This window comes from Culex pipiens, chromosome 1, assembly GCF_016801865.2.
Source record: "Culex pipiens pallens isolate TS chromosome 1, TS_CPP_V2, whole genome shotgun sequence".
Taxonomy (NCBI): Eukaryota; Metazoa; Arthropoda; class Insecta; order Diptera; family Culicidae; genus Culex; species Culex pipiens.
Window position 1 is genome coordinate 84,102,158 of NC_068937.1, and position 60,948 is coordinate 84,163,105.

Genomic DNA, 60,948 nt, shown 5'->3' on the forward strand with positions numbered 1-60,948 from the left:
GCATGCAGCTAATTTTTGTGTGTTTAGTTCATAAGTAAATTCAATTAACTAACCCTAAATGTGTGTGTGTGTGTTTGTGTCTTCGAATGCATTCTGTGTAAATTGTGTGCTAAAACTAATTCGAACTATTTACATCTGTACAACACCTTCATGGTCAGTTCAGATCTGACCATTCCGGCCACCTTGAAACAGCCGTGGCTGTTTCAAAACTCTCTTCTCCTTTCTTCTTATCTTCGGCAACGTTCGGGAAGACTTCGTGTCGCCATGACACGATCCATTGATGACATTTATTCAGGACGTGGGTGGTTCATTAATGACGAGTCGACCTGCTTGAATCACGTGGCATCATCTGAAACAACAAAGACCCGGTAGACCGAACGTTTGGGTTAGAGTGAATGGAACGGTGCTCACCAGTTCGCATTCCTTATGCGCATCGAGCAGTTTCGGAGTGCTCTACCGGTCTTTGGAGTTTCTGCAGCTCTTGGTGGTGGTTGACTTGACTCGCGTGCATCATCTGGAACAGCAAAAGACCCGGTAGAACGGACGGGTGGAGATGGAGCGAATGGAACGGTACTCACCTGTTCACATTCCAATTTCGCATTGAGCATGTTTCGGACAGCTCGACCGATCTTTGAAGATTCTGCAAATTCGGCTTTCTGCAAGCCTTCTCCTGCGGTTGATACTTCTCCTTTGTAGACGTGCTGCTTGTAGAACTTCTTCTGCCTTGGCACCGGACAGCTTTCAGCTTCGGCCAACTTGCGGAGGTGTGGTTGATTGAAGAACGTGAGCGAATTTGACGGAACGGCACGGCATGTGCGCTTTGGCGATTTGTTGGTCAGCTGCATTTCGGTCTGCCGTTCGATCATCTCGTTTCCTGCACCGTTGACGGCTGGAGATGTTTGACCGAAGCACGATCGTAGATCTGCTTGCATGAACGAGCTGGCGAGCGGGTATCCGAAACAACAGTGGGGCTTGGTATTGTTGTCCTTACGCATGTGGCTGAGGCGAGCTTTCTTGGCGGGTTTCGTAGATGGGACTTTTTTACGGCGGCTTGCGTGGGTAGAAACGCGATGCGCGGCACTCTCGCGGGAGTTGCCGTGGGTGACTTGCGGATTTTTCGACCGAGGAAGAAATGCGACGTATCTTCCGTTGTGAGTTTGAGTGGGAGTGGAGGAACTTTGTTTGGTAGGATGGCTTGCGTTTGGTTTGGCAGCTTCGAGCTCCAAAATGGGTTGAGGAGCTACTAGTAAAGTTCGAGCGGTGGTGGAGAAGCAGCACAACGTGGACGCTCCGTCGGACTTGGTGGGAATCTTGCCAGTTACTGTCCATCCGAAATGAGTTTCGACAAGTAACGGAAGTCCGTCACCGATTGGCTTGCGTTGTCCGGTGTGAAGTTCATGGTAGAATTCTCCACCAATCAGGATGTCGATCGCTCCTGGCCTGTGGAAGTGAGGATCGGCTAGTCGGACATCGGGCATGTTCCAATGAGCGATGTCTACTGCGCTTCTTGGGAGATTGACCATGGGCGGTTTCATGATCAAGAAATCGAGGGTGGTGGAGAATTGGCTTGTTAGCGACTTGACTGTGGTGGTGATTTGTTGGTCGATCTTCTTGGCAGATTCTCCTAGTCCAGCTACGGTGACATCCACGTTCTTTCTGCGAATGTTGAGCAAGTCCGCCAGGTTGTTCGAGACGAAGTTGGACATCGATGCCGAATCTAGAAGCGCTCTGACTAGGAGTTCTCTGCCGTGGTTATCGGTGATGAGAAGGTTTACTGTTTCCAAAAGAACCGTATCTTGCTTCGCTACGATTGGAAGACTGGTTTCAGAAGAATTTGCTAATCCAAAGGTTCCAATGGTTGTAGGCGGGTTGTGTTGAGGAGCTGTGGAATTGGAAGCCACAGCTGCGTCTTGAGTGTGGTCCGGTGCACCTGGGTCGTGCAGCAGCGTGTGGTGCTTCGCTTGGCATATCCTGCAGGAGAACTTCGATCTGCAGGCACGCGCTTGGTGATTTTGGCGGAAGCAATTCCAGCACAGGCTTCGTTGGGTGACCAGCTCGCGACGCTGGATCACTGCAAGCTTAGTAAATGCTGGACATTCGTATAACAGGTGCTGCTTCGAGCATGACGGACACTGCGGTGTGTACGTCCTTGTTTCCGATGTGGCTGCGTTCGCGATGAACTTAACTGATTGGGATTTCTTCTGACTAGCGCCGGCCACCTTGACATTGCCGGTTTGACGGTGCTGCAAGTCACTTGCGAAGGACTTCAGCATGCGAACGTGGTTGTTCAGGAACTCTATCAACTCCTCGTAGGTCACCACCTCCTTCTTGCTCGAGTCCTGTTCCCAAGCACGTAGGGTAGCGTAATCCAGTTTGTCGCTGAGAATAAATACGAGCGGTGTATCCCACTGGTTGATCGGCTCTCCAAGCTTCTCCAGGGCTTTGACATGTCGCTGGAAGTCGTCAACCAACGTGTTCAAATCTTGTGCTGATTCACCTTCCATTGATGGCAACTCGTACAGTCTTCGGAATAGGGTTTTTCTCAGCGAGCGTTTGTTGTCGTACTTCTTTAAGAGTTCCTCCCAGGTCGGCGCGTACTTATCTGCTTGAATCTCAACAGTCTCGAATTGTTTTCTGGCGGGATCCTCTAACGATTGTAGCAGGTATTGTAGCTTGTTGACTACGGGGATGTCCTCGTTGATGTGAATCATGGAAACAAAGTTGTCTCGGAATGAAATCCATCTTGATTCGTCTCCATTGAACTTGGGTAGATCAATCTTGGGCAGCCTGTGATGGAATGTTGACGGTCCTTGTGAATGAGTAAAGCTGGAGTTCAACGAAGTATCCGCATGCGCTGTGTGGTGATCCGCCTTGGAGAGCAGGAAACCTTTGGCTTCACAAAAAGCATCCTCGAATTCGCACCGCACCGCTAGATGTGCTTTGAAGGTTTCCGGTTTGTCCAGCTGCTCGATTTCCGACTGCACGGAAAGGAATTCCTTGTAGGTCCTGTTCAACGTCTCTAGTCGCACCGGTATTTGGATAACATGCTTTTCGTGATCGTATGCAGCCACAAATTTCTCAACCAACTCTCGTGTAGCCACAAGTCGCTCTCGCTTCTGCAGCAGATCAGCCAGCTTTTTATCCGCCTTGGTTGTCATCTCAACACTCCACTCTACTCACTCACCAAACGAAACGAAACGCGAAACGATTGCGGCGGAATACCACTTACCGTCGCGCGTGCGTGGTACTCTACGCGTACGCGAACGAAAACGACCGAAAGGGACACAAATCGAAACGTGTTTCCAGCTGTGGTGTGCCCTTTTCGCGATCCGCGAATCCGCTAAACGCCACCACGCAAACGCAAAGTCTCGAGTTTCCTCCCAGAGACAGATTTTTGTTGAAATTAAATCCAACCGCCAAAACTTGGCGTGCCCACTTTTGTTTGCGTCACTGTAAGTGCATTCGTTGAGTACTTGCCCACTTTTGCTTTGCTTGCCCACTTTTCGCTCTCTGTGCCTCTCTCAGTGAATCAAGAGCACAGCGCGTAGAATTTGAGCTGCGTTTGTCGCTAATTCGTAGAATTATGCTCTTTTGCCTTATGCTTTCACTTTGCCAAACATGCGATTTTGTCATGCAATTCATCCACCATTTGCAACCAGCCAAATTAGTGCAAATGTGGGAACCCGTCAACGGTAGTAGTACTAGATCGAGTGCCTCACCTTTTGTGGTCAAGTTCCATTGACCACTTACCAACACCGCTACAGCGCTATCCGTCCGCACTACAGGTCCCAGGTTCGACGTCGTCCTCCGATCCGGCTCGAAGGACCAAATGTTCGGGCCGGGGCTCGAACTTGTGCCGGACGTTGGAGGTTTTGCTTCCCACCTTCGTTGGTGGCACCTGAAGACCTCGGAGACAGGTAACACCTCACTACCGTACACTATAGGCACTCGCACTTCGCACTTTCCACCGTGAAAGTGTCGTTGTTGCTTCACGATCACCTTAACGATCACACTCAGTCCGCTGGACTTGTTTCAGCGGCACTAGAGAACAGATCACTACGCGGCGAATCTTCACGATTTGAGTTAAAATTGTCGAACGATTTCGGATTAAGAACAAACTCGATTTGGTTACTGCACGACTTGTGTATTGGACTTTGGAATTGAGCTGATACAAAGAACGCGACGTTTGTGCTTGCGAGATGTATTTCGTACTGTCGTGGTTCTCGAATTGATCTTCTGCTAGGCTACGTTTTTTCCAATTCTGCTTCACACGGTAGAGATACAGATTCTCCCAACTGAGAGATATCAGCGAGGATGATGATACCGTGTAGTAGAGCAACTTCGGTATTTTGCATGCAGCTAATTTTTGTGTGTTTAGTTCATAAGTAAATTCAATTAACTAACCCTAAATGTGTGTGTGTGTGTTTGTGTCTTCGAATGCATTCTGTGTAAATTGTGTGATAAAACTAATCTGGACTATTTACATCTGTACAACACCTTCATGGTCAGTTCAGATCTGACCAATCATCGTGACTTGGGAACATTATCGTCCAGTGCACCGTGACGTGACGCAATGTTCGAACTGCTCGCAATTTGGACATGGTGGACGGAACTGTTTCATCAAGAGTCGTTGTGCAACCTGCGGAGGTGGGCACTGTAGAGAATGAGTCGAGGATAGGCAATATTATGCAAAACTTACATCAGCGATTTAATTAAATATTCTTCGGCAAATGAATGCTACAACCCAAGTAACCATCCAGCACTAAAACTAAGTCACTGTTCAGCATTAAATGCGCATTTATAGCTGCGAGTAAAAGCTGATCAGCATTGAGAACGGCACTGATAGCTACTTCAGTGCTGAACAATGGCCGAGTTTGGACTTTACTCGGCTGATTAAGTGCTGGCCTCTACTGTCTCTATCCAACCCTGCGAAAAATGTCAAAAAATTGAGAGAGGAGAAAAAAGAATTTCTCTCTCTCTCTCTCTCTTCTTTTCCTTACACGCTCACGTTCTATTTTAGATTTGTTTACATCTATATTATATTACCGACACACAGCTGACGAGAGAGATGATATTTTTGATCGAAGTTGCACTGTTTGAGAGTCAATGCCAGAAGTTAGAAGTCGTCATCGGTGTTGGTTCCTGAGCCCTAGTCCTCTGGCCTGTACGGGAAACGATTGCTATGCGTGATCATTTGACTCAAACACCAGAGCAGAATCTTGAACTAAATTCGCATGTGGTTCTAATACAAAAAACGGGTTCTCTGGGTAGAAAATTTGATTTTTATTAAGAAACACAATCATCAAAACTAAAACTATGCAGCCTGCCTGGCCGGGGAACCAAAGTTTCGACGACTACACGGTTTTAGCACGGTCGTTCATCTCAGGCACTTCGTGGGTGTTTTCCTTTCCTCTAGCGCAATTTTCTCCGAGAACCAGCCTTGAAAACTCCATGGCGCTAATGTTATCGGAGTAGCCGAACGGTTTTTCCGCTTGATCTTTGTCCATTTCCTAAAAATATATATTCCTTTTAATACAAATTTCGTGTTATTATCTCGATTCATACTTACATTGATTTTTCACAGAATTAAACTTGGTATCAAACCAACAATTTGCTGCTACTTTGTTTATTATCAAATAATTTTCTTTCGATGAGTTAGCGAGTATCTCAATCGGTTTGTTTTGCTGAATTTGCTTGATGTGCTCTCTCTTTCTCTCATCACTCAAAATAGTAATCGTGTTGCCAGTTTACAAAAATATCAAGACAGTGTTGCTTGCTATGGCACTTAATCAGCCATATATCAGCATTTCACAGTGCAGATTCATAAATGCTGATCAGCATTAACATGTGCTGTTTAATGGTTCATTAGCACTGAAATGCCAATATATTGCTGATTTATGATTTTTTTAAGTGCTGGATGGTTACTTGGGAAATAATACCTATTTGGCCATTTAAAATGCTGGAATCGAAATCGATTGTGAGGTGAGATGCAACGACGATACACACAAAACGAGGACAACCTCGTGTGCCACGAAATAGGACAGCGACGCGTGAGTGACCGTACTAGTATGTGTGCGTCGACCAGGTTGAGCTTGTCTGTCTGCGCAACGCGAAGCGCTGGCAACTTGGCTGGCAATAGAGTTATCTACGTGCGCATGTATTGCGTGTACGTACACGAAAAAGATTGAGGTTAAATTTTGTACCGGCCAGCAAAACAAATGGGGTGCTAGTGTGCGTGAGCTCGGGCTTAGATAACTCTATGAAAAGCGAGAGAAAGAGCGACAACGAACAAAGTCATCGATTGCTGCGATGTATGCACGGCGGGCGCAAGCGATGAGCGTCGGAAAAGCAAATAAAAACGAGAGAAGCGTGTGTGTGTGTGTGTGTGTGTGTGTGTGTGTGTGTGTGTGTGTGTGTGTGTGTACGCTCTTGGAATGATCCTTGAATGATCGGGCCAGTTCTTCAGTCTGGTTTGGAAATTTGCAGTGGTTGGTCGTTCGACGACATTTTGCAGTTTCCATCTTCAAGATGGCTGCACGAATATAAAAAATGGATTTGTTTACTACAAGCAAGGGCATTTCAGTGAGCAAAAGAGTTACTCAATTTTGCCCAGAGTAACGAGAGTTTCTCAATGTTCCTCCGAGTTACTCCGTTTGCTTTTCACCATTCCCACCTTCAAATAAAAACCTCGTGATTGAAAAAAGTGTCTGTGTGTGTCGTTGCTAGGGGTTTGTTTATTTTGGGGAAAGTTCGTTTTGGGAATCCGGCCGTTCTGTCGCGTAAAAACACCTGAGATTAATGGCTGGAAAAGGCCAACTAATAAGCGTAGCCGATTCCCAAATTCACGGAATTCGTCCCAGCGTAGCAGATATATTCGCACTTAAGCATTCCATCGCTTTGTACATCCGGTTAACCTCGATGCGCAAAGCAGCCGCCGTGCGCTAACAGTTGGTTGATTCCGCCGTCATAAGTTTCAGAACTACCCCACACCCCTCGATGGCCCGTGTAATTCTCCATGCTCAGATCCGGCCTCGGATCCCCTAGCGTACAGCGCACCGCCACCGGGCAGGGAAATACTTGACAATATCTGGTCCAGACTTGGAAACGGCCCTAATTCTTCCCGCTTGTTTTGTAAGAAATTTAATTTTGTTTGAAGACATCTGTAAACAACTCATCATAGAATTTTTTTACGTATTCAATGCATTGTTCTGAGAAGCCTGGCGCCCCCATTGAAACATTCTAAATTTGGAAATCCAATGGAGGCGCTTGGTTTTTCAAAATGAAAAGCATTAGACACATTCTCCAGCGACAAAAAAAAGCGACACGTTTTGGCTGATAAGTCGATCATTTAATTTTTTTCTACGTGTTTTTATGGGTCCAGTCATAAATCGCTGCTATATTTACAATGAAAAATCTTTATCATAACTTAAACTAGATTTACCAATTTGTAAGAAACCATAAAGGGTCGAAATTTCGCTATTTCTCACTCCGTTGGAACGTCTCGGAGTAACCGATGCGCCAAAGGAAAATATGTTTTCTTTAGTCACTATAAGCAGAAAGTTCAATTTCTAATCCGAATCTAAAATAACATTTAAGTTTTTGAATTGTTTTGATATCATTTGAGTTTCATTACGAAAAAAAGTGTAAAATTTCGTGATGTTGCAACTCCGGAATGAGGCAAATGCATTTAGCTTAAGAAGTCCTTTTCAAATATCCGTGACCTAGAAAATATCTTACCCAGGAATTTTAGATTTATTTTAATAAATCACATTTATTGAAAATCAAGCTCGTTTCCAAGGATACTAGATGACACCAGAAAAAGCAGCTTCATATTTTTTTTAACTTTCATTTTTTAAAGGGTTAAAATGGATCAAAATAAACATTTTTATGCATGTTTCTATTGTGAAATTGTCTCAGGAACACGAATATGATAAAATTATCACCAGAAAATGGGATCTAAGGGGTCCCCCGAGCAAAAATTTACAACCAAAAACTTCACTAAAAGTAAAAGTGTCTATTTAATATGTTAAACTGCCTTACCCAAAGCGTTCTCAGTCTCAGATGGTAGTCCCAGATGTCCTCTACAAGCTGCAGGTCGAACCGAGTTGATATCTGGATGGATCACATTTTTATTTGGGTTTGAAAATAATGCTATTTTTTCACTAAAATGCCAATAACTCCCTTTAGATTTAACCAATCGGGATGCTCTACCCTGCATTTTGTTGCATTTTTTGAATTTTGAAATTTAATTGAATTTTGCCAAAGTTATAGCCTTTTTAAAAATTTTGACGTTTTTGAACCTTTAAACTTTGTGTCCCGATTTGCCCCACTTCCCGTTGACCTAGAGTGCTCATATTTTGTCCAGATGCTAGTTTTATATGTACAAACAACCTCTGAAAATTTCAGGCAGATTGGTGAGGTCCAAACGACGTCCCATACAAAGGGGTATGCCCTGTTCGTGGACTCGCTCTTAAATTCATGCAGTTTGATCATGTATTTAAAAAGTTATGTTAAAAAAACTGTTTCATATTAAATTAAAATTATGGTAAAAAGGGTGGTTTTTTTTCATGAAACCCTCACATGTTCTATGTTTTTAGAAAGCATATGAGAAGACCTTTCTTGTGGATTAAGAATTTTCAAGATCTGACTTACCTATCTAAAATTACAAGCAGTTTAAAAAATGGTCTGAATTTACATATCCTCAAATGGTCCCGTCTGATCGCCACAAAATAAGCCTTGTAGAGGGATGCCATTTTCCTGAAAGGCGGTGTCTGTATAATCTTGACAAAAAGTCTGTAGGAAGTCTGTTTTTTCACTCGTCACTTATTTTTATTAGGACCTCTTAGGTGCTGCGATCACGTTAGGGGAGATCCATAAACCATGTGGACACTTTAGGGGATTGTACACTCAAACCCCGATGGTTTGACACCAACTGTTGTCAAACAAACGGGGTCACTTTTTAGTTTGACACCCCTTTTACACGGAGTTCACACACACCACCAAACGTTTCTTTTGATAGTGTGCGTGAGCGCCGTGTAAAAAGTGACAGTTCGTCACTTTTTAGTTTGACTTTGACCAACCAACGGGGTACAAACTAAAAAAGTGTCAAACGAAAAAGTGACCAACCACCGGGGGTTGAGTGTAATCACTCTATAAATGAGAGGAAGGCACCAACCACCTAAAGCATGAGCATGAGCATGAGAGATCACCCATGGTTGCCCCTCCGTTGCTGAACAGAACCGTAATATCCTTTCAGCACTACTGATTATAGGCTTCGACGATCTAGTGGTGTTTCCCTTATCAACAGTATGTATGAATGCGCTGAAAAGATAAAACACCATGATTGCTAAAACCAGTGTTGCGTTCCTCACGCGCTCACGCGCTCGTGAGCGCTCACTTTTCGCTCATTCGTGAGGAGGAACGCTGCGCGAGCTAGCTCACGTTTGCCCGCGCTCACGTTTGCTCCGTTTTTTCAGCTCGCGTTTGCCCCACGCTCGCGCTCGCGCTCATTTCTCGCTCACGGAGCGCTCACTTTGGACGTATCGCGAATCGTTTAACGTTTTGAGACAGTTTTTTGTTTTTCAATCCTAGTTAGATTTTGTACTTAAGGCGCAGCATGTCAGTGGAAACAAGGGAAGGGTATGAGCGCGTGAACAAAAGGACTGTAAACCTTAGAAAAACTTACAAAACAATGAAATAATTCAAGAAGATTTATGCTAGGGGAAGTTCGATTCAATGTTATATGCTTGGTTGATTAAAATAAAAAATTAAAATGTTTTATGTACCTAAACAGTTTGTTGGCTATTCCAGCGTGCGGATCAGAATGAGCAACCATTAAACAAAAGTCATTCCATTTTATAAATCGTTCAGTGCTTGGAAACGGCTGATCATTTTAATATTTTTTTTTTTGTTTGGAAAATAGTTGTAAAATTGTTGAAACAGTTCTCTTTTTACAAAAAAGACTCCAAATTGTATATAGTGTTTGAAATAACCCATTTGAATTAAGAGGCAGCATTTGTAGATTCTGCTCGGTTTTTTCTAGAGGTCGTATCGAGGTGCTCCGATGATTATCGTGTGAGCAGCAGCGCCGGGAGGATGGATTTTTGTGGCGTTCTTTTTGTGCTGTATTCGTGATTGTGTTCATATCATGCATGCGCACGGCTTGTCTAAAGGTTATTTTTATAAAACTTGATTGAACCTCGGTAATTCTTTCTGGAGCTTGTTGGGGGGACTGTCTCGAGTCAGGGAAACTGTTTTTCAAAAAAATCTATCGGTAAAAATTGGGTTTATCTGATTTTGAAGTTTTTATACTATATATTTGAGCTAAAATCATGAAAAAGTATTAAATAAATTGATCAAAATATGATGTTTTTTCATTTTTTTTCATTAAAACATCAGTTTCGAGTACTCTAAACATGTCTTCAATATCCTACATCATGGAAAAATGTCAATCGTTGTCGTCTGGTTCAATAATAGCTGCAAAACATGTTTTTTTCCTATTTTTTTTTAAATTCTTCTTGAAACATCAACTTATTTCGTGTTTATCAAAACTGTTTACCTGTTTTTTTAGCAAATAACATCCAGAATAAATTTGCACAATAAACATGTTATGACATCAAATCTCTGAAAAGTTACAACAATTTTAGTGTAGAGAAATTGCAAATTTAAAAATTCTGTGATATTTATTCCATTTTCTTCCTACTACTACTTAAAGTAATTTCAGGATGACAAATCAAAGTCCTGAGTTGGTTTCTAATCTTAGTTTATATGTAGAAAAAAATACGTTGAAAAATGATTTAACATTTCACAAAATTTTGCTAAGCGACTCAAGTGTATTGTCGAATAAAAATTTTGTATTTACGGTGTTCCAATACAACAATTTCCTACGTAAACGGCATGGCCAAACTCTTAAGTGCTCGGATCGGCTTAAAATTTTCGGGATTCTCTACCCAATATAGTTTTATTTTATAAATAATTTTTGTGCGGTTATTAGGGTGGTTCCTGCCGCGTCAAGACGGTTCAAAGATGACAATTTTGAGTATTTTTTTTAAATCATTGTCAAATGCCGTTTCGACTGAACTCATGCGTAATTTTTCTTGAAAGCCTGATTAGTCGCTTTTATTTTACAAACCGAAATCCCGAAATGACTTTAATTGGTTGAAACAATGCCAATTTATGGCTTTGGAAATATGTTTTTATTGCAAAATCGTTAAAATTGCCATTTTATGGCACACCCTAACGTGGCAGGAACCACCCAAATAACCTAACAAAAATTATTTATAAAATAAAACTATATTGGGTAGAGAATCCCGAAAATTTTAAGCCGATCCGAGCACTTAAGAGTTTGGCCATGCCGTTTACGTAGGAAATTGTTGTATTGGAACACCGTAAATACAAAATTTTTATTCGACAATACACTTGAGTCGCTTAGCAAAATTTTGTGAAATGTTCAATCATTTTTCAACGTATTTTTTTCTACATATAAACTAAGATTAGAAACCAACTCAGGACTTTGATTTGTCATCCTGAAATTACTTTAAGTAGTAGTAGGAAGAAAATGGAATAAATATCACAGAATTTTTAAATTTGCAATTTCTCTACACTAAAATTGTTGTAACTTTTCAGAGATTTGATGTCATAACATGTTTATAGTGCAAATTTATTCTGGATATTATTTGCTAAAAAAAACAGGTAAACAGTTTTGATAAACACGAAATAAGTTGATGTTTCAAGAAGAATTTAAAAAAAATAGGAAAAAACATATTTTGCAGCTATTATTGAACCAGACGACCAAAATTAACATGTTTCCATGATGTAGGATATTGAAGACATGTTTAGAGTACTCGAAACTGATGTTTTAATGAAAAGAAATAAAAACATCATATTTTCATCAATTTATTTAATACTTTTTCATGATTTTAGCTCAAATATATAGTATAAAAACTTCAAAATGAGATAAAATCAATTTTTACCGATAGATTTTTTTGAAAAACAGTTTCTCTGACTCGGGACAGTCCCCCCAACAAGCTCCAGAAAGAATTACCGAGGTTCAATCAAGTTTTATAAAAATAACCTTTAGACAAGCCGTGATGCGGTGAGGGGGGTCATTGTGCTAATGAATATTATTGCGCGTCATTATCGTGTGAGCAGCAGCGCCGGGAAGATGGATTTTTGTGGCGTTCTTTTTGTGCTGTATTCGTGATCGTGTTCATATCATGCATGCGGTAAGGGGGGTCATTGTGCTAATGAATATTATTGCGCGGCATTATCGTGTGAGCAGCAGCGCCGGGAGGATGGATTTTTGTGGCGTTCTTTTTGTGCTGTATTCGTGATCGTGTTCATGTCGAATTATGTGGAAGGTGCGAAGCCGCGTGTTAGGATTCTTGTGTCTTTGTTGTTTTATCTGTGTTTCCATCTGGAGTATTAGTTTTAAAATTATTTTCATTTTTTACAGCTTCCAGGAATCATTTATTTTAAATCAAATGTCTACATGTAAATTTGTCTACTCACTATATGATTTATTTAAATGTTCATATTATTCCTTATCCTATTCCTTTCCTGTAATATACCATCTCCTCATACCATATATGATCAAATTGCTTAAATTAACGAAACTTTCTAAAACAGCATGGGAACCATCTGGAGCATTTATATTTTAAATAACTGTTTTATTTTACAGCTTCCTGGAATCATCTTGATTGTATTTATTATATATATTATATTTATTTTATTTACTATATTTATTATATTTATTATTTATCATTATTACAAAACTATATGCTTATTAGATAATACACTACAGACTCACATTTACACTTACAAACATTCAAATCATTAAATACATTACGCACTCAACCATTTTCATCGGCCCGATGAAATGCCCCTAACCCCCATTCCAAACCTCCCAAAAATATTCCGTTCACTTTTAAAAGTCGCATGGGTTCCCTGCACTTTTGCCACTAGTGAACAACAAAAACATCCCGTCCCAAATCCCCACGGGACTGTATGGGCGTAGCCTTGGAGCACAGTGTGGAAATTTACGTTCTTAGATATTCTTGGTTGTACCGGGCAGCAATCAAATTGTCTAAGAATATTGAATTGACCATTGTGGCACCCCCTACAGCGTGGTGCAGACCCGTTATGCTATGCTATGCTATGCTATGCTATGCTAGGTCGTATCGAGGTGCTCCGATTTGGACTTTCAGGGTTTGTTTGTCTATACATGAGATGAACTCATGCCAAATATGAGCCCTCTACGACAAAGGGAAGTGGGGTAAAACGGGCATTGAAGTTTGAGGTCCAAAAAACATGAAAAATCTTTAAATTGCTCGCATTTCCGTAAAACTTCATCAATTCTAACTCTCTTAGATGCATTCGAATGGTCTTTTGAAGCCCTTCAAAATGTGCTATAGACATCCAGGATTGGTTTGACTTTTTCTCATAGCTTTTGCAAATTACTGTTAAAAATTGATTTTTTAAAAACCCTAATAACTTTTTGCAACAGCCTCCAACACCCATACTCTCATAGGTCAAAAGTTAGGGAATTTCATGGACTATAAGTCTACGGTATTAACTTTTTGGCCAATCGCAGTTTTTCTCATAGTTTTACGATTTTTCTATATCAAACATTTTACAACGTTGGTTTTTGCCCTATAGGCCTCCATAGCGGCACTTTTCGGTCTCAATTTTATCATATTCGGAATCCTCAGGAAATTTTACATTAGATTGAGATGTTGGAGTTATGATGGCTTTGATCATTCTATTTTCACAGCGGCGAGATGGCCGTGCGAGTTGGGGCGCGGACTTAGTAAGCTAATTATAACTATCGCCGGTTTGATATTTTTTTGTGATTACAGATATTTTTTCATAGCGTCTGCCAGATGTAAATTTACACATTATTAGAGTTAAAATTTAAGCTTTTTTCTGACATAAAAGATGTACTCCTTTTTAGATGAAATTTTACCATGATTTTTTTTACTGTGTGCATCTCTTCACGTCAATGATTTTTTACATTAAGAATGAGTTAGCTCTTTGTTAGCACACTCAAGAGTGAATCATTCTACCCCTTCGCTAATTCTGAATTTAAATAGAACGTATATTTCGGTTCGCCGACTAAATCCATTTTATTGCTTACTTTTGTTTGTTAGACCACTTTCTTGTTTGTTTTTGCTGCCTGTGCTGAGATAGTTCTAGAAACTTTGTTTCAAACAGGCAGATGCTTCAACAGGGAAAAACAACTACCTACTTTGGCTCACCAGCTCACGTGAGCGCAAAACGCTCCGGTGAGCGTGAGTGAGCACGAGCTAGCTGATAAAAACTCACGCTCCAGCTGGAGCGAGCACGCTTTCCGTGAGCGCTCGCTCATTCGCAACCCTGGCTAAAACTAAATCAATTGCGAATAGGTAACAGTCATTGGCCACCAACGGCGCCCACCAAGTCAGTTTGTAGATCTCGATTTTAAGGGACGGGAATGTTAGTTAGCGCAGGTTGCTACTAGGGCAGCTGATTTACTCTGTGCTTACACCCCACGAGCGCCAGGAACCTGAAAACTTTGTTAGTAGGATAGGGTGTTTGGTCAGGATTCAACATAGAAGATGATGATGCGACCCAAAATCGTAGTGTTTGTTAAAAGGTATTATAAGTTATAAGAATCCCATTATGAAAGGGGGGAAGTTTCGAAATAAATAACGCCGACGCGTTGTGTTAGACTGTCCAAAACGTTTTGATTTTATTGTGATCGAAAAGTCCCCCAGAGCCTCACACACGAGGTACTGAGGTTTTGCTTGCAAAGCATTAATCGAGCTACTTGCTTTAATCGCGGCGAGGTAAACGAAGTTTAGCTTTGTTCGCAGTTTGGGTTACTGTTGAGCTGACGATGTTGGTGGCGTCGATCAATTATGCGGAAAGCAATTTCCGTAACTTATATATTAATCTCAAGGCAAGCAATCCGATGCTGCGGATAAGACATTTCCCGTTTATCGTTTGTTTAATTTTAATGAAATGGTCCAATCTTAGACAGCCGGCTGTGGAGAGATAGAACCAAAATAATTTTTAATTATATAATCAAAGATTAAACAGTGTAACTTTTAACTTAAGATGATTTAAGGAGTTTTAAATGATTGATGTTTGGTGAGGTATTGATTATCCAGGCGAACGACGAGTTGTGAGAGGAAGGCACCAACCACCTAAAGTGGATTAAGTTACGTTTTTTATTAGGTCCTATAAACATATGAAACACAATAGCTTATAGGTCGTTTTTTTTCAACTCCGGAATTGTTCTGGTGTTATGTAAAACTTATCCAAATACAATTTTTTTCTGATTCGCCTCCAACAATTCAATCGAAAATTTTAGCAAAATCAGCTTGTTTTGAATGAACAGGTAAATTCGATGTTTACAAACATTTTTTTTAAAATAAATTAAATGTCTTTATTAAACTTTCTTATGCTGGTACAAATATTTTTAAAAGTTTTTGTCACCCCTCCTTCAAAATTGGCCCGAAAAATCGGGGGGCAAAAAAAATATTTTTACAATAAGCTTCAAAATTTCAATGAAAATTCAAGTGCAACTACCTGAAATCAAATTAAAATACATTCTCCTGCGTTTAAAATCATTTTTAGCATGTTTGGGTTTATTAAAAAATCTTAAGATTTTTTGAAAATTTTCGATGCAAAATCTTTTTTTTCGATGCAATTTTTGTTTTTGTCAGATCTTAGATTTTTTGAAAACTAAAGATTGCAAAACAACTGAACTAGGATAAAATGCATTTTAAAACACTTTTTTCATTTAAATGTGAAGACTATGGCTTGTTATTTAAATTTTTATATTTTTTTATTTTTTTGCCCCCCCCCCCCCCCCTTGACCTCGGCCACCCAGTCACGACGTTCTAGCAGGATTCTAGCAGAGTTCTTACAGAGCTGGATATTCTTACAGCATTCTAGCAGAAATGTTCTACCGTTCTAGCAGGATTCTGACAGAATCAGCTCTGCTAGAATATTTCGTGACTGGGCAGAGCCGAGCGACAAAAACTTTTTTAAATATTTGCATCGGCCTTATGGTACGTTCGTTCGATGGCTAGTTCCACACTGATATGCCGCGTGTCTTTTTCGGGAATACGCGCAATACGTTGGTTTAGAGAGCCTGGATCTCGGCCTGGATCTTATTAGAGAACGGACATCTCAAACCAAAAGTACCAATCGAAGCACGAGAACTGTCAAACGGAGGTACCAAACGAGCATAAGACAAAGGATTTTGCTCGATTGGTACCTCCGTTTGACACTTCTCGTGCTTCAATTGGTACTTTTGGTTTGAGATGTCCGTTCTCTAATAAAATCCAGGCTCTCTACGTTGGTTATGTCAGCGTAGAGCGTTGCGTAATTCTTGGACAACATTTTTCGTGACAGCTAGCCTCGACACCATCTTGAGGTTACGCAGTCTCGTGCAAGTGCGTTGAGCAGCCCCTCGTTTATTTTTGTGAGCCGGCTGAACCAAGATCGCCATATTGAATTTGTGTTCGATTGATGAAAAACACAAGACACGTGTGTAGTCGAAAGGACTTAAAGTTTGGCCTTTTTCCGGTAAAAAATCGTGTGTGGGGTGAAAATTTGTGCATCTGGTGAATCCTAATTGCGAGCCCGATAAAATGTAAGTGTCCTTCCTTCCGGGTGTCGAATTACGGGAGGATTTGGTGCTGTCGGGTCATCTAACCTGAAACTCGCTGAATTTAGAGTAGTGTGGTGTAACTTTCCAATGCATGCCAACGTAGACGGATAGTGAGGGGATTGCCAACTCCCGGCGAATGATCTCGAATGAGGGAGGATTCGGTTCCGGCATTTCGCCGAAGGATTCCCTGCCTATTTTTTTTGTAGGGGAGAGTGGTGTGCCACAAACATTGCTTGTATAATAAGCAATGCTAGTAAATGTACAGTTTTTTTTAAATTTCTTCTTGGTGTTATGAATGAATCATGCGGGGAAAATTCAGGTGTATTGGTGCCTCTTGGCTACGAGATTGGGCTCTTGCTCCGCGATCATCGACTCTTCTCTCCGGACGAAAGTCGCCCAAAATTGGCCCCAAAATCCGATGGAAGTGGCGAAGAAAATTAAAAGTGCTTACTGCGCGATGCGCTAATTTTTGCCACACATTTTTATTTTGGACATATATGGCGAATCGGTGGTGGTTTTTCTAAGCGCACAGCCGCACTCATTGGCCACTTTTTCAATGGCCGATAAAAATAAACGCAAAGGAAAAGAATAGACTGAAGAAAGGAAAATAAGAAAACAAAAAGCAACAGCAGCGGCGCAGGATTCTATGACAATTTCCGGAATTCCATTTCCCGGAATGGACGTTTTCCGGAATGGACATTATCCGGAATGGACGTTTTCCGGAATGGACGATATCCGGAATGGACATTATCCGGAATGGACGTTATCCGGAATGAAATTTCCCGGAATGGACGTTTCCCGGAATGGACAATTCTCGGAAAAAATGAGTTTTTCATATTACCTGATTTGACAATGAATGTAATCTTGCCTACTCGATTACTTGTGGTTAAGAATTATTTAGTTTGTACCCCGTTGGTTTGACCTAGTCACATTGAAGGAACTCGATAGTTTGACAACAATATGAATGATATTTACATGAATAATAAGAAAGAAAGTAAAATGTTCGGACACGAACAATATAAGCAAGCGTTGACCATTGAACCAATACTTTTTACACCCAAAACTGGGCAGCAATGTCCGAGAAAACAATGGCCTCGAGTCGAGAGAATAGTGGTTCCATTCACGGACACAGAGAACACAGCTTGAGATGGGCGATAGAATTATTCTCTCGAGGTTCATTTTGCAAAAAAAGTTCACCCGTCAAACAAAAAACCAAAAGTGTCGACTACGGGAATCGAACCAGAGACCTTTGACCCAACGACTTAACTGCCTCGGCCACCACAGCTTGGTGACTAAGGTGTGGTCAGATGTCGATGTATGACACTTGTTGGAGATTTATTATTTCAATAGGGAGATGGCGTCGCTATTTTTAGACCATGTTTTCCACTTTTGCTCATCGAAACCGACTACTTTATCGACCTAATTTTGCTGGGCGAGATAGGACGCCGTCTATTTTTAGACGATGACTCAGCACTTTTACACTCTTGCGCTTAAAAAAACCAGGTGGCAGCACGATGTAACGCCACGTCCCTATTAACGAATGAACACTTTTTTCGATTTTGGCACTGATCCCTCAATAAATTTTGAGGGAACGATTCTCACGACTCTGAATTTTGGGTGTATTTATTTATTTATTCGTCAAACAAACGTAGACTACATTGACCGACCGAGCCACGTAGCCTGGTGGTAACGCTTCCGCCTCGTAAGCTTTACATCGGGGTTCAAATCCCGGCTCGGACCAACACAACTGGTGATCTTTTCCCTTCTGGATTCGATTGATTAGTAAAGGGAAGGTAGTGTATCGTCACAAACTGGACCTTATCACGACACCTTAGGGAGGCGACCTATGAAATGTTAACATTAACCTAAACATGTTAGCATTAGTTGAGTGAAAAACTGCCACTGAATACGCTTTGTAAATGCCGGCCCCGGTACTCTTCATGGGTGTTCCCCTCAGGAACTGGAAAAGATTTATTTAATTACTAATTACAGGTGAACATTATTTAAGTTATAAACTATCTTCTTTGGTTATAAAACTGTTTTTTCATAGCGGATTTAGTCATAGTAAAATCGATTGTGTCACTGTATTTGTTATATGTTTCCATCATTCTGTTGATAGGACCGTGCTTAGCATAGTCTGTTCTGTGGAACCGTAATGCTTTATTAACCACCACGAGATGTAACAATGTAGAACGATAGATATTAGACAAACACTAGATGTTTTTAACATTCTTTCAATGTAATGTTTTATAAGAATTTTCCCTTCTTTTGTTAATCAGTTGACTTTTGTGACTAAATTCTATCATATTTTACCATAATGCAGAATGATTTTTTTCAAAGAAGGGAAAACCTCTATAAAATAAAAAGCTTTCATAAGATCAAAGTATAATTTGTTTTTTGTAGAGGTTTTCCCTTCTTTAAAAATACACGATTTTTCATCAAAGTAATGGAATTTTACATAAGAATTTTCTTTTTCTGTGAATTCTACTAAATTTTACCTAGTTTTTTGTTACAGAACCCTGCATTATAAAGCAGCATGTTTATTTTCAAAGAAGGGAAAACCTCTAAAAAATAAAAAGCTTTTCAAAAAATCATTGTATACACATTTTCTTGGGGTTTTCCCTTCTATAAAAATACACGATCTTTCATCAATGTGATTGGATTCCACGTAAGAGATTTTCCTTCTTGTGTTAATCGGTTGACTGCCAAATAAAGCAGAATGTTTGAAGAAGGGAAAACCTCAAGATAATTAGGTTTTACGCCGACTCGATTTGGAGGTTAGAAAGGAGTGCACTGTTTACATGGACTTAGCACAGTTCGATGCGGTCGTCGATTTTGTTCGGGGAAATTCGTCGACAATCGACGAAGACCATGTAAACAGTGCACACGAGCTGTCAAATGACGTCACGGTGTAAAACCTAATAGAAAGCTTTTCAGACAATCAAGGTATAACGTGTACTTTCTTTTTTCGTGTACTTTCTTGAAGTTTTCCCTTCATTAAAAATAAACATTCTGCTTTATAATAAAATTTGGTAGAATTTAGTCACAAAAGTCAACTGATATACACAAGAAGGGAAATCTCTTACACGAAATCCCATCACAATGATGAAAGACTGTTAATTTTTAAAGAAGGGAAAACCTTAGGGAAATACACATTATACTTTGATTTTCTGAAAGCTTTTTATTTTCTAGAGGTTTTCCCTTCTTTGAAAATAAACATCCTTCTTTATAGTGCAGAGTTCTGTAACGAAAAGCTAGGTAAAATTTAGTAGAATTAACAAAAAAAGAAATGGGAAATATACCCATTTTAATCACTCTAAGCCGTTCGACCAATTCTCATCACTTTTGCCGTTTTCCGCTAATAAATCAAAATGTTCAGATGTATCAACAATGGAGAGTTGCTTGCTCACTTTTATTTGAGCTATTTATTACTACTTAAACACTTTATGTAAGCTGTAATTAATGATCAAAGTACTGATAGGCCAATAATAGAAATAGGATGAAAAATGGTATAGTTCCCTTACTTTGATGAAAGATCTGTATTTTTTGAAAGAAGGGAAAACCTCAAGAAAATACACATTATACTTTGATCTTATGAAAGCTTTTATTTTCTATAGGTGTTCCCTTCTTTGAAAATAATCGTTCTGCTTTATGGTAAAATTTGGTAGAATTTAGTCACAAAAGTCAACTGATTAACAAAAGAAGGGAAAATTATTATATAACAACACGTTGAAAGAATGTTAAAAACATCTATTGTTTGTCTAATATCTATCGATCAACATTGTTACATCTCGTGGTGGTTAATAAAGTATTGGTTCAATAGTCAACTTGCTTGTTTCTATTGTTCGTGTCCGAACATTTTACTTTCTTTCTTATTATTCATGTATTTATCATTCATATTGTTGTCAAAATATCGAGTTCCTTCAATGTGACTAGGTCAAACCAACGGAGTACAAACTAAATAATTCTTAACCACAAGTAATCGAGTTGGCAAGATTCCATTAATTGTCAAATCAGGTAATATAAAAAACTCATTTTTCCGGGAAATGTCCATTCCGGGAAACGTCCATTCCGGGAAATTTCATTCCGGATAACGTCCATTCCGGATAATGTCCATTCCAGATATCGTCCATTCCGGAAAACGTCCATTCCGGATAATGTCCATTCCGGAAAACGTCCATTCCGGGAAATGGAATTCCGGAAATTGTCATAGAATCGCGGCGCAGGGACACGTTGCGATTAAAAATCGTTTTTCATTCTGCTTGCTTGGATTGGAAGAGGTAACGCGCAACGCGATGAGATGTTGGGAGGAAAGCATAGTAGGCGCAGGCAGCATCTCGTGCATCGAAGCTTAACATTTATTAACAGCAAGAGTGTCTTGTTCTATCGGTTCCTCATTAGTTCTGGTATGTTCCATTTAAACCGAAAGTGCATCATGCTCAAATTTTATGGTAAACATTCATACAATTTTATAGTGCGTCAGTAGATTTAAACTAATTTTCTAATTACTGCATTACACTTGAAAATTTCTAACTTTGTTTTTTTTTTTAATAGTTTTCATTTGTTGTCTTTACATTAAAAATGTTTAGCCATGTTTTGAAGATGTGTTTTGATTTATTACTACCATCTTGCGATGCATTCTGAAAGCAGTTCAAACAAACGGAGTTTCATATTAACTATTCATCTCAAAACCACGAGGATGTTTAATTACTCTTCTTCCTGTTCAAACATTTCGAGACAAACATTTTATTAAGGCACAAAACCAAAACGTAATAATTCGGGATTATTCCACTTTTTCATTCATAAGTTTCTATTGAATTTCCTATTGAAAAATCCAAAACACAAAAGGGCACAACAATGTTTACCCCAAACCAAAAAAAAAAAAAAAAAAGTTCAAATGTGGATAATGATCGATAATATCGTATCATCAGTAAAAATATCTTAAAACTTCTTTTTTAAGGTGCCCCGTAAAAAATTTGACAGTTCTCGACCTAACGAAACACCCTTCAAAATCGGGTAATCAAAAACAACCAACCAGTTAGCCGATTTAGTCGGGATTCGTCAGGAGTAAGATTTTTAATCGGCCTACGAATAGACCGATTAAATTGGGTTGAGTCAGATTTTATTTTATTCACAGACTAAATCGGTAAAAAATCGGTTGTTTTTGTAACCGATTTCGTCGGCCGATTTCGACAACCGATTTACCACCAGACGCTTATGTAGAGATTACACATAAGTCTGTTGCCCGGTCGGCCGATTCGTTGGGCAACGAATCGGCCGAAACCACCCGACTAGACCCGACTTAGTTATGCGAAAAATCGGATTTTTTTTTACGGGGTGGTAGATAATGTCCTTCACTTTTGAGGCAATGACTGTCAATGATGGTTCTAAATTCGGAAAACGGATTTTTCCTTCCTCACTGAGGAATGGCTGATATGATGTTACCAAATTAGAAACTTGACGTATGGTTTGAAAAATTTCAAAATTTACGGTAAGTTGACGTTTCTATATCAAAGGTAAACAAACAACTGCATAGCAACGTATATCAGCCCAGCAAATTTGATTCTAAGTTGATTGTAGATGACGGCCGATAGTTGCGTACTTTTCTAAGTAACTTATCTATTTTACTTTACTAAACTGAAGCTAAGTGATTGTAGATAGGGCATTATAAAAAAGCAAAGCAGTCCACTTTAACGACCCCCGGGTCTTTTGTGGTCTCTGTTGCAAGTTTCTGCTAATTTCTAGGCTTCCAAAGGTTCTGTTTGGTGATTCATCCAAAACCACTTTTATGCAAATGGACCGACGTTTTACTTTCCCATCCAATAGAAGGCGTGATCAAGCAAATCTCGTCTCGAAAAATGACACCGGGTCCGTCTGAAATTGAACCCAGGTCTTACTGGGGTACCACGCTAACCATTGCACCACCGGACCCGGCTGGCTATTAACACTCAAACGCCCGGGTAGTTATTTGACCCCTAACTTTTTGCAAATCTTATAACTTTTGGTAGAATTGACCAAATTGGATTGTTCCGGTTGCAAATGATTCAGATTTGTCTATATTTCAGACTGTCAGATGGGGGATACATATGGTCCTTTTTTACCGGATTCCGTAGGGGTATCTCGGACCCCCTAGATGGGTATTTGGTCAACATAAGAACAACTTTTTGAAAAAAACAATGCAAGAAGCGATACAAAACTCATCCTAATACATCATCCTGCAAAAAAAAAAAAAAAACTTGACCCAGACTTTTGGGGCACCGGAACAGGATCCAACCGAAAACGGTGCACTGAGCTGATGTCAATTGGTGGCCAATTGGAATCGGCTCCGGTGGCCCGTAGGACTTAACTATGTCAATTATTGTTGCAGGATGATGTATTGGGGTGATTCCTTTAAGCCACCGACCCCTCGCTTTGTTATGGCGTTACATCCGTTGATTTGTTGGGGACAGAATGGTTTATCTCCAAATTTTGTATAAAAGAGCCTTGGTCGCTGATGAAAAAAGAAAAGGGGATTGCCTCAAAAGGCCGAAACTAAAAAGGCAGAATCTCGGAAGGCCGAAATTCAAAAGGCCGAATTTTGTCTTTTGCTCAGAAGGCAGCACGTCTCAAAAGGCCGAATGTCTGAAAAGGCAGAATGATTATGGAATTCAGAATTTTGTTCATATTGTCACGATTTTCATTGATTATGATGTTCGAAAATACAGTAAACTAAAGAACTGTGTTCTTTTTTATAATTCAAAGCAAAATAAGTACATAATGAGTTCATTCTGTTTATCTTTACCGATCATATTGGTACCATGCATACAAGTGAGTAGAGTAGAATAAATTAAAGCATTTCAAAAGTGTTTTAAACTTGTTGTTTATTGAATTATGGCGACGATAACCGGAATTTGACCATTCGTCACCAAGTACTTAAACGAATTCAAATAAGTACAATTAATTTTTTCGCCAAATAAATAGAAACTTCAAAAATTTAGTTAGCAGCAATGCTAGAAAGTTATGCCTTCTTTATTTCGAAATCAATTTTTGTTACATAAACTAAGTTTTATAAAAATAATAATGGCAAACCGCGCCCGAAAAGGCGGAAACGCATTACAAACGAAGTTGATAAAGATAAACTAAAAAGTGCCGAAATTAAGCAATAGGCCAAAAAGTCTATAAGTAGCATGCCAAACGACTTTTGCGAGAAAGGGAGAGCAGATTTTGATGCAAACAAACCAACTTCTGTGGCATTCAGAGGTGTTTACCCAGTAGGTATTTCGAAAAATACATTAAATTCAAACGTCGTTTTCGTTTCACACAAGGTCTTTGTGTTATAATTGGTCTAGATCCATTATAAAGCTTAAAACTAAGAGTTCCCTTTTTCCAAGGGAAGATAAATCTAGGACCGGGGTGCTCAAAGTTTTTGAAAGGCGGGCCAAATTCGAAGCCTTCACGAGCTTGCGGGCCAAAAATTTTGAAAAATATTTGCAACGGCCTAAGCAGTTATATACCATGGACTGGGCAAGGTCGAGGAGTGCTTGAACATTTTTCGGCTGAAGACAATCGTTTTTTTCACAAAATAATGAAAAAATTCAAACGGTTTGGTGAATGCACTTGAATTTTCATTAACATTGCAATTATTATTTTTAAAACATATTTTAAAAGCGGTGACACACAATTTGTAAACATATTAAACTAAAGTGCAACTATATACTACAATCATCTACACACTACAATTTCAATAAAAATGGAATACACTTTGGTTTTTGTCTGCCTGAATAAGATTGTAGTCAATTAGATTCATAATCCAAATATCATTAGTTCGAATCGCGAGGTGGAAGGTTTCTAAGTGCAAAATAGGTTTGAGGTCCAGCCCGATAATTTTTTTTTTTAAATTAGTCAATCACATTTAAACATTCAAGAAGGTAGATTAAAAAAAATGTGTTCTATAATGTGGATCAAAACATGGGTAAACCATTTATTTTATAATAACAAAAAATTGAAGGTTCACAATAAAGATTGAACTATACATAAATTTGGATAAAAATAATAAAATCACTTTACAGCTGGGTCAAAGGTGCCATTTTCGTGATCTTTAAAAATGGGTCCGCGATGATCTAGGACGACCTAATTAATACATATTTCGACGCAAACATTGCAAAAAGCATCATGTACAAACCATGCGTTTTGAGAAAATCGCATTTGAATGTTGAGCATCCATTTTCAATTCCATTTTAATATAAAAGCAAAATAAGATGTTCTAATAATAACAAACGATGAAAAACGTTGCTTTTATTGATACTTGCTCATCCAAATTCAATAGACCGATTCATAGCACTTGTTTACCAAGCAGTCATTTTTTCAAGTTGAACTTTGGATGGTTCTGATAATTTTCCATGTTTTCCAACTATTTGAACCACACAAAAAACATATTTTCACACCAAAGTTCCTATTCTAAACACATCTGTGAGCAGATATTGTAAAATGTATAAACGCTGGATTTTTTTTAATTTTCCCAACTTTTTTAAATAATAGCTCAAATTAATGGAAGGAATGCAGTTATTTAATCAATCCAAACGGTATTTTATAGTAAAATGACTCTTTAATAAGCCCTCTTATTGACAAAAGCAGATTCTGTAGGTATAAAATTATACAGGACATTTAAAAAGGGGGTATATAGAAGCGTTGTCCGGTCACGATAAATGACAATTGTTTAATTTGCAATAGTTCGTGAAATCGGATTTGCATCATATTTTGGATTCTCTTCGTACTCTAAAAACCCTTTAAAATGCTTATTAGAAATCGAAAATTGGTCAAAAGGAACCAGAGTTATGACTGACGCAAGTTTGCGTTGTCCCGTCACGCCAATTTTTTGGTCAAGGCACGAATTAAAAAAAAAGGTGCTCATTTCTCGTGTCTAGAAGCAAATCGTGTAACAGGCCAGTTTTTGATCGATCTAGACTAAATCGACCCTCCAGAATCCAAATTTGCCTGTCGATTTTCCTGAGTCTCAAAGGGAAGCGGAGGGAATATTCAAGATGGCGTCTAATATGGCGGCAGAATGGAAAAAAACCACCATAAAAGGATTTTTAAGTTCAATCAACTAGTCAAATTTAACTATTTTGGGGTCGCTGAACTCGAATATGAGCCATATAATACTCCAAAGTACTCAGAGAATGTGCAATCCAAGATGGCGGCCAAGATGGCGAACCTAGAATATTGGAAATTTTTATACAGAAATGTAACAGGTCAAATTTAATTAATTTGGGGATGCTGAACTCGAATATAATTCTTAGAATATTCTAAAGTCCTTAGAACAGTATGTGCGGCATAATGCCGATTACAGATAAATAAATAAATAAGTACTCAGGGAATGCAATTCAATTTTCTAGCTTCGCCATATTGGCCGCCATCTTGGAATGCACACTCCCTGAGTACTTTGGAGTATTATATGGCTCATATTCGAGTTCAGCGACCCCAAATTAGTTAAATTTGTCCCGTTGATTGCCTGTTACAACCCTGAAAAAAAAAATTCTAGCTTCGCCATATTGGCCGCCATGTTGGATTGCACATTCCCTGAACACTTTGGAGTATTCTAGGAGTTATATTCGAGCTCAGCGACCCCAAATTAGTTAAAGTTGACTAGTCAGTAGAGATTTTCACAATTGCTTCATTTCGTGACGTGACAACGCGAGCAAAACCCTCTTTTGCAAAATATCTGCGTTGTTCCGTCACGAAAAGAAGTACCTGTCAAATCAACAAAATTTGACGAAATTGGGTGATCCAAGAAGCAAAATCTTCGTTTTTCATTTTAGAAACAACTGTAGAAAAGGGTTTTTCCAAAAACTTACTAGGAGAGCAGAGTTCTTCACTTTTGTGTATAAAAATCCAAATGATCCAATTGTACGATGTTGTCCCGTCACGCTACATTTGTAACTCTCTTGACTCAAACTTTGTGTTTTTAAATGTTTGCTGGAGTGAATCTTATTGGAAATTTAATGTACTTTCCAAATTTGTATAAATATTGGTACCTTTTCTCACAGATTTTGAAGTTATCAGCAAAAAACTGAAAACATATGCGTACAAACGTTGTCCCGTCACGAAAGAATCGGTCAATAGAACATTATTTCCGTCGTTTTATTTAAGAAAAACAAACATAACTCTTATTGAAATCACTAACGTCTATCACCCTGCTGGCATTGGAGGGAGCGCTTTGTTATGATTCGTTTTTCTTCGCCGAATCTACATAGCGCTTTGTTCATGATGCTTTTTTTTTCGTCACGAGGTTCATGTAGTCTTTTGTTTGACAAGTTGACAGGGCTCTATAAACAGGGACTGCTGATGGCAGAGATTTTGTTTATGCTACTTTATTTAAAATCATGATTAAACAGACTTTACTGAAGTAACTTTTGCTCATTTTTGGTGGAGAGGTAGCTTATTAGGAGTACTTTCAGAATATGCAATAACCCAGAAAGTGTCAAAATGTACATGATGCCTTTTGAAATGTTACCGTCGATTTTCATTGAATATCATACCCATGAACGCGTGTTTATTACTATTGACGTTATTGGTTAATATTAGAGTTATTGCTACTTTTGATTTGAGACGGCTGTTCTCTTATAGTTGTAGGAACTCTACTCCAGGCAAATTTGAGCTCATCTCTTTTTAACATTATAAAAAGTGTTTAATTGTTCAATGTCCTCCACGCCCCTGTCGTTAGGAATTTATTCGACCACGCAACACTTTTTATCATCAGACCACAAGCGCCATTCGGACTCGCTTATCTTGTCAGATGAAAATGTTGTTGTTTTTTTCTGTATGAAAACCACGTCCACGTCCACTGGTGGCCCCATGAGGCATCATAAATGACGACGATGACGATAGGGTGGTACAGTATAGATGGCATCACTGCATTTTTCAACTCGACCAGTGCGCAAATCGCGCGCACATGGGAGTGAAGCCAAAAGCTCCGACTACGACGACGACGTTGGATTGCGATGGGGACACAAACACTTGCGCGCGCGAATAAAAATAACAACTCGACACACAGATCTTGTGATGAAGGAGGTGGAGTAGAGGGTACAACAACTTTTTTGGTCACTCGAGTCAGCAGTTCCAACACAGCCGAGCGAGAGATTGCTCCCTTTCAAATTCCGGAGCCGGGTCGTAGCCAAGTTACCCACAGTGTGTGTGTCGTGGCCAAGAAAAAAAGGGGAAAGAGAAAGAGAAAAAAGTGTAGAAAGGTGTTTTCGGGCACAATTTACGCCGCCGAAAAAGACGAGCAAAAAAACAGTGTTCCGGTTTTGTGCGAGAGCCATTCCATCACCGCCAGCGCACATGTTCTTCGATGGTGCGAACTCGTCGTCGTGTGAAACGTTTTAGCGTGGCAATTTTGTGAATCTTTCTGATAACTGTACGCACATTCAGAGCTTGTGATAACGACGGGTCGTGACTAGGATCTGTTTACCGTGTGAATTACATAACATTTAAAAGTGGTATGTTGTGTTGTGTTGTGTTTAACCTTGAAAGGTGTTGAAATCTAGCTCCCTCCAAACGAGTCAACTTCTTGTGCGCGGCCGAAATTTCTGATCGACCTTATCGTGTCGAACCTTCCGGAGCAGAAACGTGTACGTGCGTGTGTGTTTGTTTAACCCACCCCGGAACACGAGTCACAGTTTAGAAATCAGCTGCCGGCCGGAGATGCGCAGTCTGGTGTGTCTGTGTCCCATGTGGGGCCAGGTCGAAGAGGTACAAAACGCCGCATAGTACATGAGAGATCGTATTTTTTCTGTTGTCTTCTTTGTATTTCTCTGTACGTGTGCATGTGTTAGTGCAGTAGGACTTGTGAGTGATTTTCGTGCGTTTTGTTCGAACTCAGGGTGGCTGCTCGATTTAAGAAATTTTAAGAGCGAAGAAAAACATAAACCTAAGAACACGCTTAATTGTTCATTTCCCAAGTGTGTTACCTCGGGTTCTACGTAATCTTTTGGTTTCGTGGATGATCTGAAACAAATTCATGAATTTTAATACCCTCAACCCCCGGTGGTTGGTTAATTTTTCGTTTGACACTTTTTTAGTTTGTACCCCGTTGGTTGGTCAAAGTCAAACGAACTGTCACTTTTTACACGGCGCTCACGCACGCTATCAAAACAAACGTTTGGTAGTGTGTGTGAACTCCGTGTAAAAGGGAGTGTTCCCATTAAAATTCCGCGCGATCCGTCTGTAAAGGTTCTGGATTAAACACCAGGATCCAGATCCTGTTTAACTAAGTCTACTTGATTGATTCTGGCTTTTACATAATAAAAAAATGTCATATTTCACGCTGAAATTGGGAACTTGCGTCTTTTTACAATAGTGAATTTTGCCAGCAAAGCAATCCACTTTAACGAACCCCAGGTTTTTTGTGGTTTCTATTGCAAGTTTCTGCTCATTTCTAGGCGTCCGAAGGTTATGTGTGGTGAGTCACTCAAAACCTCTTTTACTGTTTTTAATTTTGAGTTAAGGCTTCGAAATTGACATTATTCAGACTTTTTGCCTTCCACATCGAGGAAAGGCGGTAAAATCACTTGAAAAATTTCATAAAATACAGTCCAGACGCGATTATCCGAAGGTTTGTTTGGGACTTCGATTAATAATTTATTTTCTTACTTTTAACATCAAATTCATGTTCCTGCGACCCCATTTTAGACAAATTTGAATTAAAAAAATATTTTTTCACCGCCATTTTGGCTGCCATCTTGGATTAAAAATTATAAATCAATTTTGAGTAGTTCAGGGGTCGTACTTAAGCTCGACACTGCCGCAGTACAGTCCATACTCGATTATCCGAAGTTTGAAGTAACTTGTGCTCATTTTCGGTGGAAAGCTAGCTTATTAGGAGTACTTTCAGAATGTGCAACAACCCAAAACCTGAACTTGAAAAGGCTTACAATTCAGAATCGCCAAAACATGACATGGGACGATTAAGTGTAGTACGGCAGTTATGCCCCTATTGAAAATGATAAAGTTTGATGAAGGCCCTTAATAGATCTGCTAAAACACAATTTTGAAGAATACAAAAGGGTGAAAATTGCAAAAGGAAGCTTTTGGCTTTTTAAAGCATTTTGTTTGCATGTACACAGAAACTTTTGCAAGAGCGAGTTGCCCCGCTATAATCACGGCAAATAGTGTCCAGGGCATTTGTGGAAATAGTAATCACCCCGACATTCTCCAGGATGCTTTCGAAAGGTTGGCGCTAGGGTTAGATTAGATTAGGTTAGATGTACACAGAAACCTTTTGCAACTGATTTTATGAGGAAAGCATCAATCACCGGAGGCAATGTTTTTTTTATTGTGAGATTTATAACAAAAATAAACTTAAATTAAACCTTATAAAGTGGTATTCATAAAACGAAAACATAACGTTTCGTCTTACCGTGCGCAGAATTGTTGTAATAAAGATTACGTTTTCCCATAATTTCGCAAATGGCCTAAACTCGAGAACTGGAATGAATGCTGGAACAAGAGAACCTACAGAGAACTTTGGATCAAAAGCACCAATCGTTACACGAGAGCTGTCCAATAGGTGTTAAAATTGTCAGGCAGGTAGTCAAAACATGGTTGGATCTGTTCTAATCTAATCAGACCCCAGCGCAGCCAATCTTTCGAAGGGATCCTGGAGAGTGCCTTATGTTAGATTACGCCTAGCATAACTTCTTTTGAAATCACCAACGTCTATATCACCCTGCTGTCATTGAGGGGGATGCTTTGTTATGATTCGTTTTTCTTCGCCGAATGTACATGGCGCTTTTTTCATGATGCTTTTTTTCGTCACGAGGTTCATGTAGTCTTTTATTTGACAGGTTGACAGGGCTATATAAACAGGGACTGCTGATGGCAGAGATTTTGTTTATGTTACTTTATTTAAAATCAAGATTAAACAGACTTTACTGAAGTAACTTTTGCTCATTTTTGGTGGAGAGGTAGCTTATTAGGAGTACTTTCAGAATATGCAATAACCTAGAAAGTGTCCAAATGTACATGATGCCTTTTGAAATGTTACCGTCGAAATATACTAATACAAAAACTGGGACCAAAAAAAGTCTTTGAAGGATTTTTTTTGGTTTAGAGTTTTAGCTTATTTTTAGCGCTGTAAAATATGTTGTAAACTTTCAAAATTAGAACATGCTTACATACTTGAACAAAAGCAGTGCCTAAACTATAAAAGAAAAATATGAATGCAGTGGTGCCAGGTTGAGCATTTTAGATATTTTTTCTCTTGCTGCAACTGAGCAGCCACCCTGTTGGCCAAAGTGTCGCGCCATATCATTGTGCCGCCACACGGCCATATGTGTGACACGTAAGCGCACGACGACCAACACACGCGCGTGTGTGTGTTAAGGATTCGTTCGTCGTCGTAACGTTGTGCAACAGCCGCGGCGCATTATTAATCGTTGTTCAATAATAAACACACAGCAGTAACTTCTTGTTGATACACCTTTTTATATTGGTGGAATGTTTTCCAGCGTGGCATTAATTTCCTAAACAGCTCGTGCTTGTTGTGGGGCTCTTTTGCTGATAACTGGCGAGTTGATATTTTGATTTTGCCCTTGGATGATACTTTTGCTTCGTTGTTGTATTTCCGTGTGTGTTAATAAACAGTCGTCGTTTTTAGTGGCTTGTGAGCTTCGCTGAGTAAACAACACACAAGAAGAAGGGGGACTGTTTGCTGGTTCAAAAATAAAATTCTAGTTTTTTTCGCTGCCAGCGAATTTTAGAGAACTGGTCAGGTGTAGTGGAAGTTACACTTACACTACTGTGTTATTTTTAAATGAGAGAGCGTGTGTGAGTTTGTTGTAAATGTTATGTTTCATTAATTTCAAACTTAAATTGCATCATGTTAATCATGTTGATTGATTCAATGTAACTCTCTTTTGCAGAACAACCATTTTTCGCTATGGTAAGTGGACGTCCCTTGCTATACCTATCGCTGCCAGGTCTAGCACTTATCATTGGCTTGGTGTGGTTCCGACGCAAGAAAATCGTTGGTTTCGATACAGGAGGCAAATCGACCAGCGAAGGAGGTGCCGAATCTGTAGCGACGACTGACGACAGTAAGAGTACTTGTGAGGCTGAAAAGCAGGACGGTGATTTTGGAAAGCAGACTGAATCGCTGCCGATTACTCCGTCGGCCAACTTGAAGCACGACTCTGGTAAAAATCAGTCCTCTTCGGCCTCCTCTTCATCCTCGTGCAGTGGCAAATCCGCTCCGATTGATATAGTCTCCAACACTAGAAGCCCGCCAAAGTTCTCGGATCAGCAGTTGGATGCGGAACTGTTGAAGTTGAAAATTGAAGAATCGGACATCCGTAACTTGCGCTTGATCGAAGAGCAGGACGATTATTCTAGCTTTGAATCGCCGGTGAATCTACCTGGAACGGTGGATCGCTACAAGAATTTTAACAGATTCAACAGAGGGCTTGAGCCGCAGACAGAACCGGTGGTCATAAAAGCGAGTATGACGGCTAAAATCTCACCTCAGAATTCGTTCGCCACCGAGTTGAGTCCTTCGAAGGAGACGGAGATGCGAAATTCCTCGAGTGTGGACCTTTTGAACAACAACAGTACAACCAACATAGACAGCGTCAACTTCCAAGCAGATGCGGACACAATCAACAACAACATTGTCGACGAACCGCAAGCTGCCAACGGTGAGGAGATCGGATCTCACTCGCCGGCTCTCAGCATCTGCAGCATGCGCTCGGGCGATTCGGGAAAAGGTTCCAGCCCGCCCCAGTCGGAGTGCGCTCCCATCACCAGCTATGACTTTTTCCTACCGGTTTATTTGGTGTCCAAGATGCTTGGCCGCAAAGCCGGCTTCGTTCAACTTATCAAAGCAAAAACCGGCGTAAATGTCTTAATCAAACGTAACCCGGACACCCACAAAACAAAGATTTGCACGCTGGAGGGAACCCAGGCCGAGATCGACAATGCGCTGGTACTGATCCGCAAAAAGTTCCCCGAGAAGAGATTCTCCGCCCTAACGCTGCAAAGGGTTCACATCGCCCCAACCGAAAACGTGGTCCCACTGCCTCTGATTGACACTACCTGTTTCCACGTAAGTGACATTTCCTCTACAAGGTAAAGACCAGTCAACACTAACCCAACCCAACGAATTTCTTTTGCAGTTGCAGCTGGTCGAGGGCATCAACAATGACGTCTCCGTCAGTTCCATCGTCAACGGCGGCCACGTCTTCCTGCAGCAGCCGTTGCATCCGTCGTTCCCCTCGCTAAACACGCTACAGCAGTGCTTGAACCAGAGCTACAACATGACCGAGACGCCCCAGCTGCCTGAGATCACCGAGAACGCCATCTGCGTGACGGCGGTCCAGGGCAATTGGTTCCGCGTCCAGATCGTGTCGCACAGCCCGGAGGATCAGCACTGTTTAGTCAAATATCTGGATTACGGCGGTTACGCCAACGTGCCAGTTACTAGCCTAAGACAAATTAGAACTGACTTTATGGCGGTGCCCTTCCAGTCTATTGAATGCGTGCTGTCTAATGTTAAGCCAAGCGGTAAGAGATTTAATTCTATTAAGCGTCTACATTGAATGAAAAACGAATACAAAATTGTCAACAGGTGATTCCGGGTGGACCCCCGCAGCGTCGGAGGCTTTGTATAGTTTATCCAAGGGATTGATTCTTCAGGCTCAGGTGGCTGGATACACTGCCGAAGGTTTGCCGGAAATCTACTTGTACGCTTCGTTAGCTAGAGATGTAAGTATCGAACTAATTTTAAAGCAGATGACTGGGCCTCGTGGCGCGGTGGTTAGGGCTTCGGCTGCCGATCCCTAAGTTGCTATGGAGTGCGGGTTCGATTCCCACCTCATCCTCCTGGCCTTCTATCGGATGGGGAAGTAAAACGTCATTATGATTTATAGATGAAGTCCGAAACGGTCAAAAACCGTTCAGCCAGTCCAGAGATAATCGAGTGACAATTTTTCCCTTTTTCCCTACCCAAAAACAGACCTTTGCTCAGAACATGTCACTTTTTACACAGCGCTCACGCACACTATCACAACAATCGTTTGGTAGTGTGTGTGAACTCCGTGTAAAGGGATGTCAAACAGTGTCAAACTAAAAAGTGACCCCGTTCGTTTGACAACAGTTGATGTCAAACCATCGGGGTTTGAGTGTACATTTTTCGAGTGATTTTATAGCCTTTCCTCAGTAAGGTGAGGAAGGCAAAAAGGCTTTGAACATTGAGTTTGGCGCTTTTTGTTCGGAAATAGCGCCCGGATATATTATTTTTTGCAGAAAAACTGTTGGAAGGTAAGTCAAAAAAAGCTAAGCAATCCACTTTAACGACCCCCGGGTCTTTTGTGGTCTCTGTTGCAAGTTTCTGCTCATTTCTAGGCGTCCGAAGGTTATGTGTGGTGAGTCACCCAAAACCTCTTTTACGCAAATGGACCGACGTTTTACTTCCTCATCCGATAGAAGGCGTGGTCAGGCAAATCTCGTCTCGAAAAATGCCACCGGGTCCGTCTGGGATTGAACCCAGGTCATACTGGGGTTTAGAGGCTACCACGCTAACCACTGAACCACCGGACCCTAAACATGCTAAATATGATTAGTATCAACGCAGAATAATGTATTTCAAATAAACATTTTGAAGTCTTTTGAAAAAAAAAAAAAATGTATGCCCCCTAATTTTTGGGCCGATTTTGAAAAATATTTGCAGCGGTTTTATGAGGGGAATGGGATATAAGCTTTTCTCATCGGCAGCCAAAACCAAACAACTGTGTGTTACCAACATTTTCGCTCAGTTTTCTCAGCACTGGCTGAAACGATTTAGACCAAACAGGTCTCATTTGACTCAGTTTAGGGTCCCATAGATCGAGTTTCAACAAAATTTAAGTTTCGTTATGTAAAAAAGTTATGTACAAAAATGTGTTTTCGCATAAATCCGGATGTTAGATAAATGACCTGAAATAGCACCAAATGTCACCATGTTAAACATCGAAGATCTGGCAACCCTGTCTCAAGTTATGACCACTAGAGAGCCTGGAGCTTATTAGAGAACGGACATCTCAAACCAAAAGCTCCAGGCTCTCTAATGACCACTAGAGTAATATTTATGTAGTTTTTTTGAAGCCGGATCTCGCGGATTGGTATTAATTATCCGACCCATCGTTGGTTAGGTAAACAAAAGACCTTTCCAACGAGTCTTAAGGGGTTACATACATGTTTCTCCACAAAATTTCATATTACAGAAAATTTATTGAATCCACTAAAAAGATGATTTTCAATCACTCCTGAAAGTTTCATGAAGATATTATATGACTAAACTGAGTTAAAGACGATTTTAAGCTCAACATTTTGCCGTGCACAAAGCGGACTGTCAAACTTTCTGAGCGTTTTTATCTAACCACCGAGTTGATTTACGGGTGCCACGATATCTCGAGATGGGATGGACCAAATTGGCTGAAATTCGGGGTGAAGACTCTGGAGACATATCCCGTGTGCATGACGAAGCCCGATTTTGAAATTTTGCATTTTAAAAAAAATACAAAAATCAAAAACTGATGATTTTTTTTTATATGAAAAACACAAAAATATTTTAATCTTTTTTTAAAATAAGTTTTTTGAAAATCGGCCTTCGTCATGCACACAGGACCGGTTTAACGAGGCTTCTTCAAAATTTTGAGCCGATTTGGTCAAGGTAGTGTTAAGATATCGTGGCACCCGTTTTTGAAACTGCTAACTTCAAATAGCTATACTGCCGTTCTACGCATAATTGTCCCATGTTCAAAAAAGTGCAACTGAGAAAAACGCGATTGAAATTTTTCGACCGATTTCTGTGTTTCTACGCATAATTGTCCCGGGGGTCCCTATTCACCCCATTGTCCCTAAGCGCCCCAGTTAGTAGTTTATCACCCTTATTTGTAATTCTCTTGCTAAACAACTGGTAAACATGACATAATGATTCGTAAAACTATTGATTCCGTGATAGAAAATACTTGGTGGGACAATTATGCGTAGAAATGCAACGATGGGACAAACAGACTTGGTGTTGTTTTTGAAGAGTTTCCGAACAAAGTACCAAATTTTATGTGTTTTTCTGAAAGTATACGTCAAACTAAATTCAAAAATGACAAAAAGTCAAAATCGTCCAAAAATGACATGGGACAATTATGCGTAGAACGGCAGTATATCTCGGCAATGATACAACCAAATGCCTTCTAATTTGTTTTGATAATAGATAAAAATGTATATTTTAATGCCCTGAAAACAGATTTCAAATAAAATTAAGTGTGTGCTCACACCAACCTCCGACTTTTTTTTGTCGATTTACATGTATGTAACCCCTTAAATGGTAATGATCTATGAGAATCTTTTAGTAAGGAGAGAGGAAGCCACCAACCACATACAGTCATCCAACATATTCGGAACACCCACAAATTCGGAACACTTTTGTGATAATTTGGCAATAGCATGCCAAATGCATCTTTTCTGGCGATCCTGCTATTTTTAGAACCTTTATTTGGACGTTCTCTTGCTATTTCACTAGTAAAAGTAGTACATTTTGAACAAAAAACTGCATTTCAAGACTTTTTTATTCAGAGCAGCAAAACACTGCCTCCAAATTGCCTGTTCCATAATTGTGGGATGTAAATTAAATCGTTTGGACTCATACTGGCCATTGTAGGTGGTATAATTCCATAACATTCCAAACGTTTTTAATTTGAACAGTTAATTTTATGGAAAAAATTAAAACCTATCAAATCCACCACGGCTATCAATGTCACGCCGGTTTACGATAAACAACTTTGGGTAACTACGCTACCAATTGGTTACCATTCAAAACTGGCGATGACATTAATGATCTGTCCCCTCCAGGGGGATGCTAAAGGCCGCCATCGTGGGTTATTGAGATTGATAACGCGCGCAAACTGCGCACAGTGAAAACAAAAATATTGTTTTATTAATAATTCATTTTTTTTTATATTTGCATTTATATTTGATTATTTTGCAAATAAATTGATAAAAATCACATTAAAAAACATCACTAACTTTTAAACGTACATTGCTGTAAAATTTTACATAGAAACAATAATTACTTTATTGAGAGATATGCGCGCCGCGCAGACTCTCATGCCCGCATAGCGTGCGTGACGATGTGATAATGTTGACGAGGGTGTATTCCGAAATTACCGAATTACCGAACAATAATTACTTTATTTCCATTTTTGCCTGAAGTTTTTGTACTTTTTTATATAGTTCACAGTTGCTTTGTTTTGGTTCCGTAACGAACAGCTGTTCTTTTGTGCTGGCGCCGTAATTGACAGCTCCCTTTTGTTCTGGCGCCGAAGTTGACAGCTTATGTTGGCTTCGGGCAAGCTACCTGTAGTGAGATATAGATGTCGCCCCCCTGGTCCCCTCAAGATGCCTACATTTTTTTAAATTTTGAACTCTGATCTAGTGAAGACCAGTCTCGTAATGGCTTAACTATAACCATTTAACTTAGAACATAAAAGTTAGTTGAGCACGTATTAGACTATGACAAACAAACTTTTTGACAGTTTGGCAGTTGGCCTGCTTTGTTTGTTTGCGGACAAGTCAGCCTGCATACAATTGGGTTTATTTGCAAGTTTACCTCAAACAAGTTTGCGAGTTTGGCAAACTGTCGAACACAAAAAAGTGCGACTTTGTTTGCCATAGTCCAATATCTCCTTTAGAGTTGTTAAGAAAAAGTACGTTACTTACAGCCGTTATCTGCAATTAACTTATAAAACTTGCTAGGCTGTTTTGAAATGAATTTGAGAAAAAAGATCGTTTGTTTCCGGGACAAAATTCTCTGAAATTATCAAACTTTTTAAAATAATTTGGCAACTAATACAGAAATCCTAAATATTTTGCTGCCAGTTAAGCTAAAAAGTTGAAGAATCGCTTCAAGAATCTAGTTTAATTTAAATTTATTCAATAATTGATGTAATTTTCGCTTTTTTCCCAGAACATAATATTTATTAACCACGAGCTAGCCGCTCGTGGATTGGCCGAATGGGTGGAGAATGAAATGCTGCCGGCATCATCGTAAACGGCGCGCCGGATTACCTAATCGTTAAGTAGCAAACAAATAATTATGAAAGATAGAATCATAAACTACAGATTCCAACAATGATATGTTTGTGCTGAAAGGAATAATCGGAGAAGTAATGTTAAGGGTAATACACACATGCAAATGTTCTTAAAACGTCAACCCACAAAACAGCTGCTGCGAAGGAGAGAAAAATAAATAATTAAAAAAAAACTCATCGCAAACGTAATATAAAAAAATGAAGAGAGTGACAACATCCTATATAGAACCTATTGGAAATCAATTTACTTCAATGTACATTACATGTGCGTTAAGAGCAAGCAAATCGTTAGATAACTAAACCCTAGTATCAATAGAAATAGAGAAAAAGCAGAGCAATCTTATTCCAGCAAGGAGTTTTCGATAAGCAAAGTTTCAAACTAGCATAGACTTTAAGAGAAAAACATGTACTGATTTGTTAGGATTACAAACAATTAACATTTCTTTCATTTCATTTTCGTATATTCTTTCCAAATCAAACATTAGAAATTTGTAGTATTGTTTCTACCGTTTTATATCTAATCCAATTGTTTTTTTTTATCATCACGAACTCAGGCAATAAGGTTTTATAGCTTCAATACTCGTCATTATAACATAAAACAAATATTTTCAGGTGTTCTGGTTTCCTCTAACGAAAGCTTAGTGTTTTTCTTCTTCTTTTACTCTGGGGAATTAAATAAATTGTAAATAAATTACACTTTGAAGAATAAGTTCTAAATAAGATTTTCAGGCAGCATATATGTAACACATAAATTCACAAACCATTTTGGAGAAGCATTAGAAAAGGATCAAATACGTCAATCAAAACCCCTTTTAATTTGTTTCGTTGTAACATATTTTGCAAAACATTTAAGTAAACTGTAATGTTAAGATATTCCTGTGATTTTTATATACAAAGAATGAGTAAAATGTTTTAAAACATTGCTTTATTTAAAAACAACAACAAATAGACTTTCTAGGAAACAATATCAAAAGATAAAAAAAACATGTATGTTCTGCTATTGGACAAATGGTACGCATCCAGTCAAAACACATGAATAAAATGCACATGAATTTCACTATTTTATAAATTTCACCGCAAACGATACAGAGCAAATCAATGGAATGGAAATTCAAGCTAGGGAAGCAAATTCAAACATTGAACAATGACAAGTTTTAAAAGAAAGGTTTGCGCCTTTCACAATTTTTAGTAAAACGTTAAGTAAAAGGCAAACAACAATTTTATTGATATTTTTGGCGGCACAAAAACACAATCTGTATTCCTTTAGTTAGTACCTTATTTTTGGTTTTACTTTCTATTTACAAATAGATGAGTTCTAATGATCCTCAACGCAGTTATTAGAGATTTTGAGTGTTTGTTAAGCTTCGTCAGAAATGCCAACAAAATTGTAAAATTTGTATAACGTTTCGAATGCTTAGATAGCATGCGTTAGAAACGGGGTTAGTTATTTGACAACTATTATCCAGTGTAAACGAACAAAATTTAGCATTAGTAGAAGTACACCCAGAATGGTCAAGTCGTTTATTAGCTGACTTTAATTTGTTTCAACGAGTGTCGAAGAATCAGAGCACACCCACATCTTCACACATGCACACACACACACTATCCCTTCGACGTGATTGAATCCATGAATATAATGTCATATTTATTTCTCTACATTTTGAATTGAGGAAAAGCAACTACTTCTAGTTTTGAACACGATTGAAGAACAATCTTGATTTGATGAAAGCAAAAAATTAAAACCAAGAGCCTGGATCAATCAACTATAACATGAATTACTACTGCCTTGAACGCCGAGCGATAACAACAACAACAACGGACATTACGTTTATAGCGAAACAAAAATAGAATATGAAAAAATGGTTTATCCGCGCCGAAAAAAACTCAATAGAAAATCACAAGTAAAAAACAGCATTTTGGGCATAAACATCAACGCCGCAAAAAGCTTCAATATTTCCAACGAAATGCAGAATACTAGTTTTTGATCTTTTACAATTTGCGCTTTCCAAATTTCGGATGAATGTTATAATGGTTTTCTAAAACCTATGTTATGTAAATACGAATTAAATATACATAAACCAATTTATTTGACTAAACATTTAAACCCATCTTGTGTTTTGCATTGTGTTGATGACGATCCAACTATCCTGTTCAGGCTTGTGGGTATATTTCACCTCTGTTTGCGACGGACCGGTTCTAACAAGTAGGACACGATTGCAAACCGATCGGTGATCAAAAATTACACATTCGAAGTCGTAGAGGAGTTTCTGTATTGGGGCTCGCATAGTACCGAGCATGACGATCGACGGCGGAGATTTCGAGGTTGTGGAGTAGCGTGGTTCACGTTTCTATGAAAAAGACAAAAGTTGTTATATTGTCTTGCATCAACCGGAATTTCGTTCTTTTATGTCCCCAGAAGCACTCCTGAAAATTTGAGCCCATTTGGTAAGGTCTAGGAGCTCCAGTTTTAATTTGAAATTTATATGGGATTTTGATTTATTTTCCATGGGAAACTATCTTTTTTTACATTGTATTAGGATTTTTTTTTTATAAATCGATGAAATGACTTGATTCTTATAGTAGGAGATAGGTTTTGAACTGGGGAACAACTTTGTAGAACATACCAACATGCTAGGAAGTGACCCTTTAAAGATACAGATACTTTTAGATGGTGGCTGGCCCCTTCAAACAAGAAGAGATCTCAGAAGCTATAGTGACGGCCGCTATACTCTCGGATGTTTTTAGTGCAGAGATAATCAATGGAATACCCGATTCGAGTGGTAGTTTGACAGTTCGCTCCATAAGTGTAGTGTCCGGGGTGGACACGTAATGAAAGACCAGTTACAAAAAGAAACTAACGTTTATTGCGTCTGGTTTGCTCGGTTGCTAACAACGGAATGACAATCTGAAAAGCGAGGCCTGACCGGCCTACTTGGATGTAACAATAAGAAATACATTGCTCACTACCAATCGCGTCGGGTACTCCATTGATAGCTTTTCTATCACTCATTTGCAACACTGCTAGGAAGTAATGGACTTCATCGCTGTTTGCTATCATCATAAAGGTTCGTTGCTGTTTCCCGATGTTTAGCACGTTATACCGATCAACAACGGGATTCCGTCTTTCGTGGGTTCAGGGTTGTCGATCGCACCTCAACTTTTTCAAAGGTTGCTTAGCTTCTAAGTCGAATATCAATTTTAATAAAGTAATGTTCCTAATTTCTACTGAAAAAAAAACACTTTTCATGCACTATAATCTCTTTATTATTAAAAAAAAAAAAAATTAAATGTCGGTATCCTACAGACATCTTTAGACTTAAATTACAATTTAGAATTGCCATCATCAAGTGGTATAAAGTCGTCGTATAGTCCCAGCAGAATGTACAATTTCGACCTTAGATATGAGTGTCCTTTGGCGATCACTATTTCTTCACGTCTCGTTTTTGCTTCTTCTTTGTACTTAAGCCACGCTTTCTTTGTCGCGATTGAGTTTGGTCCCCATTCAGAGCTATATTTGGTTGCTTTCTTAACCTTAGCCCACAGAGAAACTTCGGTGGGATCTCTTGAAATAGTCCAAAGAGCCCAAATAAACAGCTGGCTTATGCCAAATACTAGCACAACAAGGCCACCAATCAGTGCTTCATCGGGATATTCATTGCCAGCATAGGTGGGCCACTGGTATTTGACCATCGAATAGATAAACACTGCAATCATGAAAACCGGAGTGATCAGTCCCCAACAAAGTCGCCAGTATAGGCCAACCCTTCGTTGAACCATATATTCGACATCTTGGCAAAGATTTTCCAAACCGTATATCCACGGAATTGCCATACTCTCAATAATGGCCATTACGAATATCAGCGTCGTTCCACCATAGTGATCTACAATGTCCAGTATCCACTGGCCACCCTGCAAGGTTACAATTCGTTTTAACTATTATAACTGTAGTTACAACTAACTTTCTTACCGGAGTTACGTACACCAAGCCGCAAAAGTAGCCGATTATCGACAGTCCAAGAGCAACTTGCCAATACTTTAGCTTGGGGAAAGCGTCCCAAACGGCCGTTATTATGGCACTGTGTAAAGCTACCGCTGAACCAACCCCGAGGACAAACAGCATAAAAAAGAAAAGAACGGAAAATAGCTGAAAGAGTATCAATTCTCGTAAAAAATCCATTAGGAAACGCCAAACCATTCTCACCTGTGGAACGACATCAAATTTGGCGATTGCATCGGGGTACGAAATAAACGCCAGCCCGGTTCCACTTTTAACCACCTTCGAAATGTCATCCACTCCTAGATTGTGGGCCAAATTTCCCAGTATGCTAAAAATTGTCATGCCGCCCAGTAGACTAGTAAATGTATCTAATGTTGTCACGATCATAGCATCTCTACAAATTGGAATTGGTTAGACAAGTGTTTATATTTTTGAAATAAATAAATGAACACATTGTTAGTTAAGCTGTTTGAATCTCTTTTGATTTGTTAGTCATAGCATAATGTGGACAGCAACACTGCGCAATCCGCACACTCACAACGCCGCTGGGCTCTCAGCTGACAGCAAGGCTGTCTGTTTTGTGACGCTGTCAAGCGCATCAATGTCATTTTAATATGTTGTTCAATATTTTTATCTTGTTCGTTTCGTCAATAAAGTAAGCCGCATGTGTTTTAGCTTGTAGTAATTATGATGTTTTTATTGTGTTCCGTGTGCAATTGTCCGTCCAAGTAAGTGGGACGTGGTCCGAAGTGGACCGCACATTAGGACACAAAAAATCTGTTTACTGATTGTTTAGATATTCAAGTATGTTGTTGAAAACACCTAGTCAATTATGTAAATAAATAATCAAGTTACAATGAGTTCATTTAGGTACATAACAGAGTTTTGGTGTTCCTTTCAGCTGTGTTTTACATCGTAATTCAATCGTAAACATTATTACTTATAACTATGCAATAAACAAAAGTAACAAAAAGCTTTCAAAAAACTTACAGAAATCGCATGTTTAAAAAAGTTAGTTTTGAAGGATTTTTTTTTTCGGAATAATAACTGTACATTGAAATTTAACAAAAAATCTAAATATTTTTCAACTGGTTCAGTGCATTTTAAATTGTTTTCAGTCGATTGTACGTCTAGTTCCATTGAAATTTTGCAGCTTTTTGAAAAAAAGTTTTTTGCTCCCTGATTTATGGAGCCGATTTTGAAGGGAGCCCAGGCCCGTGATACTGACGTAGCTTGCTGAAGCCGCCACCAAATGTATAGTGGCGCTGTTTCGGGATTAACATTTCAGAGGGCCACAAATCAAAATATAATAAATCGTATTTAATTTGTTTGGAAAAAAAATCCTGTAGCTGCTCAGAATGATTCTTTTATGTCTAGCATCAGGTCTCAGGCAAAGCTTCCCAGCAGGTGTCTTTTTAAAATCCTCTGAAATGTTTTCCGCAAATTCTAATTTGGCCAATAAACTTACAGATTATCATAATGTTAATTTAAATCTACAATTTGAGGCGGTTAAACCATGTTGTTGGGAAACCTTGAGAGCGTGTCCACGAACAGGGCATAGCCCATTGTTAGGGACGTCGTGGAGCTCACCAATCTTCCTGAAATTCAGGGGTAGTTTGAACTTATATAACTAACATCTGGGCTAAATATGAGCACTCTAGCTCAATGGAAAGTGGAACAAATCTGGACACAACATTTTAACTTTGAAATAACTAAAAAAAAATTTAAAAAATCTGCGACTAAGGCAAATTTCAGTTGAGCTTCAAAATGCTTAAACAGGGCTTGAAAAATGCTACACAATGAAGGCATCCAAATTGTTCAAATCTAACGGAAGTTATAAGCATTTTAGTGAAAAATTAGCATTTTTCGACATTTCGACCTGGAGCTCATTGGCGACATGTAGGAATCATCATCTATTTATGCCTACTCTTTAAAAAATAAAGGCAAAATAAGAATCTGCTCTTGTCGGTTGACATTTCGTATCGTTGGGTATGAATTAAATTTCCAATAAATGTGAATCGGCGATATTTTTAAATTTTAGTTTAGTAAAGAGTATAAATGAATAAATATTAACATTTTAATACATGTTATTCTGAAATTGGCTCAGGAACTCGAATTTGATAAATCCATCTCCAAAAATGGGATATCGGAGCAAAAATTTCCTCCTGAAACAATTCATTGTAACATTAAGTTCAAAGCTAGATAATACACAGAAAAAAAATCATGGTAATATTACATCTGGGAAGGGGGGAAGAGTAACTTTACCATTTTTCTGGTGTAATGTCACTTTTTCAGTCTAAATTGAGGTAAAATTACATCATAAAAGAGGTAATATTCAACCTTCCAAAATTACAGCTTTCAAATTTACATTATTTTTTCTGTGTACTCAAATCAACATGCACTGGCCCAACCATGGTTATTGCTTCCATATTGTGGATTTAAGTTGAGGCACGCACCGATGTATTTTACTAAAAACTAACCGTACAAACTTGATTTGAATAAATTACGTTGTCAATTTTACGATGTCCAGTAGTGCATAGTAATTTTAACCCTCCAATACAGAAAAGATTATCATGATTTAGTATTCACTACCATGCAGTTACGAAGAAGGGACCATCCATAAACCACGTGGACACTTTTTTGGGAATCTCGAACCCCCCCCCCCCCTTCGTGGACAATTGTCCATACAAAAAAATCTTTTTTGTATGGAGCGTGGACAATCGCCATACCCCCCCCCCCCCCTAAAGTGTCCACGTGGTTTATGAATGGTCCCGAAGCATGGTACATTTTACCACATTTGCGTTTTTTGAGTCAAACAAACGAACTTCTATGGTACCCCGTGGTTTGAATGTGTTGGTAAATTTTCGACCAGAAAGCCTTCTATGAACAGCTGTTTTTAGACATAAAAGTTCAAATTTAGAAACTAATTTTGTTGTTTTGTGCCTATTCTAACTGAAACCAATTAAAAATATTCAAATATTGTGCAAAACATTGCTAAATTCACTTCCCAATTCACCCCGCGTGTCCCGATTTACCACGGATAATGGTACACATTTAAGTTCATTTTAACCAAGATTTTAACTAACAAAACAAAAATAAAGGAAAAAAATATTTTCGTCCTTTCGATTTTGCGCCCTTTTTGTCATGTTACTCCCCATAATTTTGACACTAGACACCAAAACTTTGGTACTTTTTAGGCTTCAGTGACATTGTATGCAGATGACAGCCGTAGCATCCCCGTGAGGGAGCCCCATAAACTAAAAAGTATTTGCAATGACCTAAAGTGCAACTATAAAGATGAATCGTTGCAAATGGACCAAAAATGTAAATGTTCACAAAAACTAAAACTAAACCTTAATTTTTTAATTTATAAAATTACTCAACAGATGGGTCAAAGGGCCATTTTACATGATCTTTCAAAATGGGCCCGCGGCCCACAAAAAATAACCTCGCGGGCCATACTTTGGTCACCCCTGAGCTAGACCTTATCATGACACCATAGGGAAGGCGACCTATGGAATGTTAACCTTATTGTTAACGATGTATAAAATGCTTCTACAAACAACATAAACAAAACCAGTTTTTGATTGATGCATTCTGAATCAAAATTTTAATGTTTTTCTAAAACAATCATGGCCGACTGGAAATGTAATTGAATGTCAAAAGATGGCATATCATCATTCTGTTGCCGTTTTTAGATTTTATTTTATTGATTATTCAAAAGGGCTCTTTGTGGATTGAGCTTTTAAAAATGTTTTGTGTCAAAGAAAACAACATCAAATAAAGCAATCAGCAATACACAAGCCAAGAAAAATGAACTCGCGATTTGCGATTTATAGAAAAATGAGCTGATTTAATGATAATATATTAAACATTTTGTTCGAAAACATTACAAATTACCGTATTTAACATTCAAACATACAGTATGTAAAAAAAGTACTTACACCCCTTGGGCGCTATGCACATTTTGTGAAACATGCAAACAGTTTGAAATTTGATAGAAACCTTGTACTAGGGGAAATATATCCATTTTAATCACTCTAAGCCGTTCGACCAATTCTCATCACTTTTGCCGTTTTCCGCTATTAAACCAACATTTTCAGATGTATCAACAATGAGTTGCTTGCTCACTTTTATTTGAGCTATGTCTTTGACTGATTAAAAAAATAAGTTGAGTTGGGTTGAGATTACCAAAAAAGTGTCCACGTGGTTTATGAATGATCCCGTTAGGGCTTCATATTGATCCAGGAAGTCGCCATTTTTAATTGGCAACCTGTTACAGTTGGAAAAAATACATTTTTTTCCTGATTTGTTTTCGAATTTCCTTCGAATTAAAACCATTAAAAAAAATGGCGGCAAAACTATTTCATCATCATGTACACAACTTCTTTTCGAACCATTTTGCGTTTAGAAAGAAACTAGTTTTTGCTAAAGTTTTTGTCGCTTCAGTATGTTTCCAAACCTTTTGCACTGTTTTATTGCAACATTGTTTACCTGTGAACCAATAAATTTCAATAATTTTACTATGTAAGCGCTATTGAAAAGAAAAGCAAAAAGGAGACACAAATCAAAATAACAGCGCAAGCTATCAAAACATACGCTAACGACAAACCACTCCATTTTTGTTCGGTGCAACAGAAGAGATGCGGTTTGGTGCTGCGTGCATAATAAAACAAGGCAAAACGTTTGGAAACTTGTGGAAAAATAAACATGCTGACAGTAGCTAAAACAGATGTAGGTAGGTGATCAAGTTGTGTTTTCATAAGAAAGTTTGAAAATTTGCAATTTTTATTGCCTACAAGATAATAGTATTGGTTTTGGTGGCGAATAAAAAGGAATTAATTTAATAGCTGAGATTTGTGTTAACGCAAATAACATAAAATTTATGTTCCACTTGTACTTTTCCTTTTGGAGCTCGACTTAATTAAAGTTGCCTGGCTGCATTGGAAACAACAATTTGACATTTGTAATATAATCTAGAGGATTCAAAGGTTCACACATTTCTTACCTATAAATGTTGTGATGAAAATTATTGTAAGATGAGAACATAATGATGCTCCCCATACCGACAGAGAGCGAAAAAAATAATTGTGTTGTTGCAGAATACCAAACCTAAGTTGAACAGAGAACCAGATTTGAGATTAGTAACATTAGAGTAATATTTTAGCATTTTGTTAGCTACAAGTACAAACGAATTAACCAATTTTTGCTCTAAAATTCTACGCGCTTTTTACCTACCTGTGGCAATTGTGTTTGAAATTATTAAAAGATGAAAACATAACAATTGGTCCCATTCCTACTGCTAGTGAAAAGAAGCATTGCGCAACTGCTTCCTTCCACACCTAGTTGTGTTGATGCGACAACTCATTAGTATATTGCTAGAGCCTGTTTTTTGTTTCTTTGATTTTAAGTTGCATGTAACGCTCTCCACCATCATTATAAAATCACATACCTTCGGATTAAGCAGTTCGCCCCATTGTGGTTTGACGAAGAATATTACACCATCGATTGCACCTTCCAGGGTAAGTGCCCGAATCAAGATGATCAGCAGGACGACGTAGGGAAAAATTGCCAGAAAGTAGGCAGCTTTTCCAGAACTTCGAACGCCCCGCACCAGGATGAGAAATATCACCGCCCAAGCTAACAACAGCCACAGGGAAAGCTTCCAATCGGGAGAACCAATGCCATCGTAAATTTGGGACTTTTCTTTCAGAACAATGTCGCTGTGGATAGAAGATTTAGTAAATTGTTTTCAAAAGTATATTTGTTCGTAATTAATAAATTACAACAAGCGATCAAATCTCAAATCAAGTGATAACCAACAGAGCAACAAGGATGTCCTATGTAGCGTTTGCTTAGAATTACAGTGGCTCAGACTTAAAGGGAGCAGAAACGACAATTTCCAGTATCGGATCAGTAAAAGGAATCTAAGAGTTTAAGTGGTGCTGACACGGAAATTCACAAAAAATCATCAGCAGATTGATTTTGTAGTTGTCGGAAGCGATTTTCCTTGCGTGATTTGCCTCCTCTCTCTTTCGCGAGTGAAGAAAGTTCGCTAGCGAAATTGATTGTTTTGCGATTATTCCATCCTAGGAAGTTTGTTTCTTTAAAAAATACTATGCGCCTCCCTCAACATTCATGGTGCATAACAAAGAAAAGATCAATTAGCTATATCCTTTTTTAAGCCCCTGGGCCATATCTAATATTGTGGTGAATAGTTTTTCAAGTGTAAGAAAAGTGTCTAGCGAATAACATATCCACTCCGGTGGATACTATGTATATTCAATCCAAAACACTAATTTACGTTTCAACTAACTGAGAAAACAGTTTAATGAACTGGCCATATTTGCATCAATGTCCCATATCGTCGCCCTCGTGCTAACTTGTCGTACGTGCATTTTGGGCCAAATTGAGTTAAGAACGCCATTTTGTGCAGCTTTTGACCTTCACTGATCCCCAAAATTCGATTTCAATCCTAAGATATTCAATGAAAACCAAAAAAGCTCCGAAATGTTTTGTCACTTTTCATATGAAAGTAGTTTCAATCTTGTAGTGCTATCTTGTCACTCCCTGAAAATTGATGTAAGTGCGACAATTGGCCAAAGGGATTTCAGGTCAGGATGCGTTTGACGCACGTACAAGTTAGACTACCGCAAACATTTCTAATTATAACTCGGGACTCCAGCAACCAACTTCAACCAAACTTCGGGACAATGCACAGAATGGTCAGCCAAACAAAACGTGTTTGTTATTGTTTACATTGCATGCTTTCGTTTTTGTATATTCAAGGTCAAACAGTAAAACGCGTTTTTCTCGGAACGTCAAAATGGCGGGTGCGACATGATAGCACGACGACGTCGATATGCAAAAACAGTAAGCATCGTCGTATATTCTCGTTGCATAAATTGCACTGCCCATTAGGGTGGTCCATTTTTTTTTTCAAAAAACTTCAGAATTTTAATGGAAATAAAAGTCAAATCAACTGAAAACAATCTAAAACGCATTTTTCTGCATTGATAATCATATTTAGCATGTTTGGGCTGGATATATAATATTTTGATTTTTTATGAAATTCCAATGTAGAGTAGAGTAGTCATCAATGAGACACGGGGAACAATAATAAAATGGCTCTCATAAGTCGTAGTTTTAACCAATCAGGCTCATATTTGGGGGGAAGGTGTGTCTACTGGATACACGTCTGCCATAATAGTGGCTTTGGTTATGGACGCTCCCTTGCAAAGTTATTCATACAAGATTGATTCTGAGGTGTAAAAGTAAATTATGACTAAAAATTACATTTTCGCTCATAGGCTGCCATTAACACAAAAACTAATATTTCTCCAAATTTCTTTCATCATTTCACAGGCCATGGGTTGGGCTACAATGTCCTATAATTGAGGCTGTCTCATTGTTACCCACTCTTTTCGGCCCATGGGTAACAATGAGACGCTTTGATTTTTCTTCATTAAACTTTTCAAAATCTATGGAAATCTTTCAAAACAGGAATTGTAAGTGATTTTTGACATATTTATTGAGTTTGAACATCATTTAACCAAAAAATTAAAGTTATTTGGTAAATTATCTGGATTTTACAAAATTTAAATACTTTTTAGCATAACTTTTGTTAATTAAAGTTTCATATTGGCAAAATTGCTTTAAAATGTTCAAAGCAAGTCACCTGCAATGGAACAATATAAAAACATGATGTTTTACTAGAAAAGTATTGATTTTTGCAGAGTGTCTTATTGTTCCCCAGCTGTCTCATGGTTGCTGCCAAGTGCGTCTACAATGAGACAGTTGAATAACTCTGAATAGACGTCATATCGATCTCATATTTTGGTCAATGATAGAACACATTAAAAGTAAGAAAATGCAACAAAAAGCTCATTAAAATGCTGATGAAAAAAAAAAACAAAAAATCGTTGAAAGTTAAAAACCAAAAGTGTCTCATTGATGACTACCCTACCCTACAGCACCGCAAAAACTTTATTTTTGAAAAAAAAAAAAATTCGTCAATACTTAGGTATTTTGGAAACTACTTATTGCAAATGAACTGGATAGGTGTATAGTGCATTTTTAAACACTTTTTTTTTCATTCAATTGTTAAAACCGTGGCTCGTAAATTCAATTTTTATTTTTTTATTTTTTTTGCCACCCCGCCCCCCTGGCCAGAGTCGAGGGACAAAACTTCAAAAAATATTTGCAGCGGCCTTATAGCGGCTTTGAATAACAATATTTATCAAAGTTGATTTTTCAGGGACAGTTGTTTCAATAGTGAAAAAAAATAGCTAAGTCATCAGACTTAGTCAGTCAGATAAGTGAGCTTTGAATAAGTTTATTTCCTCCAGTTTGTTCTTTTCTCATGAGTTGAGACAATACATGACCTTTATTGTTGGTTTGTGTTATTGTCAAAAAAATCACAGGAAAGAATTGTAATGGCTGTAGATTTTTCAAATGTTTAAAAAAGCACGTACAGATCCAATATAGCCCACTCAGCTAAAATAGTAGTTTATGCAACATGTTGCAAAAAGAAGATTTTTTCAGCACGAGTCGTACATTTATCCAACGAGGTTCACCGAGTTGGATAAATACGTCGAGTGATGAAAAAATCAAGTTTTGCAACAAGTTCCATACAACTTTTTTTGCAATTCCGAAAAACACCCATTGAGTGCAATTTGAAGTCAAATTTTCATGTATTTTGTCAAAAAATCGTTTGAATCAAAAAAATGTTGAAAAGTGTTACGTGTAAAAGGCCTGTGTGTAAAATAAATATTGCATTATTTTATGAAATTTTGTGTAATTTTACACCCTGAAATATGTATCCCATCAGTATGGGAAACCTACTTGACCGAAATGTCAAGCCCATATATGCGTTTATCCTTTCAGCTTTTCATCGGTCTGATGGCTAAGGCGCCAGTCCTAACTGTTGGTCAAAAATCAAACCATCCACATTAACGACCCCGGGTCTTTTGTGGTCTCTATTGCAAGTTTCTGCTCGAACCTAGGAGTCCGAAGGCTTGAATGGGGAGGGCACCCAAACCTCTTTCTACTACAAGGAACCTTCCACCCCAGTGTTTGAACTGACGACCTTTGGATTGCGAGTCCAACCGCCGCCAGCGATTCCACCGGAGTAGGCTTGGTTTGGTGTGTTGTTTGAACTTATGGCATGGAGACGACTCCTACACCTGGAATGACTTAACGGCATAACAACCAAGGCCGGGACCGACATTTTACTTCCTCATCCGATGGAAGGTTGGAGCAGATGGGAATCGAACCCAGGATCATCCGCTTACAAAGCGGACAGCGTAACCATTCGGCCACGCACTGCTCCTAACTGTTGGTGCTGGGTTTGAATTCCGTTGGTTGTAACTTTTTTTTTTGTTTGCAAAAATTGTACATGCAGTGTGTAATATTAAGTGTTTATTCTAACGAAGATGATGTGCATGCTTTTGCATGCGATTTTACCATCGGATTTTTTGCAGTGGCATGTTAATGCATGTTCTTCATTCTTTTATCACGAGCCTCTTTAAATATTAATAAAGTATGGTGATAGATATAGTCCGAAATAAGTATCAAAGAGTGTTTTAGGCCCAACAAACCACCGAAGAAAGATTTTTGATAGAATTATTACACGGCATCTTCACGCAGAAAGATAAGGCATTTTTGAATCAACAAAACGTTTTGTTAATTTTAAAGTTTTCAAAGTTTTGGTTAAATCAACGCTAAAAGTTGAAGCTTTTTTTTTCATAACAACAAAATATTTCAAAACAACATTGTGGAATCGAGAAAATCAATCAATCAATTCAGCGCTAAATTTTGTGGATTATATTCAACGTAATTTGTTTTCGTTTTTTCAGTTGAAATTAATCCGATCTTCTTTTACTGGTAAGTGACTTTAATGGTTTGAAATATTTAAAAATATGTTTCAGAATTCGAATTGAATTGACTGGGAAGCTGAGAAAAACGCAGTTGAAGTTTGTCCCACACATAAGTTGACGGTCTAACCTACGATGACAGATTATTTTATGGGAGATCTGTTTTTTTTTTAAATAAATCTGTATTTAATCTGTTGCATGTCAAATTCGAAGCCACAGAAGCATTTTTTTTAATTTTAACAGCAGTTTTAAGCTTTTGAATCGTATTAAAACATAATTTAAGTACTAACATGTTGTATAATAATTTTAAAAAAGAACTGTACACTCAAAAAAATGAGTTCGCGTAAACGTGAACAGAGTTCATGACAACGGGAACCAGGAAGAAAACTGTTCACTTTCATGGTGCAATGCACTATAAAAGTTGAACAGTTTTCTTCCTGGTTCCAGGTGGCATGAACTCTGTTCACGTTTACGCGAACTCATTTTTTTTAGTGTATATACAGATTTTTGTGATTTTTTGGATCAAAAAATCTGTAAAATACAGATTTATCTGTATATCTCGCATGGCTGTATCTAACCTAGAGGTTAGGTAGTCAGCTCAGTCCAGGTGTAGGAGTCATTTCCCCGGGTCCTTTCTCGGGGGAGTCGCTGGAAGGAAGTTGGACTCACAATCCAAAGGTCGTCAGTTTGTCAGGTATAAAAAGAGGTTTGCATTTGCCTCAACAATCAAAGCCTTCGGACACCTAATTTCGTGTAGGAATCTCGATCTGACTTTTTGATAATGTTTTAATAATTTTGATGTCTTTCAGTTTTGTAGAACAAAGACTGGATATTTTATAGCTTTTCTGAAAGAGCACATTATTTCGAACCAACCTGCGTCATAATCTCAAAAGTGATGAAAATGCGTTCGGGACATTTATGCGAACAGGGGCAGATTAGCCGTTTGGTTACTCGCATCGGTAGCAAAAACTAAACACTACTTTATTAAATTTCAAGTTTTAAGAGATCCTCTATCCTTTATCGCTAATCTATTTTTTGTCTTTGTGACAGTTTATTTAAACAAAATCTGAAGTTTTCCTTCAATCTGGTCTTTATCGATAGCTATTTGATTTGATTTTGTTATGGAAAGAATTACAACAAAGTTCATTTAATACTTACAGAAAGTAGATTTGGGAACTGCTAACCGCTTGTTCAACCGTTTTGTTCTTATCGCCAGCATGAGCGATTATAGCAGACGAATCAACGCAATGTTCACCCCAGGATTCTCTACACTTTGCCCAAGGCAGTTCGGAGGCAAAAGATGCAAACATATATGAAAGAGTGATTGCAATCAACGAAACATAGTAGGTGACCACGGAAGTCGTTCCGACGAGCTGTCCAACGCCGATACCTACAAAGAACCATTATTATTACCATCGGGAGAGCCATCTGGGTGTGGGATACCTATTTATATCTTGATATATTTGTTGGAACATATTTATTTACCGCGAAATAATGGCGAAATTTCCCAAATTTTGACCGAACTTCGGCTGGTGAACTGGCCCAAAATCATTTCCAGATAATACAATGGACGTCCTGCGGAATCAACGAAACATGGTGCAAATGTATTAATTGGGTAGTTGCATTATATTTGCATAATTTTCCTACCGATGACAAACAACACGATGATGTAGGGAATTAAAAATGCTCCACCCCCATTTTCATACGCGGTGAATGGAAAACGCCATACATTGCCTAGCCCAACTGACATGGAGATGCAGGACATAAGGAACTCGAGCTTGTTAGACCATTCGGGTCTGTTCTGTTGATCGATGGGCTGAGAATTATCAAAAAAATATATTGTAAAATCTTTCATAAAAATTATTTATAATCTGATTATTATGTGATTATGGTGAAAATCCTTACAATAAAGACTCGAATATCTAAAGCCTTCTTGGTCACGATTATCCGAAGGTTTCTTAGGAACTTCAAATCAAGGCAAAAAAGTTCTTTGTAAAAAAATAAATAAATACAATGTTTTCGTGTTTTCTTTTTTTTGTACCATCAAATTTGAGAATTTGTAAAACATTCCCAACTCTCAGAATGCTCATGCATCCTTTTCAATTGTTGCTACAGAAAAGTGAGAAGCCCAGGAAACTTCACATCAACATAACAGACTCTACTCCATGTTGCTAAATTGAAAATTTCGATTGTTTCAGTTGCAGACCAATATTCAATAATTTCGTTTAAATTCTCAGGTTTTTCTGTAGAATTGCTGAGCAGTAAGTCAATGAATGAAGGCGCTATTTGTTTGATTTTGTTCAACAATCTATTTCCTTAGAAATGTGACATGTTCCGCACTCATCCAAAGGAAACAATTTGAGTCAAGTGGTTTACCTAATATATCTTATCAAAAGTCCAATAAATCGACAAGCTTGTACTAATCAATGACGAAAATAACTAGACAATCAACATTCTGGTCGTATATGACGCGAAGCATAAAACTTAGATTGATTTTGAGATAGAATCTAATCTAAAAAAGTAAATTAATTTGACGATCAACCTAAAATCAACAAGACAAAGCAGAATAATCAAAGTCATTGGTTTAGATAAGTTCAAATTACGGAGGCTAACTGTTTTTGTACGTCTTATTCATGCGATGGCATAGGGGAGGGTTAGTCAGCAATTGAGTGAAAATTCGTAAAAATGCTGCCATAGTTGCAAAAATTATTATTACATTCTTCTCCAATCTCCCGGAGATCTACAAACTGACATGGCTGGTGGCTTTATGTGGCCGTTATACAACACTGGCAAGTTAAGACATGTTTTAATGACAAAACAAGTTTTAACACATATCTACATTTCTGACAGTTCAAAACGTTTAAAACTCGGCAGTTGCAATTGGTTTGGCGACCTGAATGTTTTATATTGCCCAGTTAGTTCAATTTGTATTCAGAAACGGAATTCGATTGGAATCGTATACGGATTTCGTTTCAAACGTAACAGCCGGTTCCGTGTCCGAAACGAAATTCGTATACGATTCTAATCGAAGTTCGTTTCAGAATTCGAATTGAAGTGTCAGCGCATTCTAACAATGTCCATGTTAGTATGAATGTCTCGTCTCATATGCTTTCATCAACAACGGAAAGGCAACAAATCAAACTGATTTTTAAATACAGTCTAATCATCATTGCAGAACTGATATTTCACTTTTTTTGAACAGCTTCTCAAATATTTGTGGTCAAACTAAATAAATGAACTAACTTATCCTCAAAACATATTTAACATCGTACCAATCCAATACCAATCTAAACAAAGTCTATAGAACTACCTCATTAGCACACAAGCAAAAACAAGTAAGGATCTGAAAATGATAGACTCGTGGTTGTAACAATCTCAACAACAACTCTGCTGAAATTAAAAGAGTAACAGAAAATATAACTTAGTACCGACATCAGGGGTGACATTGGGTCTGGGGGTGAGATTGGGTCATTCAAAAATGCTAAAATTTGTATAACCCAATCTTACCCCCAGACCCAATGTCACCCCTGATGACGGTAGCTGATTTCTCTCCTAATTATAGTTTTACCTCTGGTGTAGTGGTTCCATTGCAGCTATTTCTTTGACTATTTTTTGGCGAAGGGTATGATATCGCAAACAAGTTATCACTAGTATTGTTTTCCATAGTAACTTTTTCAAGTTTTCTTCTCCAAAACTTGTTATCTTAATACAGGATGTTTCCGTAATATTTCCACATCGATGGCAATAGAAGCTAAACACTACAAAAAGATACAAGTGAACGCAACGACAAACTAACTGCGAATGACATTATTTTAGCTAGATGCGCTATTCGTTGGAAAACTTATCAAAACTCAAATAATAAAGTTTATTTGTCTCGATCACATGTTTATCTTTATAATTGTGGCAATCAAGCAATTTGAGTCGTAAAGCAAAGTAATTTATGCGTTCTATTTTACAAGGAACTCTCGTTCCGAGGTTTTTAAATGTAGGAGGTTAAGTTGAATCTGAAATAAGTCGCACTTGGGCGAATCGGGACTGCAGTTTCAATAGGGACAGCAGTTATTAGAGAATTTTAATGTTCCAAATTTGGGCGTGTTCTAACCTAAACGATTTAAAAATAGCACGTTGCTGCACAGTTTGCGTAGTACTAGTTTTAGTAATTTGTTTGTTAAATACATACATTTTTTAAAAAATTATTTATTGATGTAATTCACAATCCCGGGAAACTAACGGCATACTGCAAGCTAAGCTAATAAGTTTTCAGTTCAACATGGAACTTGTGAGAATTGCTTTACTCATATTTTATCTAATTAGCTTAGCAAGCATGAACTCGGTATTGTTTGGAACTTTGAGTTACAACTAGTTTTTTTTTGTTGGGTTGAGACCACTGCGACCATGACTTTTATCTATTGCGGTATACCCATTTTATTATCGCAGACTTCAGGATGACAGCGGTCATTGGCTGACGTTGCGGTATGCCCCATTCAACTAGTTGCATTGTGTCATAGTTTAGAATAGTGTTTTCACATTGCTTGTGATACAGTTGGGAGCAGCTGCGGCTGAATGGTAACAGTATTCGCTTTGTAAGCGAATGGTTCTGGGTTCGATTCCCATCTGCTCCCATCGAGAAAGTAAAGGACATAGAAATACTTAAAAATGCTGAATATGAATGAAAAATCAAAGTCACTGGAGGCGGGGTTCGTTGGATTGATAAGCAAAAATGCTAACCACAGGCCATGGTGACTACTTGGTGAGCCTAGACTGAAATTGGGTCCTAAAATGAAGCATAGATTGCTGATATTATTGTTTATAGCGATAAAGCTTATTTTTCTGAGTACAATGACCCTTTGTACGACCACAAAGAGTTTAAAATGGGTTTTTAAATCAATTTTGAAAAATTAACCTCGCGGTCCTTCTTGACAAAAAAGCTCCTACTTGACAGCTCGTTCCAAGGGGACCATAGTTGATCCATTGAAAAAATGTTGTCATGTCAAAAAAAAAAATTTTGCATTAAAATGAAAAAAAGTGATCATAAATGGTTTTTGATCGTGTTTTTTACCGTTGTACATAAAAGCTTACATAGGGCTTTAGTACCCAATTAGGAATACTCTTACTACCAACCCGCAACGCCTTTCGAGGGGTATCCTAGGGTTCTACCTCTCCTACTAACATTGAGTCCAAAACCTCCCTACAAACATCTATACCACTAAGGCAGGGGTGCTCAAAGTTTTTGGAGGCCGGGCCGAATTTGAAGCTCAAATGAGCTTGCGGGCCAAATTTACAAAAAAGTTTATTAAAAAAAATTTATTACGTTATTTTAACTTAAAAGATTTAATTTCTGTTATTTAAAAAAACAATTCAAAATAATATAAACGACAAAATAACGGTTTTCTATCGGTATTGTTGATTTTATTGTTTCAGGTATTTGAAAAAAAGGTTTTAGCTGAATGCGTACTTATGTTTAAAAAAAATTAAAGCTTTGTTTTTTTTATTTCAAAAAAAGGTGACATTACATGTTGAATAATTCATCTAAAAGCGTAATTTTATCTATAAGTTATGTGTGGCTCATGACAAATCGTTGAGAGCCAGAATTTCAAAATTTCAATTAAAAAAATGTTAGAAGATGTTTTAAGCTTCCGTTAATCTGCAATTATTATTTTCAAAAAAAAAGATTCGACAAAAAAATTTAAGCGACATAAAATTTTTCGGGCCAATTTTTTAATAATGGTGGAGGGGTGGGTTGATCGACGAAAGCTTTGTAAAATTTTGGCAACAAACTTGATCCTCCGATTTCCACATTTTGTCTGCCTGAATCAGTTGGTAGCAAGGGGTAGGACAGTGAGTGAGATAGAGAAATTTTGAATAATTTTGAGTCACATTGAGCCACTCGAGTTACTCAGAATTTCCTAATCTTCACGAACGACGTAACGGATTTTGACACTGACATTTGACAGCGATGACGAGCGACTTTGACAAATGCAAAAAAAAAAATCAGCGGAAAAAGTACTAGATAAATTAAAAAAGTAAACGAGACAAATAAGGGACTGAAAAATTCTGGTTCTGATGCCCAATCATGACCCGGAGAAGGATCAGGCTGCTTTGCTGGAGGCCACCAAGGAAACACCGACACCGACTAGCCGATTCCGGCCATTCAGACGGGTGGAAGCCGATCTGTCTGCGGCTGTTGCTGCAGTGCCGGCCGTCACCGGTGCCACCACCACGCAGATGATCTCAGTCAATGACTGGAACGATGCGAAATCCAGACCATCGGATTGTGTGGCGAAGCAACCGGTGGATTTTGAGGAGGCGCGCAAAGGACGGTGTTGAACGATCGGCTGGTTTTCGATGCGATGGTCATCAATAGAATCTCTTTCTCTCTTTATAATCCGTTTGCTTCGACGGATGCTAAGGCAGGCTTTTCCGGAGGAGAGTTCCGGTTGCCACATTAGGAGAATCATTGAAACGAAGGAGGAAACGGGGAAATTGGTATTAATGAGAAGGAATATGAAAGTTGTATTTATTTTATTGAAGAAAATTAGGCCCTGTGCCAAACATTTCGGATTTCACGTCAGTAGAAAAACTCAAAATTGAACTAAGTTTTCATGCGTATCAGCGTCATTAGCGGCGGTGACTGATAGCACAAACACGAATCGAGTTTGTGGCAAATTCCACCGCCATGGACGTCAACGTGGCCAAAATCTCCACCGGCCGCTGGCTCCGAAATATAAAATATTTGGTTTGAACCACACAATTTTTCAGCTGAGACCGTTCCGACGGCTGCGACAGTGGTATTTATAAAGAGTCAACCGATGGAACCGTTTTGTTCCTGCAGCGGTCCCGCTGCGGACCAGTGCTGGGGTCACTTGGAACTGGCAAGAGGTCAACACTTGGCCGGAACGGTTACGCTTAACGGCCATAATGGGGTCTCATCTTGGTCACCACATCGACAGCAGTATATCCTCCAGGCCTTAATAGTAAATGGCCTACCGATAAACCTCCTGGAAAGGTTCCTTTTGCTCCGAAATCGGCTCTAAATTTGAGAAATTGGGCAGCACCGTAACCGGAAAAATTTTCTAACCTAATGTCACGCTCATCTGTCAATCTATACGTATTCAAATATTCCGTAACCTGACTGAAAAATCGTTCTAGAGGAAAATTGAGTAACTTTGAGTAACATTGAGTAATTGTGAGAAATTGAGTCACTCAGTTACTCTCTGTCCTACCCCTTGGTTGGTAGTCAATCAGATTCGTTATCTAACTGTAATGAGTTCGAATCCCGAAGGAAGTGCAATGTAAGTTTGAGGGTCAGTTCATAAAAGGGTCATTATGACTAAAAAAACTTATATTTTTGCAACTATTACAGAATTCTACGTAAGTCAAACTTGAACGTTTTTTTTAATAATTCTAAAAATGTTTGATGAAAGTTGTTAAGGGTGCACAACAGCCAAGGAAGTTGTTGTCTTCTTATTCCAAATTTGTCAAACTTACGGACCCAATCCTGCAAGATTCTGATTGTAAAAATAGTCAAACTTTGTTGTAAATAACTTTGAAGACAGTAATTTAGGGGATGAATAAAAAATCATATCGATAGTTTCCCTAGTTTTAAAGATAATAAAATGTCTGTAACAGAAATCTGGGTGCAACAGCTATGGTTGATGTGTACCGTTAAGATATTTACTATAGTTTCACTCACATTGAAACGTGTGAAATTGTTTTAATTCTAAAATATTTTGAACAAATTATTTGTATCCTAAAGTGGGGATCAAAATATTGATAAATCATAAGTTTATTTTAATAACAAGAAATAGAAAAGATTAGCCTATAAAAAATAAAAATTAAAATAAACCTTAATTTTGAAAAAGTATAAAGCATGAGCATGAGCATGAGAGAAACCCTTAATTTTGAAAATGTATAAAATAACTTTACAAGTGGTCAACGGGCCATTTTACATTATCATTCAAAATGGGTCCGCGGGCCACAAAAATACCACCTCGCGGGCATCACATTTTGTGTAAAGATTCTTAGAATCACTTAAAAACATTTTTTATATTGAGATGATGCACAATTTGCATTAACATTCCATCTCCCAAGCCCTTTAAAAAGTTGGAACGGTAACTTCAACTCGCTGGTTCTTGGGCATGACTCAATCAATCGGGACGATTCTTTTTTCCAGTGATTAAAGATGTTTAGACTCTAGATGCTCCTAAAGCTTAGCAGAAATTGATTTGATTAAACCTGTATTTATTGCGATCAAAAACATCACTCCAATATTTTTTGTGCGTGTAAAAAAAATCGTCAAAAATTCCGTGGAGGCAGGCGTGTTAAAAAATAGTAGTTTATGCAACAAGTTGCAAAAAGAGGATTTTTTCAGCACGAGTCGTACATTTATCCAACGAGGTTCACCGAGTTGGATAAATACGAAGAGTGCTGAAAAAATCAAGTTTTGCAACGAGTTCCATACAACATTTTTTGAAATTTTTAGTCAAATTTTCACGTATTTTGTCAATAAATCGTTTAAATCAAAAAATGTTGAAAAGTGTTGCTTTTCAAAACAAGTGCTGAAAAGTTCAACTTTTCAGCACCCATTTCAGTGCTGAAAAGTAGAACTTTTCAGCATTTATTTTGAAAAGTGTTGCTATTCGATTCTGTTATTTTTGGTACAGAAAAGTAGGCTATTTCGTCGTTCAAGAATGACAGGAAAAGTAAGTAGTTTCACGACGGAATTGCAAAACTAAATTTAGACGATGTTTTTGATCGCAAAAAGTACAGATTTGATCAAATCAAGTTCTGCAAAGTTTTAGGATCATCTAGACATCCCCATAAATCACTGAAAAAAAGATTCGTCCCGATTGATTGAGTCATGCCCAAGTAGAGGGTGACGATTCTCGAGATTTTCAATTTCCCGGGAATCGAGAGTTGAATTTGGCAATTTCCCGGGAATTCCCGGGACCCGGGAGTTTTTTTCAACTATGCCAATAGTGCCAATAATGCATAACAAAATTTATGTGTTTCTTTTCAATGAATTCAGTTACAATTTATTCATACTTATTAAATGAAACGTTTATTAGTAGCCTCATTATTTTTGGGAACTATGGTTAACCTTTTGTTTTTTTTCTGGATCTGCAAATACAAGATCGTTTCTTATGCTTTTTAGGACTCAACATTGTAGTATAAAATGTTTACGAATCTTGATTCACACTGAGAGATTTTCCAAAGTTGCACAAACTTGTTGCATGAACATGTTATTTAATTTTTGTAAAGTAAAAAAAAAGATGATATATAATTTTCCGGTATCGGGATTTTTGCAATATGAAATCA

The 60,948-nt window shown here is 38.3% G+C and overlaps 3 protein-coding genes and 2 long non-coding RNA genes across 10 annotated transcripts in view; 1 reads left to right on the top strand and 4 right to left on the bottom strand.

Moving 5' to 3' along the window:
• Positions 1-4,156, bottom strand: part of LOC120424952 (uncharacterized) — a 4,330-nt gene extending 174 nt beyond the window's left edge. Inside the window, exons 1-2 of the mRNA XM_039589264.2 lie at positions 458-4,156; positions 1-349 (exon numbers count right to left, since the gene is read on the bottom strand). The exon at positions 1-349 is cut by the window's left edge and continues 174 nt beyond it. Coding sequence (XP_039445198.1) covers positions 336-349; positions 458-3,158 — 2,715 coding nt within the window. The 5' untranslated portion in view covers positions 3,159-4,156 and the 3' untranslated portion in view covers positions 1-335. The remainder of the gene's footprint in view (positions 350-457) is intronic.
• Positions 1-8,896, bottom strand: part of LOC128092407 (uncharacterized) — a 25,766-nt gene extending 16,870 nt beyond the window's left edge. Inside the window, exons 1-2 of the long non-coding RNA XR_008211739.1 lie at positions 8,653-8,896; positions 8,041-8,112 (exon numbers count right to left, since the gene is read on the bottom strand). This is a non-coding gene — a long non-coding RNA (uncharacterized LOC128092407). The remainder of the gene's footprint in view (positions 1-8,040; positions 8,113-8,652) is intronic.
• On the bottom strand, positions 5,260-5,924 carry LOC120424950 (uncharacterized). The gene is made up of 2 exons (XR_005606446.2): positions 5,570-5,924; positions 5,260-5,510 (listed from the first exon to the last, which is right to left on the bottom strand). It is a non-coding gene; the product is annotated as an uncharacterized LOC120424950 (long non-coding RNA).
• A 7,582-nt stretch (positions 8,897-16,478) lies between the features above and the next one.
• LOC120424930 (A-kinase anchor protein 1, mitochondrial) lies at positions 16,479-39,862 on the top strand. Of its 4 annotated transcripts, none has more exons than XM_039589221.2 (5): positions 16,479-16,642; positions 31,561-32,738; positions 32,809-33,196; positions 33,261-33,397; positions 37,635-39,862. In XM_039589221.2, exons 2-5 carry the CDS (start codon positions 31,578-31,580, stop codon positions 37,716-37,718), a joined length of 1,770 nt encoding a protein of 589 aa, XP_039445155.1. In that variant the 5' UTR covers positions 16,479-16,642; positions 31,561-31,577; the 3' UTR covers positions 37,719-39,862. The 4 variants fall into 4 exon arrangements, with proteins under 4 accessions (XP_039445155.1, XP_039445157.1, XP_039445158.1 ...); XM_039589223.2 differs by lacking the exon at positions 16,479-16,642 and adding an exon at positions 27,735-28,137; XM_039589224.2 differs by lacking the exon at positions 16,479-16,642 and adding an exon at positions 28,154-28,407.
• Positions 39,863-41,009: 1,147 nt separating this feature from the next.
• Positions 41,010-55,438, bottom strand: LOC120424932 (sodium-dependent nutrient amino acid transporter 1). 3 transcript variants are annotated; one of them, XM_039589227.2, is made up of 9 exons: positions 55,199-55,438; positions 53,278-53,446; positions 53,116-53,205; positions 52,789-53,020; positions 47,208-47,478; positions 46,994-47,097; positions 41,960-42,149; positions 41,726-41,902; positions 41,010-41,667 (listed from the first exon to the last, which is right to left on the bottom strand). In XM_039589227.2, exons 1-9 carry the CDS (start codon positions 55,292-55,294, stop codon positions 41,080-41,082), a joined length of 1,917 nt encoding a protein of 638 aa, XP_039445161.1. In that variant the 5' UTR covers positions 55,295-55,438; the 3' UTR covers positions 41,010-41,079. The 3 variants fall into 3 exon arrangements, with proteins under 3 accessions (XP_039445161.1, XP_039445160.1, XP_039445162.1); XM_039589226.2 differs by lacking the exon at positions 46,994-47,097 and adding an exon at positions 46,764-46,867 and having other exon boundaries at positions 55,199-55,437; XM_039589228.2 differs by lacking the exons at positions 46,994-47,097; positions 47,208-47,478 and having other exon boundaries at positions 55,199-55,437.
• Between the last annotated feature and the right edge of the window lie 5,510 nt (positions 55,439-60,948).

Bases quoted from the DNA above. Each gene is read 5' to 3' on its own strand.
- LOC120424932 (XM_039589227.2), bottom strand. From the start codon at position 55,294: ATGGAAAACAATACTAGTGATAACTTGTTTGCGATATCATACCCTTCG. The intron at 47,098-47,207 runs GTATGTGATTTT...CAACACAACTAG, and splicing joins GCGAACTGCTTAATCCGAAG to GTGTGGAAGGAAGCAGTTGC. The intron at 41,668-41,725 runs GTAAGAAAGTTA...GTAACCTTGCAG, and splicing joins GCTTGGTGTACGTAACTCCG to GGTGGCCAGTGGATACTGGA.
- LOC120424930 (XM_039589221.2), top strand. From the start codon at position 31,578: ATGGTAAGTGGACGTCCCTTGCTATACCTATCGCTGCCAGGTCTAGCA. The intron at 33,197-33,260 runs GTAAGAGATTTA...AATTGTCAACAG, and splicing joins GTCTAATGTTAAGCCAAGCG to GTGATTCCGGGTGGACCCCC. The intron at 33,398-37,634 runs GTAAGTATCGAA...CTTTTTTCCCAG, and splicing joins ACGCTTCGTTAGCTAGAGAT to AACATAATATTTATTAACCA.